The 71966-nt window shown below is 37.9% G+C and overlaps 1 long non-coding RNA gene across 1 annotated transcript; it reads right to left on the bottom strand.

Moving 5' to 3' along the window:
• Positions 1-13983: 13983 nt before the first annotated feature.
• On the bottom strand, positions 13984-46048 carry LOC134484433 (uncharacterized). The gene is made up of 3 exons (XR_010061893.1): positions 45977-46048; positions 22469-22594; positions 13984-14478 (listed from the first exon to the last, which is right to left on the bottom strand). It is a non-coding gene; the product is annotated as an uncharacterized LOC134484433 (long non-coding RNA).
• Between the last annotated feature and the right edge of the window lie 25918 nt (positions 46049-71966).

Genomic DNA, 71966 nt, shown 5'->3' on the forward strand with positions numbered 1-71966 from the left:
TAACTGAAACCAGAAACAGGAGTCCACTCTTGTATGTGTGCTGTAGGCCTTATCTCAGCTGGGAAATCTTGCCTGGTTACTGAGTCAGTGTCTGAGAGATGTGCAGGGTCTAGCTGCTCCTCCTGGAGGGTTGCCATCCTCCTAAGCTTCCTCCATCTTTTCCCAAATTTAACCAGAAGACTCAGCAACTTCTGTTCATTGGTTGGGTACACATAAGTGCATCTGGTTCTTACTGCTGCTTGTTGTATTTTTTGGGGGGGGGCAGTCATGATAGTTCATTTGTGTGAATGCCCAATAGCATCAGTACTGGTGTCTGGTGTTGGTGCTTCCATTTGAGCTGGATCCCATTTTGGCTTTCTGTTCCTCAGGCTCTTCTTCATTTCCATCCCTGCATCTCTTTCAGACATGAATAATCATGAGTCAGAGCTTTGACAGTAGGATAACAACCCCATCCCTCACTTGATGACCTGTCTTTCTGCTGGAGGTAGGTTCAATAAGTTCCCTCTCGCCACTGTAGGGTATTTAATCTATCCACCAATCCTGGAGTCCTGAGGGTATCTCACTTCTCAGTTATCCAGTACACACTATAGAATCCTCCTATGAAGCACCCACCTCGACCAGCAAGAAAGACGCAACACCGTTGGATTCTTCTTAACAGCTTTTATTGCAGGAACATCTCATTCTTGATACGGGGGACCCCGGGAAACAAAGGCACTCGCCTTAGGTACAAGACAGACAGTGGCTGTAAACTTATCCTCTGGGGATTGGTGGAGTATGAGATACCTTATTAGCATGCTTATCACCCTGGCTTTGAAAATGCCAGAGGAATCTCAGGGACAGGGCTATAATGGTTGTATACCACAAACGACCACTAGATGTCAGTGCCATCTTTAGCCGCTCCCAACACTCCAAAGCTCCTTCCTCATCGGGTCGCCTGTTTCCCTTCCTTCTGGTGGCCCTCTGGTTTCAGTACTATTTTACCACCTAATAGAAAACCATGTCCCCTCTCCCCAAACCTTTATCCTTTATCCCTTCTCAGTCTCACCCTCCATCTCCCCTTCTGGTTTCTTCCTTCTCCCTCCAAATTGGACAGAAATGTTTTCACTTGCATCCTATCCCTTGATGAACTTTATGAGTTCTGTGGCCTGCGTCTTGAGTATTCTTTACTATTTTTGTCTAATATCTACACATTATTGAGAATATACATTGGTTGTTATTTTGGGTCTGAATTACCTCACAAAAGTGGTATTTTTTTAACACAAAATGGATAATTCCATCTATTTGCCTACAAAGATAAGGAAGACACTTAAAAAAAAATATTCGGTACTTTTTTTACTTACATTTCAAATTTAATTCCCCTTCCCGGATTCCTGTCCAAAATCCCCCATCCACTCACCTCCCACTCCCCCATATGGTTATAGCCCAAACATTATTCTTTCCACCCCCCATGTTTCCCTGCACTGGGGTCAAACCTTGGCAGGACCAAAGGCTTCCCTTTCCACTGGTTCCCCAACAAGGCTATTCTTTGGGACATATACATTTGGAGTCCAAGGCCAGTCCATGTATATTCTTTCAGTAATCAGTTAGTCCCTGGATTCTGTTTGGTTGTCATTTTTGTTATTCTGGAGGTGCATTCTACTTCAACTCTTTCCATGCTTCCTCTAATTCTCCCATTGTGTCCATTTCTCTGTTCAGTGGTTTGATGCTACCATTGACCTCTTTATTGGACATGGTCTGGATGTGTCTCTCAGGAGAGATCTATATCTGGTCCCTTTCACTATCCGTTTTTAGTTTAATCAATTCTATCTAGTTTTGGTTATATGCATAGATATAGATTAGATATAGATATAGATACTTATAGATATGGAATGGATATACATACATACAAACACACACACATGTATATATATATATATATATATATATATATATATATATATATATATATATATATATATATATATATATATATATATTCCCATGTGTGTCAGGCTCTGAGTGGCCATACCTTGAGTTGCTGCTCTAACATTTGCTTCCATATCCACTCCTATTTATATTTTTTCCCTTTTTAAGAAGGAGTGGGGGCATCTGCAGTTTGGTGATTCTTCTTCTTGAGCTTTCGGAGGTCTGTAGATTTTTTCTTGAGTAATCGAACTGTTTGGCTAATATATATTTATCAATGAGTACATACCAAATGTGTTTTTCTGTGATTGAGTTTCCTCACTCAGGATGATATTTCTAGTTCATTTCATTTGACTGTGAATTTCATGAAGTCGTTGTTTTTGATAGCTGAATAGTATTCCATTGTGTAGTTTTACCACTTTTTTTGAATCCATTCCTCTCTTGAAGGGCATCTTGGTTCTTTCCAGGTTCTAGCTCTTAAAATATGACTGCTATCAACATAGCGGATCATTGTCCTTTTTATATGTTGAACCATCTTTTGGTTATATGCCCAGGAGTGGTATAGCTGGGTCCTTAGGCAGTGTAATTTCCAAATTTCTGAGGAACCTGCAGACCGATTTCCAGAGTGGTTGTACCAAGTTGCAATCCCATCAAAAATGGAGGAGTGTTCCTATTCCTCCACTTTCTCACCAGCATCTGTTGTCACCATAGTTTTTCTTTTTTTTTTTTTAAACTTGGCCATTCTTACTATTGTGAGGTGTAATCTCAGGATAATTTTGATTAGCATTTCTCTGATGACTAAGGGTGTCGAACATTACTTTTGGTTTATTTTGACCATTTGATAATCCTCAGCTGAGAATGTTTAGCTTTGTACCCTATTTTTAATAGGCTTATTTGACATTTTTGTGTCTACCTTCTTGAGTTCTTTGTATATTTTTGATATTAACCATCTCTCAGATGTAGGATTGGTAAAGACCTTTCCCATTCTATTGGTTGCTGTTTGGTTCTAATTACAGTTTCTTTTCCCAGGAAGGCAATTTCTTAAGTAGTGATGGATGTTGGGAGGGATTAGGGGTGGTATCATCCTTGGGGTCATGTTCTCGGGTATATGGGTCAGAAAGCAGGATGAGTAAGCCATGTGACTCACACTAGTAAGCACCATCCCATCTATTCTCCCTGCACCAATTTTTGGACTGTAGGTTCCTGCCCTGCTTAAACTCCAGTCCTGCTTAAACACCTGTCCTGACTTCCTTTGGTGATAAGCAATGATGTGGAAGAATAAATCAGATAAACCCTTTCCTCTACAAAAATGATGTGGAAGAAGAAATCAGATAAACCCTTTCCTCTACAAAAGAGATTTTTTTTTTGTATAGAAATTTTCATGTAGAAATTGTTAAAGTTGCTTTTAGAGTTCAAAGTAGCAAAATTTTGACTATAGAACAAGGAATATTTTTTTGAATTTTCCATTTTTTTACAGTCAAGTGTTTGCCCCCTCCTTGGCAACCATCCCACAGGTCCTCATTTCCCTCCTCTCCATCTCCAGATTTTTCTAAGCTCAGGAAATAAGAACAATGGCAGCTCCATTCTTACCAATAATCATGCCTTTCTTGCAAAAGCTGGCCTGGTAATCAGATGATGATTATTTCCTTGTATACATTTTCCCATCAGTTTAATGATATTATTTGATAAAAAATAATGAATAGATGTCCACTGTGAGAATTCAATGAAGAAATGGCTAATTGTTTTATATAAACTTTCAGTTTCATAATTCTTTTAAGATTTTCATAAGATTGCTTTTTTCAGATAAACAATAGAGTAATTTATCCTTTCTTTGCAACTGCAAATTGCATACTGCCAGTAAGAGAAACTGGCTTACATAATTATCTTGGTTGCTTATACCTTGTTAAGGTATAATACGTTTCTTAGTGAGAAATGTGTGTGGGTTCTTTGCAACAATTCATCATTTTAAATCGAAAATTTATAAATAGTTGATCATGGTGAGATATTGGGGAGATGCTTTTTCTTACATGCACTCATAATTACACTAGAAGAAAATAGAATATAATTACATTTTCATTCTTATAATACTTCCTTTTGTGGGAATATGTGAGAAATGCTTGAAAATAATAAAGTTTAGAATTATTCCATTCAACAAATAATAGCATGTATGCAAAGTGGTTGAAGATTTACTTTATCCTCCAAATGTGTAGATCTGTATGCATTTATTAAAAATTGTTACATCTCTTAATGGTTGCTTCTTCCACCAAGTCTGTAAATGATTCTGTACCTGCTTTACATACTACCAAACCAAAATCTCCTCCTCGAATCACTGAACACATTGTACTAGCTAATCTTAGGCAAACAGGTATACATACAAATGCTTATTGATGTGGATTGAACATGCATGCGATGTCAAACTCCATACCTACTCCAATAAGGCTACACCTCTTTATACTGGCTAAGGTCCTATGGTGACCAATTACATTCAAACCACAAAACATACCTAGCTACATGCATACATATATTCATAGATGACAACTAAAGAAAGAGTGGAATAAACAGAGAGAGTGATATATAGATGATAGGTATTTAGAAACACAACTACATATGTTCATTCATACATATTTACATACATACATACATACATACATATATACATAGATGGTCGATAGACAGACACATAGAAGTGATCATAATCTAAAAATTATTCCCTTTAATGATAATCTAAAAATTATTCCCTTTACTTCACATACACACAGACACAGACACAGACACAGACACAGACACAGACACACACACACACACACACACACACACACACACACACACTGAACATAGTTTATTATCCCCAATTAAACATACAGTTGGGACATTCAAATTTCAAAGTCTTCTACAAACACCTTCACAAAACACAGAATGTTTTTGGATATAGATTTGATTAGTAAACTAGGGTTTCCATTGTTTCTGTCTGTTTCTAGGGATTGTACCCTAAAAACTCTTTCCCATACTTGCTCATTATTTCAGTTATTGGTGTGTACCAAATGATACTTTTAATCCAATGGACAACAATGTTACAGAAGTAGTTTTTGGTTCTGGAGATATTCAATCATATACTCTCAGCTTCAAACCACATTTTTAAAGACATATCAGTAAGAAATAGTCTTCCAGATGACTTCAAATGAATCTGTCACCCAGTGAAAAACAGCACATAACATGAAATAGATTTGTATATAAAATATATACTCATGTGAATATTGGTTAATATGATTACATTTGTAAAAGACATTTACATAGTGCTATGTTTTTGGAACACAAGGGGAAAATATATGTATACATTGTGAATTCCAAATAGAATAGAAAAATGTGAAATATTTCAGCAGGAAATGCCAGTAGATGCCTACCACAACCGTGAAATTACAAGACGTCCTCCTCTAAACTTTCAAGAAAACATCACCAAGAAGACAACAACAATCAAAGTAACCATGTCATCTGTGGAGTCTTCAGGAAGAGGTGCAGCAACCTGAACATGGTTCCAAGATGTGGGTTAGTATGTAGTGTTTTGTCAGCCTGGCAGGTTTGGAATCAACCATTCATGTATGGTCATGATGTTTGGAACCATTCCAATAATGATGGAAATCCTGAAGATGATGAGTGCTATTCAAGCATCTTGTTTCCATTAAGACCTCAAACCTGATAGAAGGAATGTTATATTGATGAACAGGAAAATGGCAAAGCATCTGTGTGCACACTGTATAACTGGGATGCCTATTTCAGCAAAGTGGGAGACCTGTGTGGACAGAAGAGAAAACTAGAGTCTGTTGAATAAAGATGAGGGTATAGAGATCCCACGTAATGAGAAAGTAATGGCTGAAGTGCACTTGTCCAGAGACGGAGTTATAAGATTCCATTAGAGTATGTGGTCACTGTTGAGGTCTTCATATACAGACTGAAAATGTCCCAAACACTTGTCAGAGACTGACTACTTGAGAGAGACGAAAGGGCAAGGAGCATTGGGAAGAAATGAGACCTGAAGAGAGATTAAAATTATACAAGAATCTGAGGGTCAGGGGGCAAATATGCGAGGTTCTCTTGGGTTGATATTGGAAATCTAAAGACCTTTGTAGAGGGAACCAGCATATTAGGTTGGGTAGAGTTTAAATATGCATACACTTTAGTTGACAAGAGATCAAAGACCCAGCCTACCTCATGCAGTGGGGCACAATCCAATGACTGCCTTTTCAGTCACTAGATCATCATCAGAGACTAGAGCATCTTCCCATTCTAGTGAATGTGCTACACAGTCAGGTTGCAGTCTGAGCATTCATAAAAAATCTGGGTGACATTCACAGTTTGGTTCACCTCCTCAACCATATCTTCCCCTGCTAGGTCTAGGTATGAATGGTGGAGAACTTATCATCTTGTATTTCCTTGAGACAGTGAGTTTCTGTTCTGGGCTGTACTTGCGAATCCTGGGTGTTCTAGAGGCTACTTTCGGAGCATCAAAATATTATAGGTCCTAAAATATAGAGGTGTGTGTGTGTGTGTGTGTGTGTGTGTGTGTGTGTGTTTGTGTGTGTGTAAAACTTACTGTATCAGAGGAGGACAATATGACTTCCTCCTTGATCAGAAAGGCATATTTGAATGAAAAATGAAATCTAAGTGACATTGAAAATATTCAGAGGTAAAAATAGAAATTCCTTTGGTCACAACAGAAAGACTGGATGACCAATTAAATTGACTAAGTAAGAGCACTCCCACAAGATAATATGGAGAAGGTCTGAAAGCCTTTGAATTGTGGATATTAGTACAGTTTTATTAGAATAGGCAGGGTTGGGAGTCTTTGATGAGAAGACAAATATTTGGGGTATAATTAGAGATAGGAAACAGTCTAAAAGCCATTTCTGTCAAAAAGGACACTCAGGGTACATAGGAGCAGTCCATAGCAAGAACTGGCTGGTTTCTTCCAGTGCCTAGAACTGAAAAAAAAAAGTACCACAGCTCCCTGCAACCACATCCCATGGAGAAGGGAGCTGGTTCTTCAGAAATGCAGAAACTCCTGACAATCCAGAGCAGACAAATACGTTCTGCCTACCTTCTTGAACAAACAGGAAATAACCTAGTGCTATCTGTGCATCTTGGGTACAGGGACCTGGGAGAAGTCAGTTGAAGGACAATATTGTTGTCTGGCTGTGCGGAGAGCTGAAAAGCAGTTGGTAAGAGTGCGTACACACTTGAAAGCAGAGGTAAGACCAACTTTTCTGCACCAAGTTACCTGACGTTTGGACTCAAAGACACAATGAGAAGATCAAATGTAAGAATATTAGGTATAAAAGAGAGTGAAGACTCCCAACTTAATGGGCCAGTAAATATCTTCAAAAAAATTATTGAAGAAATCTAACCCAACCTAGAGACAGAGATGCCTAAAAGCATGCAAGAAGCCTACCAAGCTCTCTATAGATTTTACCAGGAAAGAAATTCATCACATCACATGATAGTCAAAACACCAAATACACAAAATAAAGAAGTTTAAAGGCAATACGGGAAAAAGATCAAGTAACATATAAAGCCAGAACTATGAGAATTACACAAGGTTTGTCAGCAGATACAATGAAAGTCAGAAGATCCTGGACAGATATTCTCTAGACAATAAAGGAACACAAATCCCACTCCAGTCTACTATAGCCAGGAAAATTTTCAACTAACACATATGGAATAACGAAGATATTCCATGACAGAACCAAATTTATACAGTATCTTTCTACAAATCCAGCCCTACGAAGGATAATAGGTAGAAAACTCTAACACAAGGAGGGAAAAATCAACAAACTAATCTTTCAATGAAACCAAAAGAAAAGAGACACACAATCATGATTCTACCTCTAACAACAAAAATGAGAGAAGAAACAATCACTATTCCTTAATATCTCTTAACAACAATGGAGTCAATTACCCAATAGAAAGACATAGACTAAATGAATGGATACATAAAGAGGACACAGCATTTTGTTGCACGTAAAAAACAAAACTCAGAGACAGAGACAGACACTACCTGAGAGTATTAGGCTAGAAAACAAATTTTGATGAAAATGGTCTGATAGAAGGAAAGTGGAGTTGCCATTCTACTATGGAATAAAATCGAGTATCAACCAAAAGTTTTCCAAACTAGAAAGGAAGGAAATTGCATATTTATCAAAAGAAAAACCCACCAATAGGAACTCTCAATCCTATATATGTATGCTCCAAAAACATGCGCACCTGCATTCATAAAAGATACCTTACTAAAGCTCAAAGCACCCACTGCTCCTCACAAAATAATAGTCAGAGATTTCAAAACCACATCCTCATCAATGGACAGATCATGGAAAAAGAAATTAAAAAGAGACCTAGACAAACTAACAGAAGTTGTGAACAAAATGGACATTACAGATATTTATAGAATATTTCATCCTAAAACAAAAGAATATACCTTCTTCCCAGTACCTCATAGTATTTTCTCCAAAATAGATCATATAACCGGTCACAAAACAGGTCTCAACAGATTGAAAATGACTGAAATAAGTCCATGCATCCTATCAAACCATGACAGACTAAGGCTGTTCTTCAATAACCACAAAAACATGAGAGAGCCCACACATACATGGAAGTTTAACAGTGCTCGACTCAAAGATAACTTGTCAAGCAAGAAATAAAGAAAGATTAAAGACTTTTTAGAATTTTATAAATGTTATGGCACAACATACATATGCTGTACTCAACAATAAAAGAACTTCTGGGGGAATCACCATTCCTTACCTCAAGCAGTATTACAGGGAAATAGTGATTTAAAAAAAGAAACAACAACAACAACAACAACAACAACAACAACAACAACAACAAACCATAGTATTTGTACAGAGCCAGGAATGTTGATAAATGGAATAGAACTGAAGACCCCAAAACAAACACACACATCACTGGTCACTTGATATTTGACAAAGAAGCTAAAACGATCCAATGGGAAAAAAATATAGGATTTTCAACAATTGGAGGGCAGCATGTAGAAGTATGCACATCGAATCATTTTTATTGCCCTGTACAAAGCTTAAGTGCAAGTGGATCAAAGACCTCTACATCAAACCCAATAAACTGAAACTAATAGAAGAAAAAGTAGAGAAGAGTTGATCACATGGGCACTGTGAAAATTTTCCTGAAACAAACACCAGTGGCTGTAAGATCAAGAATCAGAAACGGACTTCATAAAACTGCAAAGCTTCTGTAAGTCAAAGAACACTGTTATTAGGATAAAACAGCAACCAATTGATTGGGAAAAGATCTTTATCAATCCTACACCTCAGACAGAGCTAATATCCAAAATATACAAAGAACACAAGAAGTTAGACACCAGAGAGCCAAGTAATCCTATGAAAAATGGGGTACAGAGCTAAACAGAGAATTCTCACCTAAGGAATATCAAATAGCTGAGAAGTGTGTCAAGAAATGCTCAACATCCTTAGTCATCAAGGAAATAAAAATATAAACAGTCCTGAGGTTCCACCTCACACCAGTCAGAATGGCTAAGATCAAAAACTCAGGTGACAACAGATGGTGATGAGGTTATGGAGATAGAGGAACACTCCTCCATGGTTGGGGGGATTGCAAATATGTATGATCACTCTGGAAATCATTCTGAAGTTTCCTGAGAATATTGGCTAGTGCCCTATCTGAGGACCCAGCTGTACCTGTACTCTGCATACACCCAAAAGTTGGTGTAATATTCAACAAAGACACATGCTCCACTATGCTCATAGAAGCCTTATTTTTAATAGCCAGGAACTGGAAAGAATCCAGATGCTCTTCAACTGAGGAATGGATACATAAATTCCATCTGTACAATGTTCCACTATTCTGCTTTAAAAACAATGAATTCATGAAACTCATAGGCAAATCGATTAACCTAGAAAGTGTCACACTGAATGAGGTAACCCAATCACAGAAAAAGACACATAGTATGCACTCCCTGATAAGTGGATTTTAGCCCAAAAGTTCGAATTCAGCAAGATACGATCCACAGACCACATGAAGTTCAAGAAGAATGATCAAAGTGTGGAAGCTTCACTCCTTCATGAAAGGAGGAACAAAAACATTCACAGGAGGTTATGTGGAAGCAAATGTGGAAGCAGAGACTGATGGAACAGTAATTTATACCCCACCTGTGGCCCATATACAAACATACAGTCATCAAATGTATATAAGATTGATGAAGCTAAGAAGTACATGCTGACTGGAACTGGATATAGATGTCTCCTGAGAGACATAGCCAGAACAGGTCAAATTCATAGTTGAATCCTAGCAGAAAAATACTAATCTTACAATGGAACACCTGTTGGAGGAATTACAGATGTGATTGAAAGACCTGAAGGGGCTTGCAAACTCATAGGGACAACAATGCCCAACAATGAGAGGTCCCAGGGAGTATAAAGTCTCGGCCACCTCGTCCAGCATGGAAGACGCAACACCACACCATCGGATCCTTGTCAACAGCCTTTATTGCAGGACAACTTCATTGCTGATACAGGGACAATGAGCAGCCAAAGTGCTCACCTTACATACCCAGCAGGCTGAGGCTATGATAATTGCCCTTTAGGAATTGTCGGAGCATGAATCACATCATTAGCATGGTACTGCTCCCTCATTAGCATATTACTGGCCATCTGATGCCAGGTGCAAAGCCTGGACATGTGCAGTACCATTGTTTACAACAGGAGGGTGCCCTACATCTCCCCCTTTTTTGTTTAATATAATGACTGGTCTGGGTCTGGGTGTCACGTCAATTTTGTCATTATTTCTTTCTTAGGTCTTTCTCATCTAAACACGGCCATACCCGTCATAGAGCTACCTTATGGCCACTGGGCCCCATGTCATAGGTTCATCCAAGCTCTAGGAAAGTTGCCCATCTCTGGTTACAATGACTCCACATGACAGTGACAAAAATGATCTAGGGCGAACTCTTAATCTATCAAAGAGGACAGCCATATGTTGGGAGAAGCACCTTTTTAATGGCGGTCATAGCCTGTGAAACAACCACTTTGTGACTGGAATGTTCTCTTTTTAAATGGCCAATAAGCCAGAGACCTACTCTGCATCCCAGGAGGACAGTAGCTCCCCAGACAAACATGCCCGCCCATTCCTAAAAAAGGGAGAAATCGTTGGTAATACATGAGGTCAAATCTTCAACTTTGATGGCGTCCAACCTAGTGCTGTTGAGGACAGCAATCTGCATCAGCAATTGTCTTGATAATTGCTCTGTTTTCATGGACCAGTTTCCTTTCAGATAATTCGAGATTTCTTTGCTCAGTTGGGAATTCTGAGAAAAGTTAGCTTGCAAAGGAATAATGCATAAATCTCTAAGGGAGGAAACACAGGACATTTGTGACATATGACACAGTGCTTCAATTTGTTCTTGAAGTAAATCTATCGTTTTATTAGGTAATAGAAAGCCAGATGCTAAATGGGTACATTGCTCACATTAGAGCTTATATTATATTGAATTTTGAAATGTGGCTCAACGCACAAAATGCAGGGCAGGGAAGAGTTCTTAAACAGTAAAACATAAGGTATGTGACACTGGAAAGTTAATGGCGGCATACCGATGGGCATTTCTCCATTTGGCTCTATAAAGGGAACAACACACAAACAGGAGGTAGAGAAAAAGGTTGGCAAAACAGGAGAATAGCTATGAACTGGCATGGGTACTGGCCAGGATTTGGCAATAGCCCACAAGATGAGTGAATCAACCAGGATTACCATTCCCTGTTATAGTAGGGTTCGTAGTTTGCCCTTCAGGAAGAGCAGAAGGCAATTTTCAAGTCAAGTGCTCACGTACCCAAATTGGGTTTTCTTGATTCTGCGGAAAAACACAAACAGCTCCCCTAGATCTCGAAATCACAGGATGTGTGCCACGCCTTTCATCAGTTAAGACATCTTTCCACTTTACTTCTGCATTAGTCATAAGTATAGTAGCAGCATCCGATCAGCGGCAGAGCGACCATGTGCATTCCAAATTAAGAAATTTAGAGTAAAAAGAGCTAAAGAAAGTTGATCTTTTGGAGTTTAGCCACTGTCAATTCCCTTTTTTTGTTTTTGTATAAGCTCTTTTAAGGTACGATGCGCTCTTTCCACAATTCCTTGACCCTTAGGATTGTATGGTAATCCTGAAGTATGACCGACCAGCATTGTCTGGCAAAATGCCAAAAGGACTTTGCAGTGTAGGCAGGTCCGTTGTCTTTTTTGATACTATCAGGCTTTCCCAGGCTGCCCATGCCTCTAAGCAATGACTAGTGGCATTATGAGCCTTTTCACCAGTCATCAGAGTACCTTGTATATTACCCGAACAGGTATCAACAGAAACATGAGCATATTTTAAATTTCCAAATTGAGATATGTGTGTGACATCCATCTGCCAAAGTTTTACGGGAATCAGACCATGAGGGTTAATCCCCACATGAGGAGGGTTGTGAAACTGAATACAATTCTTGCAATGTAATACCACATCATGAGCTGCAGCTCTAGAGATTTCAAATTTTTGTTGAAGAGTGAAAGCAGGAACATGAAACTTTTGATGAAATTCTCTAGCGAGATAAACTGGAGCTGCATGAAAAATAAATACTCTATGAGTACTAGCATTCACCAGGGCATTATTACTGGCCATGGGACCAGGCAAATTAGTATGAGCTCGAATATGTTGTATGAAAAACTTATTTTTTCTGGCCCAAATCAATTTTTGTAATTCTAAAAGAATTTGACATACAGTACTATTCGATTTAATTGGCCCTGCAATTTCAAATGAGCGCAGAGAGTTAACTACATAAGCAGAGTCAGAAATTAAATTAAAAGAATTATGAAATCTTTTAAAAACTTCCAATACAATTTTACATTCTGTAATTTTGGGGGTGCCTGGACTGTATTGAATTAATACTGGTTCTTGAGAATCAACCATATAGGGACGTACACTGTTTTTGAGCAATCTGTATAAATATTTAATGCTCCAGACAAAGACTCTGATGCAGTGACCTTTGGAAAAATCACCGGATGTTCAACGAAAAAATTGTAGCAAAGGATCCTTAGGTTAATGATTGTCATACTCTCCATCAAAACTACAGCGTAATATGGCCCAATCATTTATCAAGGGACACAATTTTTCTATGTGAGCTGTTGTATATGGTATAATAATTCTCTTGGGTAAAATACCAAAATGCTGAATACAAGACTTAAAGCCTAACACAGCAAGCTTTGCAACACCAGAAGGGTAATATTCAACTGTCTTATTAGGAGAAATATGGGGATAAATCCAAAGTTATACTGAAGGTTATGCGGAGGTGCTGTTGGTATAACCACTTTCTTGCCTAATTGTCTGACTCGTTGCAACGTGGCAGTAGTGTGTAGCCAGTCTGGATCATATCTCTCCTTCTTACACTGAGCAGCCTCTTCCTCAAGATCAGTCTCATCATCCCACAATCCAGTCTCCAAAACACCGAGTCTATCATTCATTCTACAAGGATTGACTGCAAATTCCTACATGTGAACACATGATGATGTGGTCTCCAATACCTCAATTAAGAGACATTGCCTTAAAATATTTTAGAAGTCTGGTTTGTAGGATAAGATTTCCATAAAAATACCATCCCAATTTAGACCTGTTTCCTTAGATTGGCTCATGCCACACGTTGTCTACAATGACTCTATCCAAATTTACCAGTTTTATGTCAACTTTCTGTTACATTTTTTAAACCATATCCAATAACTTAAAAGCAAATAGTCCATTACCAAGGCATGTAGAGAATATTTATACATTTAAAACCAATCAGAAACGAAATTGAAGTGGATACACATACCTTTAATATTTAAATAAATCACCATTTTTACTTTTTCTAGCTATCATTTTAAGAGAAACACCTTGTCACCTGTTGAGTCCAATAATCAAAGTCAAAGATTTTTCTAAGAGAAACAGCCATCAGTTCCATTACCTTAGAAGCTGTGAAGCTCCTGGCCACCACTTGTCACGCCCACCTCGTCCAGCAAGGAATATGCAACATGGTTGGATCCTTGTCAACAGCCTTTATTGCAGGACACCTTCATTGCTGATACGGGGACCTCGAGCAGCAAAAGTTCTCGCCTTATATATACAACAGTATGCTAAAAATCCTTCAGGGATTGGTGGGGAATGGGTCACCCCACTATCACCCCACTGTCATCCCACTATCACCCCACTACTTGTCCTACAGGGATTGTTGGAGAACAAATCACCTCACCAGCATGGTACCGCCCCCTCATTAGCATATTACTGGCCAACTGACTCCAGGTGCAAAACCCGTGCATGCACAGTACTATTGTTCACAACAGGAGGGCGCCAGATCATACAGCTGCCGTGATGAGGGGATAAGCCTGCACATGCACTGTAAGTTGTTTACATTCAGACGGGGCTGGCTGTCAGTGCCATCTTTGTTTTGCCGCGCCACTCCTTGCATGATCTTTCCACACATGGGATCAGGAGCTGGGAGCCTCTCAGAAGCATTTGGACTTCCCTGCTTCTAATGGTTCCTGGAAATCAGAGAGTTTATATAATTAATATCTTTATCCCAAAACCCAGGTGTTTGGAAAGACACTGATCTTTTCCTTAGAGTTAATGGTTTTTATTCTTTTTAGCCCAGAAGAAGATGGTCCTAAGGAAGAAGTGAAAAACAAGTATTGTGTCCTCAGCTCAGAGCAAACTCCTAGATTATTTGGATACCTATAGAGCAATATGTGTCTGATAGTGGTATATGGGAGAGAGAGTGCTAGAAATGTGGACTTCATCATCTCTGTCTTTTCACTAGTATTATTCTGACTATAAGTCCCTGAGAGGGACCCTTTGGATTACTGAGTCAATAGGTCTGATTATCTGCTAATTTTCCTTTCTTTTCATTCTTTCCATTTTTATTTTTTAGCAATTTTTATAGCTTTTTTTATTGGATATTTCTATATTTACATTTCAAATGGTATTTCCTTTCCCAGTTTCCTGTCCATAAGATTTCTAGCTTGTCCCCTTACCCTTCTTCTATAACCCCTTAACTGTGCCTTGACATTCCCTTGAACTAGCAGTAAAAACTAGGGAGATCCAAGGGCTTATCCTAACATTGATTCCCAACATCGCATTCCTCTGCCACATATGCAGTTGGAGCCATAGGTCTGTACATAAACAGCCTTTGAATATTGGTTTATTAACAGAAAGCTCTGGTTAGTTGAACATGTTTTTCTTATGGGGTTGAAAGACTATTCAGCTCTTGCAATACTTTCTCAACATCTACAAACAAGGGGTCTGTTTTCAGTTCTCTGGTTTCCCACTAGCAATCACTTCTGTATTTGACATGGTCTAGCTGTGTCTCTAATGAAAGTTCTATAAATATTTATTGGCAAATGCACATCTTAGCTTCATCAATCTTATCTAGTTTTGGTATTTGATATATGCATATATATCATATATATATGTATGTATGTATATAAGTATATATATATATCATATATATGTGTATATATTAATATATACACTTTTGTTGGCTCCTACAACTATGAATTTTGATGGAATATTTACACGGATTCTCCGCAACTAGTTCAAGAATATAGGATCCACAAATGACAATGCCAAAGAGATTCCCTCCTGTTCTTATGAACCTGTTGAAGTTGAGGTTTCACTGGACCTCAAGTCATTCCTCTCGCTGCACATCCCTCTAAAATTGATGTTTGGACTGAAGAAACAATCATGATAAAATATCGAAAACCCTCATGTCTTGCCCTGGAAACACAGTAAGGTAGCTATTAGAGAACTGTTATCTAATAGAACTGCAGAATTGCATTCTATAGTCCGTGTTGTCCTTTCTTTAGCTGATGTCTGGTAATTTTTGTATAAAATGAGGATTTGGGAGTTCATCATTTGAAATATGAACACAATACTTCCACTGTTTATTCACTCTGTAGCTGGGCCAAGTTTGTTGCCGAATTCATTGCAAAAAATTGAATCGGAAAAATGAAATTTTTGAGTACACATGCAGGAATATATATAATATCCCCTATCAATGAATGTACAATCAGAAAATGTAACACTATATTCACTCAATTAAAGTTCTGTAGGGAAAATACTGGTACATGGGAAACTGAGAAAACCTAGGGATTTGATCTTTATTTCATAGGATTGGACCTGGGAACAAAATAAATCGCCAGAAGAATCACCTAAACTCCTTGTTCCTAGGTCTTTTCTACCCATGCCAAGCCCCTAACTACCTTTTTATAATTCAGAGCATGTAACCACTAATGAAGCAGAGACAAGTCCCTAGCTTTAGAGAGATGTAGTATGCAAAGTTTTCCACTGTGTCACAGGAGACACTCCTGGAAAGTGCACCCTCAAATCTGGTCAATGTAAGGATATCTGTTCAGCAGGTAGGCTATGACAGTTCTCAGTGACATCATCATTAGGCCCTGCCTGAACTGTCTCTTGAATTCTGGAGATCCCTCTCTTCTTCTGTGATTCACAAGTGTTGTCATGACAGCAACTGCCACTCAGATATTCCTTCATTAAAACAGGGTTTTCTAATTTGCCTCTAATTCAGAGTAAAGAGCCATTTGGGAGGGAGAACAAAGATATGAAAAGATCAGAGATCGGGAGAAGGAAGCTGCCCTTTTGTCTTGGTATAAAAGAAGAAGAAATATGTGGTCGATTGGAAAGCTCAGTGAGATCTGGGTAGGGGTTAAGTGGATTCGTCAAGGAGAGAGACTTGTTCTGAGCGTTCCACATATGGGAATCAGGAGCTAAGAGCCTCTCAGAAACAGCTGGTCTTCCCTGTTCTCATGGCTCTTGGAAGTCAGAGAGTTTATATCATTAATTTCTTCAATATATTTTGTAAAAGTATGATTTGGATTGGTGTAAAGGAAGGCTAAGGAATTTTGTGTGTTACTATTGTATTCTGCTTTTATGAATGTATTTTGCACTCTTAAGAGACTGATACAATTTTAGAGTTTTTAAAATGGTACCATGATATCAGCATATGAGAAAAATATAACTTCTTCACTTTTGTATTACATGGATCTTCTTCAGTTGTCATAGAGTTTTAGCTAAAATTAAAAATACTGTACTACATAGGTAAGAAACCAGAGTATATTTTTTCTTGTTCCCGATTGCAGTGGAACTGCTTTGACTTTTTCTCTCTTTATCACAACGATAGTGGTGGGCTTGCTCTACCTTGCCTTTATTATGTTGAACTATATCCTTTATAGCTATAGCTTCTCCAGGACTTGTGCCTTGAATGGATATATTATTTTTTACCAGTAATTTTTTGCACATAATAAAATTATGGTGTCTTTGTGCCTTTTATCATTTTATGTAGTACCATACATTTGTTGATATATGATAAATCAAACTTGTATGTCTCAGATTTAAGAAAGCTTACCTGGTTGAATATTAATTTTATTGTCACCTTGAATCTGTTCACATGTATTCTATTGAGAATATGTGAGTATCAGTGGAAATAATCTGTAATACTGACACTTCCTCTCTGTCAGTCGTCTGTAATTCTTTCTTCCTCTCTCTGTACCTTTCTGTTTTCTTCATTGTCCCCCTGTCTCACTCTTTCTCCTTTTTTTCTCTTTGAATTGTTGGACAATACCAGATTCAAAATAGAATTTTATTGTATTCAATACTTTGGCCCACTTTATGGAATAGTCTAAGAAACTGTCAATGCTCTTTAAATGTCTAATTAAATTTTTAAACTGAACACATGTGGTCCTATGATATTTTATGTGGGAGATATTAAATATCTTACGCTGTGTCATTGTTTAGTATATTGCTGTTTAAATTATGCACATTGAGCTGATTTATTATTGGTATATCAAATACATCTCGTAAATCATTAATGTTTTAAAAATATTATAGCTTTGTGACTGTAAATATAAAGTGTTTTCTCCACATCTCCTCTCTTCTCTTTAATTTTGTTAATTCCACTCTTTCTTTATCTAATTTGGCCAGAGGTTGTAACAGTCTTGTTAATATTTTCCAAGAATGGACTCTTCTTTCATTCATTATATTGTTGTCTTCATTTTATTGATTTCAGCCATGCTGAATTGGATATACATGTTATACACCTTCCACAAGGCTCAAAAGCAACCCTGAAAGAAAGGGCAAAGAGACGGTAGGTGCAAAATTGTGGGGTGCATCATAGGAAAATCGTGTCTTCAGGATACGAAGAGTGCTGTCCTCATGACACACAGCAGCTGTGGTTCGCTACACGGATTCAACCCAGTCAACAGTAAAGAATGCAGTGAAAAGTCCTGAAAGCTGTTACTCCTAACGGACATATGATGGACAGTTAGTGTCTTCTGTTGGAGGGTTGAACAATTTTTGTAAGGGTTTATCATGGGGTTATCAAACAGTATTTTAATGTAGAGGTTACAGAAAAGTAGGATTCAAAGAAATAGAGTGATGTGTGTAAAATAAATGGGAAAATTATCGTCAAAATACTTTGGTGGAAATTCTCAAATAAATTAAACAATTAAGGTATATTCCTCAATATTATGTACATAGAGAATGTTTTATTATATACGGATGTTTCATGAAGTGACCTTAATGAATTTTGTTAGCTACAACAGATCTGGCAATTCTGTGAGTTTAATGGGAGCACATTATGTAATTTGACCTAAGTAAATTTAATTTAAAGTGGCTATTTTCAAAAATACTAAGCATTATTTACATGCCACGCTCAGCAATGAGCTTCTATAAATCAAAATAAAAAAACTAAAAAGGTATATATCAAGAGAAAATAATTAAATTGAGCTACATATCTAAACAAAATATTCACAATTGAAGAAACTCAAATCAATAAGAATCTAATGGCAAATATTTGTCATCGTTATACATTATGGAAATGCAAAACTAAATTATTCTGAGATATTTTCATCCCTTTCAGAAAACTTAGTTTAATACCACATGAGCCAACTTATCTTTACTGTCTTATGGAGGGAGGGGAGCATTCCTATTCTCCTGGTGGGAAGGCAAAGTTCTATAACAACCTTTGAAATCAATGTGATGTTTCTTTGGAATATGGAAATGGAAACACCTAATGATATAACTCGAGGGTATATATCCAAATGTTGATTCATCCTAGTATATAGACACCTGATAATTTGGAAATATTCAAGTTATTCCTTAACAAATGAAGGCATAAAGAAAATGTGGTGCTTTTACAGTTTGGAAAACGGAAAGCATGTAATTTTTAATACAAGGAATGGATCTTGTGAAAGTCATCATAGATGAGGTTATCCAGATCAAAACGTAAAAATGGGATCCTAATTCACTTTAATCTGAATTTTAATTATCCAAACTGTGTACCTGTATGATCAGTTTAGTGTAAGTGTCAAGGGACATGGTCCAGACTGTCCTCATTTTGGGAAGTTCAAATGTACTTATGGATTGCTGAGGGACACAGTCAGGAACAGGAGTGTCAAATGTGAAGAAACAGGGAAGAGGGTGACAATGGAGGGAATGTAGAGAAGTACAGAAAAAATTGAGAGACATTTGAGGCATGGAATGGAAACCTAATGGGATAGAATATGAAATATTTTTTTTTAATTTTCATAGAGGTAACTAAATATTTATAGCTACAAGTACCAAAGTTAAAACGTTGATTGGGTTTATCTATGTGAAATTTCAATACTAAGTAATTTATGAAAATTATGCATTTCAACATTCAGTAAACTGAAACCATACAGATAATGAATATATAGTCATTAAGGAGACAGATGTGAACATCTCTAGTGTAAACATAAATATCTTATATTATAAACAGTATATGTGTAAAATAATCTACTCATTTGTTTATATTTTGAATGTCATTGCCCAAACTGGTATTTTTCTTGAATCCTCAAAGCCATTCTGATCCTCTTCGTTTCTAATATGGTGCTCCCCCATCGCCTTGCCCACTTTCACTTTAGCCCTGCAACATCCCCCTTCTCTGGGATATGACGTCTACAAAGGACCAAATGTCTCCCTTCACAGATATGGCAGATGAGGCCGTTATCTTCTCCATACGCTCTACGATCTATGTAGCAGAAGTCATTGACTGACCCAAGTATATTCTGATTGATAGTAAATTTCCTGAGGCTCTGAAGGGTAAACTTAATGATCCTGCTGTTCTTCATATTAGGCTCCAATCCCCTTCAGATCCTTCAGGAATTCCCCTAACTCTTCTTTTCTGGCCGTCAGGTTGTGTCAAATGGTTAGCTGTATCTACATCTGTCACTGTCAGGTGATGGCGGAGCCCCTCAGAGGACAGACATATTAGGGTCTTATCCGCAAGCATATCTTGACATCGGGAATAGTGTGAGGATTTAGAGTCTGTGGATGAAATGGTTCTTATGGTGGGGTGGTCTCTGAAGGGTCTTTCCTTCAGTCTTTGCTCTGTTTTTGTATTTGCATTTTTTAGACCTTGGATATTTATAGGATAAAGATTTTGAACTGGGTGGGCAGCACTATTCCTTCACTGGGGGGCATTTCTAGCTACAGGAAGCAGTCTCTAGTGGTTCTATCACTTTGCTGCTTGGTATTTCAACTACCGTCATTCCAGTAGGTTTATGGTAACCTCTTGCATCCCTGGCACCTGGGACTTTCCTGGTGGTATCCAAGTTCACCACCAACCACTGATGATTATTGTCATCTAATCCTCTTTTCCTCTTTAATACTCTCTTGTCTCTTTTCATTGTTGCAACTCCCCCCCCCTTTGTCCATCATTCTCTACCTCTAAATAAGTCCTTCCATCCCTCTGCCTTCCAGATTATTTTGTTCTCCCTTCTAAGTTGGTTGCATGCATCAGCAATTTGGCCTTCTAATGTGTTACCCTTCATGTGATAAAATGCTCTGTATAGTGGGCATTCTAAGCTTTGGGGCTAACATCCACTTGTCACTAAGTTCATCCCATGTTATGGCCTTTTTGATCTCTGTTACTTCACTAATTTCCCGCTCCATCCCTTTGCCTACAAAGTTTTTGGTGTCCTCATTTTTAATACCTGAGTAGCGTTTCTTTGCTTAAATATAGCACACTTTCTCTATTTATTCCTCAGTGGAGTTGAGGTAAATCATGCTTGTTTCCAGCATTCGACTATTTTAAGTAAGGCTGCTCTGATCCTGTTCAACCATATGTCCTTGTTGTATGTGGATCAAGTTTGGGTATATGTGTTGAAGTGAGTGGTAAAGCTGGGTCTTCAGGTAAAGCTATTTGCAATTTTCTCTGAACCTCCTCATTGATATCCAAAGTGGCTCTACAGGTACTAATACCACAAGCAGTGGAGGAATGTTTCACTTTCTCTATAGTGAAAAATCTACTGAATCAGATTTTTATCTTAGTCATTGAGATTGGTGTAATGTAGTATCTCTGGTTCATTTTGATTTGCCTTTTTCTGATAACTATGGATGTTGAATATTTCTTGATGTATTTTTCAGCTATTGAGATACCTCAGTTGAGAATTCTTGGTTTACCTCTCTAACCAATTTTAAAAGTTTGGATATTGGGTTGTCTGGGGCACTAAGGAAGAAGATATCAATGTGGAGGGGACAACCACTATAAAAGGTGAGGGGAAGAGTTTAAGTGTGATGGACAGGAAAGTAGAGAATATTATCTGTAATCTTTCATCAGTGTAACTATGCATGTATGTATGTATGTATGTTTGTATCTATCTATCTATCTATCTATCTATCTATCTATCTATCTATCTATCTATCTATTACACTGATCTATCATATATTGCAGTACTTTGATATGTTTTCTACCTCAGATAGGTGTGGTAGTAGCCTCTAGTTATGTCACATGCTGGAAAAGCTAATTAGTTATATCTCATGCTAAAACATATACAGTCACATAACTAAAGAAAATATTTGCGTTATTATGAAATAAATGAGAAATTTGATAGTATAAAATTAATAACCTATATTGAATCTCTTTTCTGAACTATAAATTTAAAATGAATCAAAATTTTAAAGCAGCTTTTAAAATTCTGGAGTACTAATATATATATTAGAAACGTTTCAAAAAATTAGAAAAGAGAGTGCATGTGTATGTTACATATATATACACATACTCACATACATATATATGTATATATACACATACAAATATATATATGTATATATACACATACAAATATATATATATTTATATACATGTATATATATTTGGCCACATACACATACACACACACACACACACACACATATATATATATATATATATATATATATATATATATATATATATATATATGTACATGTATATATAAACATTTATACAACATATAAGTATATGTCCTTAGGTACACATACAAATATAGACATATATACACATACATACATACACACATACATACATACATACATTCATACATACATACATACATAAATGCTTTTACAATGCAAAATCCTTGCTATTAAAAGGATTTGCCTAGGCATGATGTATATGGTTTAGCCAAATAAGAGAAAAATGATGTTATTGCTAAATGTCTTTGTCTGAGTACTCACTTCTGCTTGTTTAACATGATGATGGTTCTACCAATCTGACTTCTATGTACTTGGGGATTGAAATGATGTCCTTTGCTTCTTTAATTCACTCATAAACTTTCTCCAAAGATAAGTGATTCCTTATCCCTACAACGAGATGGCATGTGCCTTTAGCCAAACATAATAGCAAAATTAACAAAGGAGCTTCATGTCTTACAAACATTATTTTATAAACTTGCTTGAAATCATAGTTTTGATAATTATCATCTTGACCAAACGCACCATCAGGCTTACATATTCACATTTTTTTTTAACTAAATGTACTTTATTTCATACAAGAGTAAGAACAAGTAACTGCAATTGAGGTGGTTTTAATAGTTTGCAGTACCATTACAGATCATAGGTTGTAAATGTTTTAAACTTTTTATATTGGAAACATGGTCAAGGGATCTACACTGTCTTGATTTTTCTCCTCTGACCACATATTGGATTACCCATTTTAACATTAACAATAGTTGTAAATGATTGGAATAGTCTCTATCCCTCTGAGGAGAAAATGATGTACAGGATTATTCAGCTACAGTAATATATTTGTAACAGCAGAAAACGTTTCAAACATCTTATATTTTTCAAAGGGACATATGGCTATACTGACTATGACAAACAAAAAAGCACCAGCAACAATGTTTGTGCATCATCTGTCTCTGTTGATCTTCAATTCCCTGAGAGAAGCAAACCATAGAGCGTCTCTCTTTCCAGGCTACTGACAGAAGCCTAGCTCTTCTACTAGGTTGTACCACTGCTGCTGTTTCCTGTTTGTTATAACAACTCTACAGATCTCAACTACTAGAGTATTCATGAAATGTTTGCTAATGGACCAAAGTGCCTTTTCCAACTTGAGAACTGAAATTCGGCTTTCCAGACAACACAGATGGGCAACCACCCCCACCCCACAATGGCCCACATCCTTTCTTTTACCTCTGGTGCCTGGAGGGCTACAGGGAGGTTAAAGGTGTTAAGAGTCAGCAGCAAATATCGATATTTGTGAAAAAATAAAGTTTTAATTTGAAGGGTTATAAGCTTTGGGCTATCCTTGGGGTGCAATATCACTCAGGCATTTGGTGTATGCTGAATGGAAGGACACTGAGTTTGCCAAGCTAACAGCAAAATGTCAAGTATTTTCTGGTGCTGCATATATCAGTGTATATAAAGTTTTTATGAACAGTGGTAAAAAGCAGGATGTTTGGGTCTGGGAGGAGAGAGAAGGAAGATGGTTACTATGTGTAAAATGCATGGCATCTAAGCTCCATAAAATCAAAGACATCTGGGTCAGAGAGGGAGTGACAGGCCCACTCCAGAGATGCTGAGCACTATAACAAAAATGGTAAAGTGCTAAGTTTTCTGCTGTATATATTTTGATACCTTAACAAACCAAAGAAAACAAAACAAAACAGAACAAAAAATAATAAAGGACCATGACTGTGTACAAAGATCTGATGGAAGATCTTTGTCTGAGGCTCTCAATATTCAACACTAAATAAATAATGAAAAATAAATGATGACCCACTCAATCATGGAGCTGTCCACCAAGTAATAGTGACAATAGTATTGTGAAACAGTATTGAATCCCATGGAAAGTGTTCATTGCATAATATGTTGTATATATTTGCATGCTTTTTTTTTCAGTGGCAACCAAGCTCTGGTTACATGTGTTCATACATTTGTGTGAATATTCAACTTCCTGCGGTCCAGGCTCACTGACCATTGTTTTCCTGCTGCAAGGACAGCACTGACAACAGTGAATCATAATAACCTGTTGTCCAGTGAATGAAGAAGGATGTGAGGGACTGATTACCAATCAAATGGACACATGGAGGCATCCATGGCTTCAGCCTCATATATAGAAGGGGATGACATTGTCCACCATCAATAGGATGAAAGCCCTTGGTCCTATGAAGTCTGGTTTCCCTATTGTAGGGAATGCCAGAGTGTTGAGGTGTGAGTGGGCAGGCAGGATTGGTAGGAAACTCACAGAAGCATGGGGAGGGAAGATGGGATAGAGGGGAACCAGGAAAGGGTATAACATTTGAAATGTAAATACATAAAATATCCAATTAAAAAAGAAGAAAATGAGTGAGAAAGGAACAGGAGGCTAACCTCAATGAATGAGAGAGCTTCTAAATGCTGGCTTAAGTTAAAAGATTCCAGAATCTTTGTTATGTATGAAAGGCAAGGGTCAGCAGCCTATAGCATTTCATGTTTTTAAAGAAAAGTAATTTGAATAATAGTTCCGTTTTCTTATATGAACACACAGAATCATTGGAAAGAAAAATGGACAGCTGGTTTTATTGGTTTTATTAGTTAAAGAATTATTTATTGGCATATCTTCCAACATAGCTTATACCACCCTTAGAAAGATTTTTATGGGATAAGAAGGCAATAGAGAGTCAGTGTTGTGATACAGGTATCTTCCATGTATTTTCAGTCACATACAGACATCTTTTTAAACTGTGAAAATATAAAATAATTAATTGATTGAATGAAATCATATTATGTTAATTCCTTACATGAAGCAGTACTGTCTGTGTATATGACTTTCACACTTAGATTAATATTAGGAGATGGATTCATTTAAAAAATTGTTAAAAGTGCTGTGGTATAGTGGTGGAATACATTATCTAAAGTCTTACTGTCTGGGATGGAATACTGGCTCTCCATTATCTAATCAGAAAGCAAATAAGAATGTAAAGAGACAAGTGCCTCTAAGAAAACACTCACGATAAATATAATATAAAATACACTTATACATTCAAAAGAATACTATAAATATTTTAGATCTTCTAAAACAACATAAGGATGATCATTTTAGACTGGGTTCATATTGCCATACAATATATTTTATTTAAAATTTCAAGCTCACATGTGTGAAATTTTGTTTGGTCAGAACTGTTTTCCAGCTAGCATGCATTAATCTTCTACCTGACTTACCGCTTTAATTCTAATTGATTGATTTTTATTTCAACCTTCTAAGTTGCCAAATTTTTGTCTGATCTCTGATAACAACCACCATTTGTGTGCGGGTGTATTTTTCAAACATGTAGAGTCAGAATAAATCTGATGTGTCATGGTGCATGGAATTGAAACAATTGCTAAAATTTACAGGATATATTTTGAAATTAAGTACATTCCTAAATGAAACTCTGTAGTACGTATATTTTTTCAAAATTTGTTTGTAGATAATTTGAGATAAAAATATAAAAGCATGTTATTTGAGAAAATGAGAATACCCAATTGCTAAAATGCCAGAAAATATAAGATAATTATTCTGAATTGCAAGGCAATGTAAAATCAAAATTAACAAGAGTAATTTGATGGGATGGCTATTGTGTATGCAATATTTCTATGTCACAGAATTATACCCTTACATTAGTAGTACTTGGTACATTAAAAAGCAAAGAGACCAAACTGCATTTCATTTCTTGTAGAACAGTCAAAAAAGAACCCAAAAGCTTTCCTTTTAAAATCATTTAAAACTTATTTTGCATTAGATAAATATCTCCTTTAATAAGAGTAGAATGACTTTTTCTAAAGTACTTTTGTTAACTTGAGACTTTTAAAAATGAATTTTGCTTTCTTTTTCCAATATCCAAATGTACATGAAGAAAGTCCATTATTAGTGAGAAAGATAATTGCTGCAGTTCTTCAATAATAATTTCCTTTGGTAAGTGGAATTTTATCCAGGTGTTTCAGAATTAATCTAACTATTGTCATTTCCATCAGTAGATGTAGAAGAAACCATGATATAAACAAATGCAATTCACTAATACAGTAAAATCTCATTAAAGTAAAACCATATCTGCAAGCTATAGGAAGTTTTCCAAGCAATTTCAATTGACATTCTTGCACAAATTATTTTTATAATAAATGTAGTAAACAAAATACTCCTATACAAATAATAATATCTTTGGAGTTAAGTTCACATTAAATTCAAACTTTCTCTCTAGACTTTCTTCTCTTATTAATTAATCTATTATTTCTTTGGAAGAATAAAAGAGAAGATGGATTGTGTTGGGTACCAGGCAGCAATCAGAAGCATCAACCTCTTTGTGGTAATCGAATAGGTATGAATTTCATTACTGACATGAATGTTTAACCAAGATTCTTCCCTTTTAATATTCCCAGACTCTTGATTTTTTTCCGGATATCACAGATCCCATATTGGTTGGATAAAAAAGTGTACACTATGTCATGATAATAAAATTATTGTTAGAAAATCCTTGTTTGTTGCTACCTCTGAATAAGGAAGTTTGAATCAGATCATGCAACTTGACTCCACAGAGATGGCATCCTTCTCTAAATAGCATTTGCACACTTTTGTCCATAATACCATGTCTTAGCAAGAGTTTTTATTGCAGTTATGAAAAACCATGACCCAAGGGAAAATAGAAAGTTGGGGAAGAGAGTGTTTATTTTAGTTTACATTTTCTTTTTTTAAATTTTATTTAATGGAATTTTACAATGTAGATTTCATCCCTCCCCCAGCTCATACTCTGACTGTTCTATATCGCATACATACTCGCCTCTTGCCCATCTGAATAAAGCTGTCTCCTACTCCACCCCCAGTCTACCAGACCTCTCCACTCCCTGGGGACCCAAGTCTCTTGAGGGTTAAGTGCAACTTCTCTTGTTGTGTCCAGATTCTGCACTCCAGTCTTAGGGGCTTCATATAAGCTGGTGCATGATGCCGCATTGATGGCTCTGTGTCTGAAAAATCACTGAGGTCCAGGTTAGTTAATACTGTTGGTCCTCCTACAGGGTTGCTCCCCTCCTCAGCTTCCTCCAGCTTTTCCCTAATTCGAACACAGGGCTTAGCAGCTTCTGTTCACTGACTAAGTGTAATTGTCTGCATGTGACATTTTCAGCTGCTTGTTGGGACTTTCAGAAGGCAGTCATGTTAGGTCTGTTTTGTGAAAATAACAAAGCATGAGGAATATTGTCAGGTCTTATGGGCTTCTACTTAATCTAGTTCCCATATGTGTCAGGTCACTGGAATTCCTTTGACTCAGGCTCTTCTCTGGTTTTGTCCCTGAAGTTCTTTCAGACAGAAACAAATATGGTTTAGAGTTTTGATTTGTGGATGGCAACCCTATCCCTCACTTGATGCTCTCTCTTCCTCATGGAGGTAGTCTCTACAAGTTTCTTCTACCCACTCCTGGACATTTCACTGAGTCCTGATTGTATCTTAACTCTCATGTCCTTGGAATATTCTAGAGTCACCCCCCACCTCCAAACTTTTAGCTCCTGAGGTTCCCTGTTTCTATTCATTCTGCTGTCCCTCAGGTCTACAGTCCTACTCCCCACCAAAACCTGACCATGTTCCCCTCTTTCCCTTACTGTCTCCTTTCTCACCCAGGTCCCTCACTCTTCCCTACTGTGGTTCATTTCTTCTCCTTCTCAAGTGGGATTGAGATTCCTCACTTTGGCTCTTCAGATTGTTAAACTTTTACATTTCCTTTTATAAAAATTGGATATTTTTGTTTACATTTCAAATATTAATTATTATCCCAGTTTTCCACTCATAAGACTCCTATCATTTCCCACACCAGTTCTTCTATAAAGGTGTTCCCCGTCACCAAGCTCTCCCTTTCCCAGCACTCCCTGACATTCCCTTGCACTGCAAGTTCCAGCTTTGGTAGGCCTATGAGCTTCTCCTCCCATTGATGTCCAACAAGGCCATTCTCTGCTACATATGCAGTTGGAGTCATAGTTCTGTCCATGTACAGTCTTTGAATATTCGTTTGGTACCAGAAAGGTATGGGTCGTTGGCATTGTTGTTCTTATGAGATTGAAATCCCATTCAGTCCCGGTATTCCTTTCTCCAAATTTACTAACAAGAGGTTCATTTACATTCCACTGGTTTGCCAATAACTTTCACTTCTGTAGTTGGTGAGCTCTACCTGGGTCTCTCAAGAAAGATCTATATCCATTTCCTGGCAGCAAGCACTTCTTAGCGTCATCAATCTTATGTAGTTTTGTGGCAGATCTATCTATCAATCTATCTATCTATCTATCTATCTATCTATCTATCTATCTATCTATCTCTCTATCTATCTCTCTATCTATCTCTCTATCTATATATCTCTATCTATATATCTCTATCTCTATCATATATATATATATATATATATATATATATATATATATATATATATATATATATATATATATATATATTGGCTTCTACCGCCATGTGGTTAGGTGAAATGTTAGGATGGATTCTGTGCAACTAGGTCAAAAATATAGAATCATTAAAGGCCAATGCCAATCAGACTCCCTCCTGTTATCGTGAACCTATTGAATTTGAGGTTTCTCTGGACATCAGGACATTCCTCTTCCTGCACATCCTCCTGAGTCTTGTGTTTTTCCTGAAGAAAGAATCATGATAAAACCTCCAAAATCATTAAGTCTGGCTCTGGGAACACAGGTAGGTAGATATTATAGAACTGATATCTAATGGGACTAGAGATTCACATTCTACAGCCCATGATGTTCTTTGCTTTACTGATGTCTCATAATATTGGCATTAAATAATTATTTGGGACCTTATCCTTTCAAGTAGTTATACAATATTTACACTGTTATATCCACTCTGTATATTGGCATTTTGTTGCTAATTAATTGGAAAAAATGGAATTGCTAAACAGAATTTTGAGTACACTTTCATTCATATATATATATATATATATATATATATATATATATATATATATATAGTCTCCTTTCAAGGAAAGTACAATATGAAAATGAAATACAATGTTCAATCAATTAAAGGTCTGTAGGGAAAATACTGGCCTTTCGAAAACAGAGAAAACCTAGGAAATTGAGGTGTATGTCACAGGAATGCACCTGGGAATAAAATTATTTTCCAGAAGTACCTCCTCTGCTCCATGTTCCTAGATACTTTCTACCCATGCCAATCCCCTGACTAATTTTCTCCATTCAGAGCTACTAACCACTAATGAAGCAAAGAGAAGTCTCTAGCTTTAGAGAGATGTAGCATGTAAAGGTCTCCACTGTGTCACAGGAGACACTCCTGGACAAGGCACTCTCGAATCTGTTCAATGTAAGGAAAGCGGTTAGCAGGTAGGCCATGGCAGCTCTCAGTGACATCATCATTATGCCCTGCCTGATAAATCTCTTGTATCCTGGAGAGCCCTGGCTTCATCTGTGATGTCACAAATGTTGCCCTGACTGCAACTGCCTTTCACATATTCCTGCAGTACCTCTAGGGTTTACTAATTGGCCTCTAATTCATAGTAAAAAGCCATTTGGGAGTGAGAGGAAAGAGGGTAAAGAAAGAGTGATGGGGAGAAAGAAGTTGGACTTCTGGATTTGTATAAAAAAGGAAGAAATACTTGGTCAATTGGAAAGCTCAGTGAGAACTGGTTAGGGGTTGAGTGGGTTTCCTGAAGAGATATCTGAGCCTTCAACCTATGGGAATCAGGAACTGAGAGCCTCCCAAAAGCATCTGGACACAACTGCTTGTTATGGTTCCTGGAAGTCGGAGAGGTTATATCACTAATTTCTTTATTCCAAAAGCCAGGTGTTGGAAAGGGCCCAGTTTTTTCCTGAGAGCTCATGGCTTTTATAATTTTTTCCGAGAAGAGAAAGGTCCTAAGGAAGAAGGGAAAGACAAGTATTGTGTACTCAGCTCAAAGTAAACTCCTCCTTGCTTTGGATTCCTATAGTGCTGTTTGGGTCTGACAATGATAATTGGGAGAGAGAAGTGCTTCTATTTGAGACTTCATCATCTCAGTCTTTCCACTGGTATTACTCCAACTACCATTCACTGACAGTTACCCTTTAGATATCTGAGTCAATAGGTGTGATTAGATGGCTGTTAACTTTTTTTTCTCTAATTTTTTTATTTTTTAGCAATTTTTATTGCTTTCTCTAATAGGATATTTTTATATTTACATTTCAAATATTATTTCCCTGGATCCTGTGCATGAGATCCCTAAACAGTCCCACTAACCTTCTTCCATAACCCCTCGTACTGCCCCTTGACATTCCCTTGAACTGGGAGGCAAACCTAGGGAGGAGGAAGGGCTTCTCCTTCCATGGGGGCCCAACAAGGCCATTCACTGCTCCCTATGCAGTTGAAGCCATAGGTCTGTCCATACACAGTCTTTGAATATAGGTTTAGTACCAGAAAGTTCTGCTTAGTTGAATTGTTGTTCTTATGGGGTTGAAAGTCCATTCAGCTCTTGTAATCTTTTCTAAACATCTACAAACATGAGGTCCATTTTCAGTTCTCTGGTTTGCCACTAGCATTCACTTTTTATTTTACATGCTCTAGCTGTGTCTCTCAGAAATGATCTATGTCCAGTTCCTGGCAGCATGCATTTCTTAGCTTCAACAATCCTATCTAGTTTTGGTGCCTGGTTCATATATATATATATATATATATATATATATATATATATATATATATATATATATATACTTTTGGTGGCTCCAACAACTAAGAATTTTGAAGGAATATTTACTTGGATTCTGTGTAACTAGGTCAAGAATATAGGATCCACAACTGACAATGTGAAATAGACTCGCTCCTGTTCTAATAACCTATGGAAATTGATGTTTCACTGGACCTCAAGCCATTCTTCTAGCTTACCATCACCCAGATACTGTGGTTGGACTGAAGAAAGAATCATGATAAAACATTCAAAACCCTCAAGTCTTGCCCTGGGACCACAGGAAGGTCGATATTAGAGAACTGTTATCTAATAGAACTACAAAACAGCATTCAATACACCATTTTGTCCTTTGCTTAACTGATGTCTGGTAATTTATGGGTCAAATAAGGATTTGGGAGTTCATCATCTGGAGGAGGTACACAATATCTACACTGTTATATTCACTCTATAGCTGGGCCCTGTTTGTAGCCAAATTCATTGCAAAAAATGGTATTGGAAAATTGAAAATTTTGAGTACACATGCAGGAACATACATAATGTCCCCTATCAATGAATGTACAATCAAAAATGTAGCACAATATTCACTCAATTAAAGGTCTGTAGGGAAAATACTGGCACCTGGGAAACAGAGAACACCTAGGGAATTGAAATTTATGTCATGGGATTGGACCTGGGAATAAAATTAATCTCCAGAACAATCTCCTTCCCCAAGTTCCTAGATCTTTTCTACCCGTTTCAAGCCCCTGAGTAACTTTCTTCATTCAGAGCATGTAACCAGTCATGAAGCAGAGAGAAGTCTCTAGCTTTAGAGAGATTGAGTATGTAATGGTTTCTACTGTGTCACAGGAGACACTCCTGGAAAGGGCACTGTTGAATCTGGTCAATGTAAGGAAAGCTGTTCAGCAGGTAGGCCATGGCAGTTCTCAGTGACATCATCATTAGGCCCTGCCTGAAAAATTTCTTGTAACCTGGGGAGCCCTAGCTTCTTCTCTGACGTCACAAGTGTCCTCTTGAGGTCAACTGCCTCTCACATATTCCTTCCTTATTTCCATGGTTTACTAACTGGCCTCTAATTCAGAGTAAAGAGCCATTTTGGAGGGAGAACAAATGGGATGAACACATCAGCGATATGGAGGAAGCTGACCCTCTTTCTTGGTATAACATAAAAGAAGAAATATGTGGTTCTTAGGAAAGTACCTTGGGAAGATGACTTTAGTTCTTTTGTTCTCTAGGTGCACCGAGATTTTGGAGAAGTTGCCGAACATCCTAAAGACTTTTGGGCAGATGGTAAAGTTTCTAGATACCCCTTTTTAGATTTCAATTATCTGGGATTGTATGGCTGATGGTACATATTTACCAGGAAGAGTGCTAGAGCCAGATTGATTTTTAGAACTTTTAGAAGACATGGGATTTTTCTGATATACTTGGGCTAAAGGCAAAAGGTCCAAATGAATTTTTTTTATAAAGTGGACATTCCTTCAGACCTTTGTAAATATAAAAAAGGTTTTGAATTTTTGAAGTCTAATTTACAAAATGACAAATCACTTTGAGCATTTTTGGATGATATGGGATGTCCAGCATCCCTTGAATGGATTGGTAACTATCCATATTTCCTTCCTCATATTTTGAAAATTCCAAGGCCCTTTGGACAGATAGAGAAGGTGTGGGACTCACCTGAGGAGTAGTTGTAGCTTTTGCTGTCTCTTTTGCAGAAGAAGATGGCAAGATCCCTTTTGGCAGATGTGGGAAGGATGAAACTGTCTTCCTTAGAAGAGAAATTTCTCAAGACTCCGTCAGAAGGAACAAACTTTAACGTTTTGTTTCTGGAAACTGGATGCCTGTGGTCCATTTTGGAAGAGGGATAATATCGACTATTTCTCCCCAGAGTGGACATGTGAAATAAATCTACTTGTGTAGATGGGGATAGTTGTGAAGCATGCTCTTAAGATGTAGTAGAACCTAAGACATCCTTCTCAGGTTAGAAAGGTCTTAATATACCCTTATATGTTTAGAAATCCTGACTGACATCAGAATGGGGGTTAGTTATTAGAGCTACCTCTGAAGATGTGAACTCTCCTAAAGCATCAAGATCATATGTGAGAGTTCTGAGAGCCTCATAAGAAGATATGGATGTATCTAGATATTGTTGTGTAACTGAGGAAGTTCCAAGAAAAATTTCTTATGCTGGAGAAGAGGAAACAGATTTTCATATAGAAGTGTCAGGTTTCCTAGCCTGCTTGATAGGTAAAACAAGTTCAAAGGCCCCTTCAGAAGGTAAGGTAAAATCCAGAGCCTTTGAGGTATTTGGCAGATGTTCTGGGTCTGGTTGTGGGTATAAAGAAGGACTGGAAACCCTTTGTGCACATTTGGAAGAGTGTGTAGCATCTTCTGTAGTTGAGGAAAAGTCTGATCTTGAGGAGAAAACAATGTTCCCATAGCGGAGATCGTATGCATTGGTTTGCACAAATGGAAGCCAAGGAATCTGTTTCCTCAGATGTCGAGGATGCTACAGACACCGGTGTTTGTATAGCATATTCCACCATTCCTCTTTCACATATGGTTGGATCCATAATGTTCTCTACAGATGGAATATGTCCAAGAAAATCTTTTGTATATGTGTCACATCCACAAGCCGTTTCTAAAGATGTGACTGTAGGAAGAACGGCTTCAGTAGATGTTTCTTGTCCCACAGTCTCTTTAGGAGATATAGTACTGCTCAGAGAATTCTGCTTAGTTTTGGGAATCCTAGAATCTCTGATGTGTATGAGGAAAATTTTGGAGCCTCTTCTTTCGGACAGAATGACCTAGAGTCCCCTGAGGAGGTATGGGATGTTTTATCTTCTCTGCACATTGTATAAATATGGAGTCTGCATTGCTCATTGACTGTGTGTTCTGATAAACTTGTCTCTTTTCGGCCTGATGACATGTCAGGAGGGTCCTTTTGGGTGGTAGAGGATATTTGAATAATTCTCTGTTGCATAGGGACATTGGAAGTACTGGTGGAGATGGTGAGGGTGGTAGATCACATTTTTTATGTGCAGAAGGCACAAGAGTTCCTTGGGTGGACTCAGAATTTTCTACCAAATCTTGCAGGGGTATGGAACACTCAAGAGCCCCTTCTGAAACTGGCAATGGTCCTTGATCTAATGGTGTACATGCAGAAAGTTTTGTCTCTGCCTTGGCTGTTATGTGTGTTATGAGGTTGACTTGGGGATTTGTGACTGTATTTTGTCCCCCTTGGATCATAAGTGATTACTTAAGCCCATTTTTATAGTGGAGTACTTTGAAGTTCCTCTTGGTTTAATAGAGAATTTCTGAAATCCCCTTTGTCAGAAGAATCAGTTTTCAACTCATTTTACCTGATGCAGATTGAATAAGGCACTTTGGTGTAGATGGGGGACATCTTTGAGTGTCTTTGTGAGTGGACATAGCTCTCTCCCACACTTTGGCAGTTGGCCAAGGTGTTAAAGTCTCCTGTTGAGAGGGGGCAGGACTTAATCCATGTGTGGAATATAAGAAATCACTGAGATTACTTTTAACAGAAGAAGTTTTGGAGCCCTATTTTTCTGATGGGGCCTGTTGTACCTCCCCTTGACCAGAGGGGTCTAGTCCAACACACTTTGGAGGAGAATTGGAAATACTGGAGATCTGTAGGATAGGGAATGAACATTTGAAACTCCTTTGGAAACTCTGAGGGACAGAGAGCTGATCACCCAGAAGAGTGGGCAATACTGAGACTTCAGGGTAGGAGAAACTGCCACTTCTGCCCACCTGTGCCCACACCCCTAGCCCAAGAGGAAACTGCATAGTGCCTCTGGACACATGAATATAGGAGCAGTAATGCTCCAGGATTCCTGCAGTCCAAACTGCACCTGGATCTGAACTGGCCCAAACAGTATTCTACACCCAAATCTCATGTGGGGTGGGGAAATCTTAGACGTCAGAGGGGCATGAACCCCTGAAAACTCTCCTCACATTTCTGACTCAAGAAAAACACCTATCTCCATCTGGGCCTCCTGTGCATAGGAACATAGGAGCACTATGGGCAGGACATTTCTGGTTGCAGCTCTCATGGAAAGGGGAAAATCACCCCAACCAATGATTTCAGGCCTGAGACAAGAGGTGAATCAAACTTTTCTGCTGCATGTGACCTGACTGAAGGACTCAGGACATGCAAAGTCAGACTGCCTCTGGGACCAGGCACTATCAGTTTCTAGCTGGCTCCTGAACCTCTCTATTCCTGACCTAGAGCTCCCTGCTCCTAGATGCTCTTGGACAGAGAGATGATCACCCAGGAGTGTGGAGAATACCAAGTGTACAAGGCACAGAGACTGGCACTTCTGCCCACCATTGCCACATCTCTGGTCCAAGACAAAAATGCATAGTGCGTGTGGACACAGGAATATAGAAGGGGTCAAAGTGCAGGAGCACCATGTTCTAGACTGTGCCTTGATCTGAAAAGAACTGGTCAAACAGCTCCCTGCACAAAAATCCCGAGGGTAGGGAAACTAGACCTTCAGAAAAGCAGACACTCCTGGGAAACCAGAGGAGACTATTCTCTGCCCAGATTCATGACTCATCAGGAAAACACCTTGTGCCTTCCTAGCCACCTCCCCCCACAGTGGGACCTAGGAGAAGTATGGGAAGTTCCTTCTGGTTCCCGCCCACAGGGACAGTGGAACTCAGTGGACAGGAGCAACTACATGCCTGAGAGCAGAATACTCTGTTCCCTTAACTGGGTAAAAGAAAACAGGAAAATAGCTCTACAGCAGTCCTGACACAGGAGCCTACAGGACGTTCAAGCCACTTTCAAAAAGAGCAAGACAAGCTAACTCCAGAGACCACCTGATGGCTAGTCAGGGCCACAAGCAACAGAAATTAAGACTACTTGGGCTCAACAGAACCTAATTCTCCCATCAAAACAAACACTGTATATCTAAACACCCCAGAAAAAGAAGCTCAAGATTTAAGTTTAAATTTTATCATGATGAAGGAGTATGTTAAGAAGGTCAAAAATAACTCCCTTAAGAAAATACAGGACAACAGAAAATACAGAATAAAACAAGTAGAATCCCTGAAAGAGGGAACTCAAAACTACCTTAAAGAACTACTGGAAAAACAGCAAAACAGGAGACGGAAATAAACAAAACCATCCAGGTGTTAAAAATGAAAATAGAAACAATAAAGAAAGCACAAGGAAGACAAACCTGAAAATGGAAAACCTAGGAAAGAGACCAGGAGCCACAGATGTGAGAATCACCAACAGGATAAAAGAGATAGAAGACATAATCTAAGGAGCAGAAGATTCCATAGGTAACATTTACACAACTGTCAAAGATAATGTAAAACGGAAAAGCAGCTAGCACAAAACATACAGGATATCCAGGACACTATGAGAAGATAAAAACTAAGCTTAACAGGTAAGGAAGAGAGTGAAGACTGCCAATATCAAGGGACAGTAATATCTTCATAAAATTTTAGATTAAACTTCCCTAATCTAAAGAAAGAGATGCACATAAACATACACAGAGCCTACAGAACTCCAAATAGAGTGGATCAGAAAAGGATATCCACCCATCACATAATAGTCAAAACACCAAATGCAAAAAAACAAATAAAAATATTAAAAACAGTAAGGGAAAAGGTCAAGTAACATATAAAGACAAACCTATCAGAAATATACCAGAATTATCACAAGAGACTATGAAAGCCAGAAGATCATGGACAGATGTCATGTAGACAGTAAAAGAATAAAAACGCCAGCCCAGGCTACTGTATAAAGTAAAACACTCAATTAACATAGAAACCAAGATATTCCATGACAAAACCAATACACAATATCTTTCTACATATCTAGTCCTACAAAGGACACCTACGGGGAAACCAAAAAACAAGGAGGCAAGTAAAATTATAGATTAAAGCAAGAAATTAATCTTTTCACAACAAAACAAAGAGAAGAGAAGCACACAAAAACTAACCTCCAATTATGAAAATAACAGAAAGTGACCATTACTATTTCTTAATATCTCTCAACATCAATGGACTCAATTCCCTATTAAAAGGACACAGTTTGACACACAGGATATGTAATGAGGACCCAGCGTTTTGCACTACAGGAAACAAACTTCAGAGACAAAGGCAGACACTACCTCAGAGTAAAAGGCTGGAAAACAACTTTCCAAGCAAATGGTCAGAAGAAGCAAGCTGGAGTAGCCATTCTAATATCATATAAAATTGATTTTCAACTAAGAGTCATCTAAAAAGATAAGGAAGGACACTTCATATTCATCAAAGGAAAAATCCACAAAGATGAACTCGAAATCATAAATATCTATGCTCCAAATACAAGGGCACCTACATACATAAAAGAAACCTTACTAAAGCTCAAAGAACACATGGCACCGCAAACAATAAGAGTATGAGATTTCAGCACACCATTCTCACCACTGGACTGATCACGAAAAGAGAAATTAAACAGAGACATAGACAGAATAACAGAAGGTATAAACCAACGGACTTAACAGATAGAGAACATTCTATCCAAAACAAAAGGATATACCTTCTTCTCACACCACCTCATGGCAATTTCTCCAACACTGATCATAAAATCAGTCAAAAAGCAGGCCTCAAAGGATACAGAAAGATAGAAATAATTCCATGCACTCTACCAGACTACCATGGGCTAAGGCTGTTCTTCAATAAAAATTAGGAAAGAGCACCCACATATACATGGAAGTTGAACAATTCTCTACTCAATGATAACTTGGTCAAGAAAGAAATGAAGAAAGAAATTAAAGACTTCTTAGAATTTAATGAAAATGAAGGTAAAATATACCCAAACTTTTGGGACACAATGAAAGCTGTGCTAAAAGGAAAAGTCATAGCTCTGAGTGCCTGCATAAAGAAACAGGAGAGATCATACATCTGCAACTTGACAGCACACCTAAAAGCTCTAGATCAAAAAGAAGCAAATATGTGCAGGCTTAAAAGGAGGGAGGAAATAATCAAACTCAGTTCTGAAATCAACCAAAAAGAGAAAAGGGGACTACACAAAGAATGAACAGAACCAAAAGCTGGTTCTTCGATAAAATCAACAGGATACATTAACCCATAGCCAGACTAACGAGAAGGCACACAGAGTGTGTCCAAATTAACAAAATCAGAAATGGAAAGGGAGAAATAACAGCAAAATAAGAGAAACCTAAAAATGTCATCAGATCGTCCTAAAAAAGCCTATATTTAACAAAACTTGAAAATCTGGAGATAAAGGACAATTTTCTAGATGAATGCCAGGTACCAAAGCTAAATACAAGCCATCATTAAAAGCTTCCCAAACAAAAAGAGTTCAGGATCAGATGGATTTAGTGCAGAAATCTATCCAAAATTCATAGAAAATTTCATAGCAATACTCTCCAAACTGTTCCACAAAATTGAAACAAGTGGAGCACTTCCAATTTCCTTTTATGAAGCCACAATTACTCTTATACCTAGACCACACAAAGACCCAACAAAAAAAGAGAACTTCAGATCAATTTCACTTATGAGTATCGATGCAAAAATACTAGATAAAAGTCTTGCAAAACGAGTCAAAGAACACATCAAAACAATAATCCATCATGATCAAGGAGGTTTTATCCCAGGCATGCAGGGATGGTTTTGTATATGGAAACCATCATTGTAATCCATTATATAATCACACTCAAAGATAAAAATCCAATGATCCTTTCATGAGATGTTGAGAAAGCATTTGACAAAATTCAGCACCCCTTCATGATAAACGTCCTGGAAAGTATAGGAACTTAAGTACCATTCCTAAACATATACAGCAAAACCAGTAGCTAACATTAAGGTAAATGGAGAGAAACGTGAAGCAATCCCACTAAAATCAGGAATATGACAAGGCTGCCCACTCTCTCACAATTTATTCAATATAGTTCTAGATGTCTTAGCCAGAGGAAGCAGACAACAAAAGAAAGTCAGAGGGATATAGATTGGAAAGGAAGAAGTCCAAATAGCACTGTTTGTAGTTGATATGATAGTATACATAGTGATCTCAAAAGTACCAAAGAGAATTACTAAGCCTGATAAACAATTTCAGCAAAGTGGATGGGTATAAAAATAACTCTGCATGAAAGCTAAACAAGCAGAGAAGGAAACTTGGGATATGACAAATTTCACAATATAAAATATCTTGGTGTGACTTTATCCAATCAAGTAAACGATGGGTATGAGCAGAACCTCAAGTCTCTGAAGAAACTGGAGGAGATTTCAGAAGATGGAAAGATCCCCCATGCTCATGCACTGGCAGGATTAATACAGTAAAATTGGGCAATGAACCAAAAGCTATCTTCAGATTCTTTCCAATCCGCATCAAAATTCCAATCCAATTCTTCATAGAGTTAGACAGAACAATTCATAAATTCATCGGGAATAACAAAAAACACAGTATAGCTAAAACTGTCTTCAACAATAAAAGTACTTCCTTGGGAATCAATATCCCTGAACTCAAGCAGTATTATAGAGAAACAGTGATAAAAACTGAATGGCATTGAGACAGAGGCAGGCATATAAACCAGTGGAATAGAACTGAAGGTCCAGAAATGAACCCATACACCCCTGGTCACTTAATTTTTGAGAAAGGAGCCAAAAGCATCCAATGGAAAAAATATAGCATTTTCAGCAGGTGGTGCTGGTTCAACTGGTAGTCAATATGTAGAAGAACGCAGATTGATCCATTCTTACTGCCCTGTAGAAAGCTTAAGACCAACTGGATCAAGAACCTCCAGTTCAAACCATATACACTCAAACTGATAGAAGAAAAAGTGGGGAAACATCACGAACACATAGGCACTGGGGAAAATTTCCTGAACAAAACACCAAATGCTCATGTTCTAAGACCGTTTATCGACAAATGGGATCTTATAAAACTGCAAAGGTTCTGTAAGGGAGAGGACACTGTTGTTAGGACAAAATTGCAACCAACAGATTGGAAAAAAAAACTTTACCAATCCTACAACTGATAGAGAGTTTTTATCCACTATATACAAAGAGCAAAGGAAGTTATACTGCAGGAAATAAATAACCCTATTGACAAATGGGGATCAGAGCAAAACAGAGAATTCTGAGCTGAAGAATATTGAATGGCAGAGAAATGCCTAAAGAAATATTGAACATCTACAGTCATAAGGGAAACCCAAATCAAAACAACCCTGAGATTTCACTTCACACTACTCAGATTGGCTAGGATCAAAATGCAGGTGACAAAAAATGCAGGTGAGGATGCGGAGAAAGAGGAACAATCCTCCATTGTTGGTGCGATTGCAGACTGGTTCAACCAATCTGGAAACCAGTCTGGTGGTTCCCCAGAAAATTGGACAATGAGTTATCTGAGGAACGAGCTATACCTCTCTTCGGCATATACCCAAAAGATGCCCCTACATATAACAAAGACACGTGCTCCACTATGTTCATAGCAGCCTTATTTATAATAGCCAGAAGCTGGAAAGAACCCAGATGCCCTTCAACAGAGGAATGGATACAGAAAATGTGGTACATCTACACAATGGAATATTACTCAGCTATCAAAATCATGACCTTATGAAATTCGTAGGCAAATGGTCAGAACTGGAAAATATCATCCTGAGTGAGGTAACCCAATCACAGAAAAACATACATGGTATGCACTCATTGATAAGTGGCTCTTAGCCCAAATGCTTGAATTACCCTAGATGCCTAGAACAAATGAAACTCGAGACGGATGATCAAAATGTGAATGTTTCACTCCTTCTTTAAAAGGGGAACAAGAATACCCTTGGCAGGGAATAGAGAGGCAAAGATTAAAACAGACACAGAAGGAACAAACATTCAGAGCCTGCCCCACATGTGGCCCATACATATACAGCCATCCAATTAGACAAGATGGATGAAGCAAAGAAGTTCAGACCGACAGGAGACGGATGTAGATCTCGGCTGAGAGACACAGCCAGAATACAGCAAACACAGAGGAGTATGCCAGCAGGAAACCACTGAATTGAGAACAGGAACCCCGTTGAAGGAATCAGAGAAAGAACTGGAAGAGCTTAAAGGGGCTTGAGACCCCATATGTACAACAATGTCAAGCAACCAGAGCTTCCAGGGACTAAGCCACTAACTAAAGACTATACATGGACTGACCCTGGACTCTGACCCCATAGGTAGCAATGAATATCCTAGTAAGAGCACCAGTGGAAGGGGAAGCCCTGGGTACTGCTAAGACTGAACCCCCAGTGAACCAGATTGTTGGGGGGAGGGCGACAATATTGGAGGATGGGAAGGGGGAACACCCATAAAGAAGGGGAGGGGGAGGGATTAGGGGGAAAACCAGGAAAGGGAATAACACTCGAAATGTATATAAGAAATACTCAAGTTAATAAAAAAAATGATGCATTGGCATATCTTCCAACATAGCTTAAACCACTCTCAGAAAGATTTTTATGGGATAAGACAGCAATAAAGAATATTGGGACAGTTTTGGTACACAGGTATCTTCCATGTATTTTCGGTCACAAACAACATCCTTTTAAACTGTGAAAATATAAAATTATTAATTGAATGAATGATATCCTAAGAATATAATTCCTTACATGAAGCAGTACTCTCTGGGTATGTGACTTTCACACTTAGAATAATATTAGGAGATGAATTCATTTAAAAAAATTTTTTAAAATGCTATAGTATAGTGGGGGAATACAGCATCTAAAATCTTACTGTCTGGGATGGAAACATGGCCTCCATTATCTAATTGTAAAGCAAATAAGAATGTAAAGAGACAAGTTCCACTGAGAAAACACTTAGTATAAAATATAAAATGCCCTTATGCATTCAAAAGAATACTATAAATATTTTAGATCTTCTAAAAGGATATAAGGATGATCATTTTAGAGTGGGTTCATATTGCCATACAATATATTTTATTTATAATTTAAGTCTCACACGTGTGAAGTTTTTTTTTGGTCAAAACTGTTTTCCAGCTAGCATGCATTAATCTTCCACCAGATTTACTGCATTAATTCTAATTTACTGATTTTTATTGCAACCTTCTAAGTTGCCAAATTTTTGTATGATCTGTTATAGCAACCACCATTTGTGTGAGGGTGTATTTGTCAACCGTGTAGAGCCAAAATAAATCTGATGTGTCATGGTGAATGGGATTGCAACAATAGCTAAAGATTACAGGATATATTTTGATATTAAGTACAGGCATAAAGGAAACTCTGTAGTACATATATTTTTGCAAAATTTATTTGTAAATATTTTGAGATAAAAATGTAATACTATGTTATTTGAGAAAATGAGAATTCGCAATTGCTAAAATGCCAGAAATTATAAGATAATTATTCTGAACTGCAAGTGAATGCAAAATCAAAATTAACAAGAGTAATTTGATGGGATGGCTATTGTGTATGCAATATTTCTATGTCACAGAATTATACCCTTACATTAGTACATTAAAAATTAAAATGATCAAACTGCATTTTATTTCTTATAGGACAGTTAAAAAAGAACCGAAAATCTATCCTTTTAAATTCTTTTAAAATTTATTTAAAATTAGATAAATATCTCCTTTAATAAGAGAAGATTGGCTTTTTTCTAAAGTACTTTGGTAACTTGAGACATTCAAAAATGAATTTTACTTTCTTTTTCCAAAAGCTAATACCAATATACATGAAGAAAATCCATCAGCTTTGAGAAAGATAATTTCTGCAGTTCTTCAATAAACATTTCCTTTGGTAAGTGGAAATTTATCCAGGTGTTTCAGAATTAATCTAACTATTGTCATTTCCATCATTAGATATAGAAGAAACGATGATATAAACAAATGGAAATACTGCTACTATAAAAACTCATTAAAGTAATATCATATCTGCAAGCTATAGGAAATTTTCCAAGCAATTCCAATTGACATTCTTACACAAATTATTTTTTATAATAAATGTAGTAAACAAAATACTCCAATACAAACAGTAATCTTTGGAGTTAATTTCACATTAAATTTAAACAATATCTGTAGATATACAGTCTTATTAATTAATCTATTATTACTTTGGAAGGAATAAAAGTGAATAGTGATTGTGTTGGGTAGCAGACAGCAATCAGAAGCATCATCCTCTTTGTGGTAATCTAATAGATATTAATTTCATTTCTTCCATGAATGTTTAAACAAGATTCTTCCCTTTTAATATTCCCAGTCTCTTGTTTTGTTTCTGGATACCACAGATCCCATAATGGTTGGAAGAAAAAGTGTTCTCTATGTCATGATAATAAACTTAGTCTTAGAAATTCGCTGTTTATTGCTACCTCTGAATAAGGAAGTTTGAATCAGTTCATGGAACTTGACTACACAGAGATGTCATTCTTCTCTAATTAGCATTTGCACACTTTTGTCCATAATACCATGTCTTAGCCAGAGTTTCTATTGCTGTTATGAAATACCATGAGCAAAAGGGAAAAATGAAAGTTGGGAAAAGAAGAGTTTATTTTAGTTTACATTTTCTTTTTTTAAATATTATTTAATAGAATTTTACAATCCAGATTTCATCCCTCTCCCAGCCCATACTCTGACTGTTCTACATCCCATAACTACTCTCCTCATGCCAATCTGAATGAAGCTGTCTCCCACTCCACCCACAGTCTACCAGACCTCTCCACTCCCTGGGGACTCAAGTCTCTTGATGGTTAAGTGCATCTTCTCTTGCTGTGTCCAGAATCAGCACTCCAGTTTTAGAGGCCTCATATTAGCTGGTGCATGATGCCGCATTGATGACGCAGTGTCTGAAAAAGTCACTGGCGTCCAGGTTAGTTAACACTCCTGGTCCTCCTACAAGGTTGCTCCCCTCCTCAGCTTCCTCCAGCTTATCCCTAGTTCTACCACAGGCCTTAGCAGCTTCTGTTCATTGGCTGAGTGTAATTGTCTGCATGTAACATTTTTAGCTGCTTGTTGGGTCTTTCAGAAGGCAGTCATGGCAGGTCCGTTTTGTGACCATGACAAAGCATGAGTAATATTGTCAGGCCTTGGGGCCTTCTATTTAATCTGGTTCCCCGATATGGTGGGTCACTGGAATTCCTTTTACTAAGGATCTTCTCTGGTTTTATCCCTGAAGTTCTTTCAGAGAGGAACAAATATGGGTCAGAGTTTTGATTTGTGGATGGCAAACTTATCCCTCACTTGATGCTCTCTCTTCCTCATGTAGGTAGCCTCTACAAGTTCCCTCTACCCACACCTGGACATTTCACTGAGTCCTGATAGTCTCTTACCTCTCAGGTCTCTGGAATATTCTAGAGCTACCCCCCACCTCCAACCTTTTAGCTCCTGCGGTTGCCTGTTTCCAATTATTCTGCTGGCACACAGGGCTTCACTCCTACTCCCCACCAATAAAAGACCATGTTCCCCTCTTTCCCTTACTGTCTCCTTTCTCACCCAGGTCCATCTCTCTTCCCTCCTGTGGTTCATTTTTTCACCCTCTCAAGTGGGATTGAGATTCCTCACTTTGGCTGTTCAGCTTATTATATTTTCATTTTCCTTTTATAAAAATTGGATTTTTTGTTTACATTCCAAATATTCACTTTCCCAGTTTTCCAGTCATAAGGGTCCTATCCCTTCCCCCACCAGTTCTTCTATAAAGCTGTTCACCCTCACCAAACACTCCCTTTTGCAGCACCCCCTGACATTCCCCTATACTGGGGGTTCCAGCTTTGTTAGGCCTAAGAGCTTCTCCTCCCATTGATGTCCAACAAGTCCATACTCTTCTACATATGCAGTTGGAGCCATAGTTCTGTCCATGTGCAGTTTTTGAATATTAGTTTTCTACCAGAAGGCTATGGATATTTGTCATTGTTGTTCTTAAGGTATGGAAAGCCCATTCAGTCCTGGTAATCTTTTCTTCAAATTTACTAACAAGAGGTTCGTTTGCATTCAACTGGTTTGCCAATAACCTTCACTTTTGTAATTGGCATACTCTACCTGGGTCTCTCAGGAAAGATCTATATCAGTTTCCTGGCAGCATGCACTTCTTAGCGTCATCAATCTTTTGTAGTTTTGTGGCAGATATATCTATCTATCTATCTATCTATCTATCTATCTATCTATCTATCTATCTATCTATCCATCTATCTATCTATATCTATCTTCCTATATATCATCTATCTATCTATCTATCTATCTATCTATCTAGGTATCTGGTGGTTCCTATAGCTATGTGGTTGGGGGAACTTTAGGATGGATTCTGTGCAACTAGATCAAAAATGTGGAATCAACAAATGGCAATGCTAGTCAGACTTCCTTTGGTTTTTATGAACGTATTGAAGTTGCGGTTTCTCTGGATATCAAGCCATTCCTCTTCCTGCCCATCCCCAGATTCTTGTGTTTGGCTTGAAGAAAGAATCATGGTAAAACTTGCAAAACCCTTAAGTCTGGCCCTGGGAACACAGGAAGGTAGATATTATAGAACTGGCATCTAATGTGACTAGAGATCCGAATTCTATAGTCCTTGATGTCCTTTGTTTACTGATGTCTCATAATTTTTGGATAAAATAAGGATTTGGGAGATTATCATTTGAATTAGGTACACAATATTTACAGTTATATTCACTCTATACCTGCTCAGGCTTTGTTGCTAATTCATTGCAAAAAAACAATGGAATTGCATAACAGAATATTTGAGTACACATTCAGGAAAACATATATATATAAAATCTCCTATAAAAGAAAGTACAATACAAAAATGAAATTCAATATTCAATCAATTAAAGGTCTGTAGGGAAAATACTGGCCTTTGTTAAACAGAGAAAACCTCGGAAATTTATGTGTATGTCAACGTAAAGGACCTGGGAATAGAATTATTATCCAGAATAAACTCTTCCACCACACGTTCCTAGATCTTTTCTACCCATGCCACATGCCTGACTAACTTTCTCCATTCAGAGCATGAAAACACTAAAGAAAGAAAAAGAAATCACTAGCTTTAGAGAGACAGAGTACATAAATGTTTCCCCTGTGTCACAGGAGACATACCTGGAAAACGCACTCTCAAAACTGGTAACTGTAAGGAAAGATGTTTAGAGGGAGGCCAAGGCAGTTGTCAGAGACATCATAATTAGGCCCTCCCTGAAAAATCTCTAGTAACCTGGAGATCCCTATCTTCTTCTGTGATGTCACAAGTGTTGTTGTTACAGCAACTGCCTCTCACATATTCCTTCAGTACCTCTAGGGTTTACTAATTGGCCTCTATTCAAAGTAAACAGCCATTTAGGAAGAACTAAGAGAATGAAAAGATAAGATATGGGGAGAACGAAGGAAGATGGCCCCTTGTCTTGATATAAAGAAAGGAAGAAATACGTGGTCCTTGGTAGAGCTCAGTGAATACTTGGTAGGGATTTAGTGGGATTGCTAAAGAGATAGCCTTGATCTGAGTCTCCCACCTTTGGAATCAGTAGCTGGGAGCCTCTCAGAAGCATCTGGAATTCCCTGTTCTATGGTTCCTGGAAATCAGAGAGTTTATATAATTAATTTCTTTATTCCAAAAGACAAGTGTTGGTAAGGGCAGAGTTGTTTTCCAGAGAGCTAATGGCCTTTACTCTTTTTGTCAAGAAGAAAAAGTCCTAAGGAAAATGGAGAGACAGGTATTGTGTCTCTAGCTCAGAGTAAAGTCCTCCATGTTTTGGATATCTATAGTGCAGTCTGGGAAGCAGCATTGCTATTAGTTGAGACTTCATCATCTCAGTCTTTCCACTAATATATACACTGACTACCACATTTCTTCTCTGAGTAAATAGGTATGATTAGCTCTCAGTTTTCTCTTCTTTTATTCCTTTCACTTTTTGTTTTAGCAATTTTTATTGCTTTTTTTAACTTGATGTTTCTATATTTACATTCAATGTTATTTCAAGTTTACTGGTTTTCCACTAGCATTCACATTTGTATTTGACATGCTCTAGCTGTGTCTCTCAGGAAATATTTATATCCTTTGGTGGTTGAATATATATTTATATACATTTGGTGCTTCCTAGACCTATTTGGTTAAGTGGAATGTTTACATGGATTCTGTGCAACTAGGTCAAGAATATAGAGTTTACAAATGACAATGTCAAATAGAATCCCTCCTGTCCTTATGAAGGTATTGAAGTTGAGGTTTCACTGTTCCTCAGGCCTTTCATCGCCCTCCCCATCCTCCCGTTTCTTATACTTGGCCTTAAGGAAGAATCCTGGTAAAACATCTAAAACCTTCAATTCTGCCCATGGTAACACAGGAAGGTAGATAGTGTAGTAGAGATATCAAATGTGACTAGAGAAATGAATTGTATACTCCATGTTGTCCTTTGTTTTACTGATGTCTGGTAATCTTTGGAAAACATAAGGATTTGGGAGTTTATATTTGAAGTAGGTAGACAATATTTATACTGTTATACTGAGTCTATAGATGGGACTACTTTTTTGCCAAAATCATTGCAGAAAATGGAATTGGAAAACAGAATTTTTGCGTACACATTCAGGAATATTTATAAAGTCCCCTATCAAGGAATGTACAATAGGAAAGTAAAATACAAGATTCATTCAACTAAAGGTCTGTAGGGAAAATACTAGCCTTTATAAAATTAATAAAACCTAGATAATCAAACTGTAAGTCACAGGAATGGACCTGGGAATAAAAATATTATCCAAAGGAATCTTCACTACAAGTTCCTAGATAATTGATACCCATGCCAGGTTCCTGATTTTCTCCATTCAGAAGTCTCTAGCTTTAGAGAGATGTAGTACGGAAAGGTCTCCACTGTGTCACAGGAGACATTCCTGGAAATGACAACCTCAAAACTGGTTAATGTAAGGAAATCTGTTTAGATGTACGTCATGGCACTTCTCAGTGACATCGTCATTAGGCCCTCCCTGAAAAATCTCTTGTATACTGAAGAGCCCTAGCTTCTTCTGTGATGTCACAAGTGTTGTCGTGTCTGCAAATGCCTCTCAAATATTACTTCAGTATCTCTAGAGTTTACTAATTGACCTTAAATTCAGAGTAAACAGGCATTTGGGAGGGAGAACAAAGAGGATGAAGAGATCAGAGATGGGGAGAACAAAGCTGACCTTCTGTCTTGGTATAAAAAAATGAAGAAATACGTCATCCAGGGGAAATCTCACTGAGCCCTTTTTAGGAGTGGAGTAGGTATGTTGAAGAGATAGAATTGATCTGAACATTCCACATATGGGATCAGGAGATGGGAGCCTCTGAGAAGCATCTGGACTTCCCTGCTCCTAGTGGTTCCTGGAAGTCAGAGAGTTTATATCATTAATGTCTTTATCCCAAAGGCCAGGTGTTGGGAAGAATTCTGTTCTTTTCCTTAGAACTCATGTTTTTTTTTTTCTTTTTGCCCAGAAGAAAATAGTAATAAGGAAGAAGTGAAAGACAAGTATTGTGTCCTCAGCTCAGTGTAACCTCCTCAATTATTTGGATACCTATATTGCAGTAGGAGTCTGATACTGATATTTGGGAGAGAGAAGTGCTCCTAATTTGGACTTCATTATCTCAATCTATCCACCAGTATTATTCTGACTATAATTCCCTGACAGGTACCCTTTGGATTACTGAGTTAATAAGTCTGATTTGCGGCTAATTTTCTTTTGTTCTGTTTCGTTCCTTTTTTTAGCAAATTTTATAGCTTTTTTATTGGATATTTCTATATTTACATTTCAAATATTATTTCCTTTCCCATTTTCCTGTCCATAAGATTCCTAAGTGGTCTGCTTAGCCTTCTTCTATAACTGCTTTACTCTGCCTTGAAATTCCCTTGAACTAGCAGTAAAAACTAGGGAGAACCAAGGTCTTATCCTAGCATCGATGCCCAATATCGCCCTACTCTTCCATATATGCAGTTGGAGCCATAGGTCTGTCCATGAACCGTCTTTGAATATTGGTTCATTACCAGAAAGCTCTGGTTAGTTTAACTTATTCTTATGGGTTTGAAAGCCCATTCAGCTCTTGTAATGCTTTCTCAACATCTAAAAGTAGAGGTCTGTTTTCAGTTCTCTGGATTGCCACTAGCAATCACTTCTGCATTTGATATGCTTTAGCTCTGTCTCTAATGAAAGGTCTTTAACCGTTTATTGGCAGAATGCACATCTTAACTTCATCATATATATATATATATATATATATATATATATATATATATATATATATATACAAACACACACACACACACACACACACACACACACACACTTTTGGTGGATCCTACAACTATGAAATATGGTGGAATATTTACATGGATTCTGCGCATTTAGGTCAAGAATATAGGATCCACAAATGACAATGCCAAAGAGATTCCCTCCTGTTCTTATGAACCTGTGGAAGTTGAGGTTTCACTGCTACTCAATCCATAACTCTCACTGCACATCCCCCTGAAACTGATGTTTGGACTGAGAAAGAATCTTTGTAAAATACCCAAAACCCTAATGTCTTACGCTGAGAAAACAGGAAGGTAGATATTAGAAACTGTTGTCTAATAGAACTACAGAACTGCATTCTATAGTCCATGTTGTCCTTTGCTTAACTGATGTCTGGTAATTTTTGGATAAAGTAAGGATTTGGGAGTTGATCATTTGATATATGTACACAATATTTCCACTGTTATATTCACTCTATAGCTGAGCAATGTTTGTTGTCTAATTAATTGCAAAAAAGTGGAATAGGAAAAATGAAATTTTTGAGTACACATGCAGAAATATATATATATATATATATATATATATATATATATATATATATAATGTCCCCTCTCAATGAATGTACAATCAGAAAATATAACACAATATACACTCAATTAAAGGTCGGTAGGGAAAATACTGGCACATGGGAAACATAGAAAACCTAGAAAATTGAACTGTATATCAAAGTAATGAAGCTGGGAATAAAAATATTATCAAGAAGAACTTCCTACCCTCCATGCTCATAAATATTTTCTACCCTTGCCAAACCCTGACTAACTTTCTCCATTCAGAGCATGTAACCACTAATGAAGCAAAGAAAAGTCACTAGCTTTAGAGAGATGGAATACGTAAAGGTTTCCACTGTGTCACAGGAGACTGACCTGGAATGGGCACACTCGAATCTGGTCAGTTTAAGGAAAACTTTCAGTAGGTTGGCCATGGCATTTCTCACTGACATCAACATTAGGCCCTCCCTGAAAACTCTCTTGTAACCTGGAGAGCCCTAGCTTCTTCTGTGATGTCAAAACTGTTGTAATGACTGCAACTGGCTCTCAGAAATCCTTCAGTACTTCTAGGGTTTACTAATTGGCCTCTAATTCAGAGCAAATTGGGGAGTGAAAACAAAGAGGATGAAGAGATTGGAAATGGGGAGAAGGATGCTGGCCTTCTGTCTTTGTATAAAAAACAAGGAAGAAATATGTGGTTTTTGGGAAATCTCAGTGAGTCCTTGGTAGGTGTTGAGTGGTATCCCTGAAGAGATAGCCTTGATCTGAGCCTTTCACATATGGGAATCACATGCTGGGAGCGTATCCGAAATATCTGGACTTTACTGTTCTTATGGTTTCTGGAAGTCATTGGGATTATATCATTCATTTCTTTATTCCAAAAGCCAAGTGTTGTGAAGGGCATATTTGTTTTCCTGAGAGGTCATGACTGTGGAAAGCCGCAATAACATTCACATTACAAGATGGCACTGGCTTCCGCTGTGCCAGCCCGACTTCCTTTCAGGAAACTAGCTGTGTGCGCATGTGAAAGAGTGTGTTTGTGCCAAGTCTTTGCCCACCCTATGGGGTGCCAGTGAGATTATGGGTAAGCGACCAATAAGGCGTGGACGCGCCGCGCTAGGGTGTATATAAGCAGTGCCATTCTGGAGCTCCGGGTCCCTCCTCTTCAAGATGCAAGAAACGCTTTGTTGCAGAAGGATCCTGGTGTCCGCGCGTGTTCTTGCTGGCGGGACGATAGCGTGGGATATGTGGTGTCGAAACCTAGCAAAAATGCCTCACAATCTCCGGTGCTGAGGAGAGCCTCCATTCACGGAGAGGTTCCAGAACTACAGGTAAGCTCTGAGAGGCAAATTTGGTCTTGATAGAACATGTCAGAAACAGAGTGGAATGAAAGATTAAAGAGCTCAAAGAGAAAAGGTGCACATAAGAAAAAAGGCCCTTCCAAGGACTTCAGATCCGAGGAAGCAAGAGATAAGGGAAAGGACTCCCTGGGAGAGAAACAGAGGAAGGAGAAAAAAACCCGAATAAAAACCTTTATCCAGTAGAGAAGTTAGAGGCTTTGGGGCTTGATAGTTCAGAAACAGACGAGCTTAGCCCCTCTGAGGAAGAGGATTTATAAGATGAGGCAGCTCACTATGAAGAAGAAAGTTACGGGCCTAGGTGGAGAGCCACTGTGAAGAAACCGAAAGTTATGGATCCTTTGTGGGCAAGGCTGGTAATTTTGTTTATTTTTTTTTCTTTTTGTGGGAAGCCGTTACAGCCATTAGGACAGGTCAGAGGGTCCCTACAGAGTAACAAGAAAGTATGTCAGAGGGAGAAAAGGTCTTGAAAGAAAAAAAGAAAAGAAAAGGAGATAACAGGAACACAGTATTTTGGGAGAAAATTTTTGTCTTTCTGCTTGTAAAAGGTGTGATTAGGCTCTGGAAAATTCACAGAGTCATACTGATCAGATTTGATAGAACTAGACCACCTGAAATATTATTCAGGAGAATCAAACAAAAGGATATCTCAATTCTAAACTTTTGTTTTCAGAGTTGTATTTTACAGAGTGTGCCTACTTGGATATTCAGGACTGTGTTTCACTTCCATACCATTTGAGAATGTCAGTCGAGCTGATCAGATATCCCGTAATATATCTCAGTATCTTACAGGAATTTGGTTTCAACACGTTGATAGACTAGTCCAGGAATTGAGACAATCCACCGTCAAGATCTACTCCAATTGAGTGGATGGTCATTGTGGAAGTGGTGGGAAAGGGGAAATCCTACCTCTCTGCTGACTCCTATTGGAATCTGGGTCCCTTTGGTGGGACACCATCTAGTTTTTCCCCTTTGTCTATTGTCTGTCCTTGGTGCACCAAGCTGTCCATGTATGTCTGTTTATGTCTGTGGTTTTTGTTTCTCGTTGTTTAAATGTTTTATGTTTCATGTTCAAAAGAAAAAATGGTAAAAACATTATCTGCCAGTTGTTCACACCTTGATTTGATTTTAACTCGTTTCTAAAAAGGAACAAATGAATTAAAAGCAGTTTCAATCAGCCTTTAGAGTCCTGCACCTGTAGATAGGGGCATAGGTCAGCTGGAGAAGCTGCCTAGGGTTGATCGTCTACATCAGCTGATCTTAAAGTCTCCAACAACTCCTAAGCTACTATGTTACTTAGCAGGTGACAAGGTGCTTCTCTTAATATTACAGCTAGAAAAAGTAAAAATGGTGGTTGGTCTAAATATTAAAGATATGTGCAGCCAATTCAATTTTGTTTCTGATTGGTTTTAAATGTATAAATATGCTCTACATGCCTTGGTTATGGACTATTGGCTTTTAAGTTATTGGATATGGTTAAAAGGGTATAATATTGGTAACAGAAAGTTAACATAAAGCTGGTAATTTGTATGCAGTCATTCTAGACAACATGTGGCATGAGCCAACTTAGGGAAACAGGTCTAAATTGAGATAATGTTTTTATGAAATTCTTACTCTAGAAACCAGGCTTCAAAAAGAATTTAGGGGTTGGAGATTTAGCTCCGTGGTAGAGTGCTTGCCTAGCAAGCGCAAGGCCCTGGGTTCGATCCCCAGCTCTGAAAAAGAAAACAAAACAAAAAAAACCCAAAAAACAGAAAACAAAACACAAAAAGAATTTAGGGCAATGTCTCTTTGAGGTATCGGAGATCGCACCATCGTGCGTTCATATGTAGGAATTGACAGTCAAACTTTATAGCATGAAGGGCAGACTAGATTTTAGAGACTAGGTGGTTTGAGGTTGAGTTTTGCTTTCCAAAGTTGTGGTTTTCCCTGAATTTATCTGTATTTTAATGCTAATTCCACTGCTCCAAGTACAGCTGCCTAGTCAGTACTCAGAACTCAGGTGACTTTCCAAGGTTGTGGCTGTGCTCTGGAGTTACAAGGAGAACTTAAAGATTATGATTAAAGATTGGCAATGTTACATTGACTAACTCAAACTAATTTGTCATTGAGAAAAAATCAAACAGGTAGAGATTGTTACAGGATTTATGAAGGATTGATGAGGTTTTAGAACTTGTGAGAACGTTACAGCCTGTTTGCGTACTCTAACTGCCATTTCAAGATAGATTTAGAGGATGTCCTGGCGATGGTGTTTTTTCATTTCATGAGGTTCCTTATAATTTTAGAGAGCCTATAATGTTATATCATTAGGAATGGCTAACAGCCTTGTATTGTGTAATTTTGTTGCTTCTTCAAAGTAAGAAGTTAGAACTTAAATCTTTCAGTGTATATGGAAATTTTTACTACAAAATTTTGCTCTCAAAATGAGCTTTAATATTTGGGGAGTAGCTGTTGCACTACTACAGAAAAGAATATTTGAAACTAATTTTAAGATACTAAGGATATGTTAATTGGCTAAGTACCTCACCTTACCAGAGGACTTAGGTCCTTGTGTGTTATCCACATTGGAGAAAAGTCTTCAGTTGTGTTAATACAGAATTGTAGGCTGGAGTGATGGAAGTATTTTAAAAAGAACCCTGGTGTAACATACCTTATTCCAAACATCAATCAAATTAGTTATTACAAAATACTGATATTTGGCCTATCACTTATACAAAATTTTCAAGCAAATTTGATAATTTTACTCTTTGCATGCTTTTGAATTTGCTGTAAATTTGTGCATTCACCCCATAGAAAATGTGCTTACTGTATTTATAGGTGGTTCATCTAATGAAAAGGCTTCATGTATGATTGGATCACTTGTTTATTCTCTTGAGTTTCTGCTGCTTCAGCACAGATTATTAAAATCCGTGAATTAGTCACTGTTTTTAAAATGTTTAAAAAAATCAAGCTTTCAATTCATATACTGATAGCCAATGTGTGGCTTGCGGTTTACAATTGATTTCAATTACTTAATGCTTTACTAAAGACAAGTTTTCTACATGAAATCAGTGATTGATGATTTCAGTGTAAATTGTCTGACAACTCACTGTCCTTTCAGTGCTCTTGCTCAGACAACTAAACAAAACCAGAGACCCAACTTTTTGAAAATGGTAATGGAGTTTATATGAAAAGAGGAAGACTCCATTTGCTTACTTTCAATTCCCAGCCTCACCCTGCTAGCTCAGGAATTTGTAGTGAGAGTGAAATTCGACAATATTTACAGGATTTGGCATTTCTAATTAATGCTTATGTTTAGGTAAATAAAGTTTGTGAGGACTGGAGAGATGACTTATTGATTAAGAACACTTATTACTGTCCCTTTGTAGGACATTTAAGAACTCCAACTAGATTGTCTGGACCGCTTAACGAGGGAGGACAATGATACTAGACAGTTTATATCTTAATAAATAAAAAGAGGGAGTTATCCCCGTATGCTAAATAACACTCCTTTTATTTCCAATTTTAAAATGTGGACGCCAAAGGACACTCTGAGTGTTTATGGCACTGTACAACTAGACATACTTCTGACTAGGTGAAATAGAAAGATCCACGTATTGGCATGATCCTGTTAAGATATTTTATATGGGGAAGAGCGAATATTTGTGTTTTCTCTACTGGATGCTACAAGAGTGTGCCAGCTGCCTGAGTGGCTGGTGAGACTTGCTGATCCTGGGAGCAAGAAGATTCAGTTCTTCTGGTTCGGGTCCCTGAAGTCATTCCTCTGCCCTGAGAGTAAGATGGAAGATTCCCCCTCACCTTTTGTCCTCACAGAGATTTTAGCATTGCTGCAGTCAGCGTTACTACTGCGTGTTCCCGTCCCACTGTGGCCTACGCTCAGACCCTCTGTTCACTGCTGCTTGCTGGGGAAGACTGGACTCCAGCTGTTAACCCTGCCCTCATCATTCCCCTGGCGACTCTTGCTGCCTTCACTGGCATTGACAGTTTTTAGTCTGTAGATTCACAGCAATTCCATCTGTGTGAAGCTGCTGTGGACTGGGGAACTCTGCCCTGGTTATGCAGATCTCACACCTGGTTCCTTTGCCTGCTGGTTGTTCCAGAGAAGAATGACCCTCCTAAACTGTCCTGGGAAAGACCTTGTTACTTTCGCTGCTATTGTGGCAGCCATTATTGCTGCAGCCATTGTGTCTGCAGTGTCTAGAGTTACCCCCCTCCCCACAATATATTGTTAGGCAAGCACAGTGGCTGAACTTTCTGGAGTAGTTGTTAACAATTGGGAATTCTAAATTTTATTTTAGGTGCGGTTTGACTACGGCCCTTGGTGGTAGCAGCTGAGGAGAACCAGATGAGGTGCCCATTACTTATTGGGGGTGGCTATTTTTGGTGCAGCCCTACTCTGTGGATTAGTGTTCATGTTATGGTTGTTTGCAAACTCAGATCTCAACAGAAATGTGACAAGGTCATTGTCACTCAAGCACTTGTGGACATTGAACAAGGGGGCCTCCCCTGGAATTTGGATATCTATGCTCAAAAATTAGTAGGCATCTGAATTCTCTGCTCTTGCACCCCATGGATTTGTGGATCCATTGCACTGGGATGAGAGAGACTCAATGATCAGCCCCTCTCATTTCTGAGGTTTCCTCATTGCACGCGATAGGGTGATCATGATTTCCCCACTAACTCATTTTCTGGCTGGCGTCTCTTGTAGAGTTCGCCCTAGGTCGTTTAGCAGTTACTGTCACACAGCACTGTGGTATCCAGAGACGGGCAAATTTCCTCATGCACAGACCAATCTAAGACACGGGACCCGGTGGTTATAGGGTTACCCTACGACAGATAAGGCTGTGACATTAGAGGAACGACCTAAAACAGGAGCCACAGCAGATGGACATAACTGCAGAGGCCTAGACCACCCTCATTCTAGTAAAACAAAGAGGGGGAGATGTGGAAAGCCGCAATAACATTCGCCACCACAAGATGGTGCTGGCTTCCGCTGTGCCCCACGTGGAAAGCTGGGATATCATTCGCCATTACAAGATGGCGCTGGCTTCCGCTGTGCCAGCCCGACTTCCTTTCAGGAAACTAGCTTTGTGCGCATGTGCAAGAGTGTGTTCGTGCCAAGTCTTTGACCACCCCGGGGCGTGCCAGAGAGATCATGGGTAAGAGACCAATCAGGCGTGGACTCGCCACGCTAGGGTGTATATAAGAAGCGCCATTCTGGGGCTCATGGTCTCTCCTCTTCAAGATGCAATAAACGCTTTGCTGCAGAAGGATCCTGGTGTCCTCTCGTGTTCTTGGTGGCGGGACGTTAGCACGGGACACATGACCTTTACTCTTTTTGTCAAGAAGAAATGGTTCTAAGGAAGAAGTGAAAACAAGTATTGAGTCCCTAGCTCTGAGTAAACTCCTCCATGCTTTGGATGTCTATAGTGCAGTTTGTGTCTTACAGTGATATCTCAGACAGAGAAGTACTTGTAGTTGAGAGTTCATCATCTCAGTCTCTCTTCTAATATTACTCTGAATACCACTTCAGAATCAATGTGCGATTACTTGGCAGCTTTCTTTTATATGTTTCTTTTTTTAGCAAATTTTATTGCTTTTTTTAATTGGATGTTTCTCTATTTACATTTAAAATATTATTTTCTTTCCAAGGTTCTTGCCCTTCAGATCCCTACTTGTTCCATTTCCTACTTCTCTAACCAGTCTTTCTGTCTGTTAACATTCCCTTGAACTGGGAGAAAAACTAGGGAGGACCATGTGTATCATTTCCATTTTTACCCAAAAAGGCTATCCTCAGCAACATATACATTTGGGGCTATAGGTCAGTCCATGTACTTTCCTTGTATATTGGTCTAGTAATAAAAAGCTCTGGTTCATTGGTAGTGTTGTTCTTATGGTGCTGAAAGCACCCCCAGGTCTTCTAATCCTTTATCAAAATTTAACAACAGCAGGTAAACTTTCAGTTCACTGGTTTGCTACGAGCATTCACTTCTGTATTTGACATGCTGTATCTGTGTCTCTCACTAAATATCTATACCCAGTTCCTGGCAAAATGCACTTGTTACTTTCATCAATTTTATCTAGCTTTGTTGGCTGATGTATACCTATATACATATGGTGGCACCTACTCCTAAGTGGTTAAGTGGAAAGTTAACATGGATTCTGCCCAACTGTGTCAAGAATGTAGAATTCACAAAAGACAATTTTAAGTAGACTCTCTCATGTTTTTATGAACCTATTGAAGTAGATGTTTAACTGATCCTCAAGACATTTTTCTCCCTGGCCCTCATCCAGTTTCTTACATTTGGGCTTAAGAAAGAATCATAGTAAATCATCCTACCATCATGTCAAACGGGACTAGAGAACTGAATTCATTAATCCTGTTGTCTTTTGCTTTCCTGATGTCTTGTAATTTTTCGATAAAATAAGGATTTGGGAGTTTCTCATTTGAAGTAGGTACATAGCATTTACAGTGTTATACTCACACTATATCTGGGCCCCCTTTGTGACCAAAATCTTTGGAGAAAATGGAATTGGAAAACAGAATATTTGAGTACACATTGAGGAATATTTACACACCCCCTTAACAAGCAAGTTAGAATAAGCAATTGAAATACAATATTCATTCAATTAAAGGACAGTAGGGAAGATACTTGTCTTTGAGAAACATAGAAAACCTAGAAAATTGAACTGTGTATCAAAGCAATGAGGCTGGGAATAAAAATATTATCTTGAAGAACTGCCTACACTCCATGCTCATAAATATTTTCTACCCATGCCAAACCCTGACTTTCTCCATTCAGAGCATGTTACCACTAATGAACCAAAGAGAAGTCTCTAGCTTTAGAGAGATGGAGTATGTAACGGTTTCCACTGTGTCACAGGAGACAAACCTGGAATGGAAACCGTCGAATCTTGGTCAGTGTAAGGAAACTGTTCAGCAGGTAGGTCATCGCATTTCTTACTGACATCACCATTAGGCTCTTCCTGAAAACTCTCTTGTAACCTGGATAGCCCTAGCTTTTGTGATGTTACAGCAGTTCTCATGACTGCAACTGTCTCTCAGAAATCCTTCAGTACCTCTAGGGTTTACTAATTGGCCTCTAATTCAGAGCAAATTGGTGAGTGATAACAAAGAGGATGAAGACATTGGAAATGGAGAGAAGGAAGCTGGCCTTCTGTCTTGGTATATAAAACAAGGAAGAAATATATATTTTTTGGGAAAGCTTAGTGAGTCTTTGGTAGGTGTTGAGTGGTATCCCTGAAGAGATTGCCTTTATCTGAGCCTTCCCTATATGGGATCCCAAGTTGGGAGCCTCTCAAAAGCGTCTGGACTTTCCTGTTCTAATGGTTCCCGGAAGACAGTGGTTTTATATCATTCATTTCTTTATTCCAAAAGCCAAGTGTTGTGAAGGGCTTATTTGTTTTCCTGAAAAGTCATGACCTTTACACTTTTTGTCAGGAAGAAAAGGTCCTAAGGAAGAAGGGAAAAACAACTATTTTGTGGTTAGCTCCAAGTAAACTCATCCATGCTTTGGATTCCTATAGTGCAGTAGTGTCTGACACTGATATATGGGAATGAGCAGTGCTTCTGGTTGAGACTTCATCATCTCAGTCTTTCCACTAGTATTACTCAGACTACCAGTTCAGATATCTGAGTCAATATGTGTGATTACTTGGCATCTTTCTTTTCTTCTATGTCATTCATATTTTTTAGCAAATTTTATTGCTATTTTTAACTTGATGTCTCTATATATACATTTAAAATAATATTTCCTTTCCCAGTTTCTTCCCTTAAGATCACTACCTTTTCCCTATTCTTACTTCTCTCACCAGTCTTTCTGTCCATTGACATTCCATTGAACTGGGAGAAAAACTGCAGAGGACCAACGGCATCATTTCCATTTTTGACCAAAAATCTCATCCTCTGCCACATATGCATTTGGAGCTATAGGTCAGTCCATGTACGTTCCTTGTATTTGGTCTGGTATGCGAAGGCTCTGGTTCATTGGCATTGTTGTTCTTATGGGGTTGAAAGCACCTTCAGCTCTTCTAATCCTTTTTCAATATTTACCTACAAGAAATCCGTTTTCAGTTCACTGGTTTGCTACTAGCATTCACTTCTGTATTTGACATTCTGTATCTGTGTCTCTCACTAAATATCTATATCCGGTTACTGGAAGAATGATCTTCTTAGCTTTATCAATCTTATCTAGTTTTGGTGGCTGATGTATATATATAATATATAATTTTGGTGGCTTCTACACTTTTGTTGTAAAGTGGAATGTTAACATGGATTCTCCCCAACTATGTCAAGAATGTAGAATTCACAAATGACAATGCAAATAGACTCCCTCCTGTTTTTATGAACCTACTGAAGTAGACAATTAACTGGTCCTCAAGTCATTCTTCTCCCCGCCCATCATCCTGCTGATTACATTTGGCCTTAAGAAAGAATCATTGTAAAACATCCTAAACACTCAAGTCTGGCCATGGGAACACTGGAAGCTAGATAGGGTAGTACAGATATCAAATGGGACTAGAGAACCGAATTCAATAGTCCATGTTGTCCTTTGCTTTCCTGATGTCTGGCTATTTTTCGATAAAATAAGGATTTGGGAATTCATCATTTGAAGTAGGTACACAATATTTAAACTGTTATACTCACTCTATAGCTGTGCCCAGTGGAAGGGGAAGCCCTGGGTCCTACTAAGACTGAACCCCCAGTGAACTAGATTGTTGGGGGAAGGGCGACAATAGTGGAGGATGGGAAGGGGGAACACCCATAAAGAAGGGGAGGGAGAGGGATTAGGGAAATGTTTGCTCAGAAACCGGGAAAGGGAATAACACTCGAAATGTATATAAGAAATACTCAAGTTAATTAAAAAAAAAAAAGGGAGGAATACATGGTCCTTGGGAAATCTCAGTATGTCCTTGGTAGGGGTTGACTGTGATCTCTGAAGAGATAGCCTTGACTTGAGCCTTCCACATATGGTAATCAGGAGCTTGGAGCCTCTTAGAAGCATCTGGTTCCCTGTTCTTATGGTTCCTGGAAGTCAGAGAGTTTATATCATACATTTATTTATTCAAAAGCCAAGTGTTGGGAAGCGCACAGTTGTCTTCCTGAGAGCTCATAGCCTTTATTGTTTTTGTCCAAAAGAAAAAGGTCCTAAGGAAAATAGGATGGACATTATTGTGTCCTCAGCTCAGAGTAAACTCGTCCATGATTTGAATTCCTATAATGCAGTTTGTGTTTGACTCTGATATCTGGGAGAGAGAAGTGCTTCTAGTTGAGACTTCATCATCTCTGTCTTTCCACTTGTATTACTCTGAATTCCACTTTAGATTTCCAAGTCAATAGGTGTGATTAGTTTGCAGTTATCTTTTCTTTCATATCTTTCTCTTTTTTTTAGTTTTAGCAAATTTTAGTGCTTTTTTGAACTGGATGTTTCAATATTTACATTTAAAATATTATTTCCTTTCTCATTTTCCTGCACATAAGATCCCTACCTATATACTATCCCTTCTCCTCTAACCACACTATCTGCCCTTTGACATTCCCATGAAAAAGGAGACAAACCTAGGTGCGACCAAGGGATTCTCCTTCCTTTGGTGCCCAACAAGGCCATCCTCTGCCACATATGCAGTTGGAGCCATAGGTCTGTCCATGTACAGTCTTTGAATATTGGTTTAGGACCAAAGAGTTCTGTTTGTTTGGCATTGTTGTTTTTATGGGGTTGAAAGCCCCTTCAGCTCCTGTAACCTTTCTCAAAATCTACCAAGGAGAGGTCCATTTTCAGTTCACTGGTTTGCTGTTAGCATTCACCTCTGTATTTGACATGGTCTAGCTGTGTCTCTCAGGATAGATCCATATCTGGTTCCTGTAAAGATACTCTTCTTAGTTTCTTCAATCTTATATAGATTTGGTGGCTCATATACATATAGACATATATGCATTGTGGGTAATTTGTGCTTTTGGGCCAATATCCACTTTTGGTGATTGCATACTATGTGTGTTTTTCTGTAATGATTGCCTCACTCAGGATGACATTTTTAGTTCATTCCATTTGTCTATGAATTACTTGAAATAATTGTTTTTGATAGCTTGTGTAGTAAACAATTCATTAGATGAATTTTAAGAATCCTTTCCCCAGAAATGTCATCTGGGTTCTTTGCAGCTTATGGGTATTATATATAAGGCTGATATGAACATAGTTGAGCATGTGTCTTTGTTGTATGTTGGAACATCTTTTCCGTATATGATCAGGAGAGGTATGGCTGAGTCCTTAGTTAGTGCAATATTCAATTTTCTGAGGAACCTGCAGATTGATTTCCAGGGTGATTGTAGCATTTTGTAACCCCTCCAAAAAAGAAGGACTGTTCCTCTTTCTCCACATCCTGATCATCATCTGCTGTCCCCTCAGTTTTATTTTTAATTTTATTTCAGCCATTCTGACTTGTGTGAGGTGGAATCTCAGGGTTGTTTTCATTTACATTTCCTTGATGACTAAGCATGTTGAACATTTTGTTAGGTGCTTCTCAGATACTTGATTTTCCTCTGTTGAGAAATGTTTTTTTAGTTCTGGAACACAATTTTAATAGGGTTATATGTGTCTCTAACTCTAACTTCTTGAGTTGTTTGTATGTATTGGATTTTAGCACTCTATCAGGTGTAGGATTGGTATAGACCTTTTCCCAACCTGTTGATTGCTGTTTTGTCCTAATGACAGGGTTCTTTGGCAGGCAGTTTTCTGCTACATTGGATAACTCACAGTTAGTGAACTAGAATGGAGATTGGCTCTTCCTGACTTCTCTACGTGTCCTGAACAGTAATTGGGAAACCTAAACAACCATGTTCTACACCTGCAAGTCATGTCTACTTACAGTCATGGATCTAGAGAGATCTATCACTGATTCTGGGCATCAGGCCAGTAAATGTATGCTGATCGAATTTGAATTTTTCTTCCTTGCTTCTGTTACTACAGGCTGTGGTGTTCTGAAGCCAAGATACACACTGTGCAGCTGTGAATATGCCTGAGGAGGCTGTCTCCTTGGATTTCTGAAGCATTGATAAGGGATCTAGAGGAAATCACACCCCTGGATCAACAGAGCTCTGGAAATGCTGACACTCTTGCTTCATCTCTATAGGAAGCTAGGTCAAAAAATAACCTGTCAGGTATGTTCTTGAATATCCTTCAGTGTGCTAGCATTGGAGTGCAATGAAATATTATGCAGGAGAGGTGTGGGAAACACCTGAACTCTTCCATTAGAGATCAGAGAGATGAACTATTTGCATTCAATTGACTGTGTATGTTCCTTGTCTTTGGCTTTGATCATGTAGACCTTTTGTGTCATACTTCATTATTCATGTGGCCAAGTTGGGTGGAAAAGCACTACTCACAATTGTTTCCCATCCTCCTCCATAGAGTAATAGATTTTAGTACAACACTTTGTTCTAGATTAACTGACCTAACTTCTCTTCAATTAGGACATCTCGATTATACCAAAACGTGTGTGTGTTTGTGTGTGTGTGTGTGTGTGTATTTCTGTTTGTGTGTTTAAATGGTTAGTTTGCATGAAAGTTTACATAAACATTGTCACAAAAAGAGTCTTTGTAAGAAATCTGCAAACTGTGGATGGGGCAGAATCCAAATGTTCTACCATAACATGGCCTTCTGGGAAGAGTAGCATAATCTACTCTAAGAGAATACACTTGACAGTAAAACTTGGAGGAAATGCCCTGGCATGTCTACATTATCACTGTGAACTGTGACATTGTTCTCTTGGCTTCTGTGGCCAGAAATGGGGGCACTGAAGCCAAGTTGCATCCTGTGGAGCTGTGTATAAGCTTGCAGAGCCTGGCAACTCAGTCACATGACACATGTGAAAGGAATGAGAAGGCAGTAGATGGACATTGTGACACTGCCCTCCCAGTGGAATTATGGAAGTGTTGACAATCACAGAGTGGGATTCTCATATCTGAACTTTGACACCCAGCTAAGCAAAGTCTAATCTGTCTGTTCACTTCCTGAGTACCATCCACAAGGAAGGGTAGGCTCAGATGAAGCTCTTTTGAAGATACGTCTGTCCCTTGTGTGCTGGACCTTGTGTCCAGGATATGTGGAAGACCATTCAGCCTCTTGAGACATGGGAGATCAGAGTAATGAGAGGCAGACAGAGGGGACCATTCTGTGTTTGATTTACTTGGCCACTATAACTACATTTTTTATATAAGGATTTGCTCATAGAAATCTAATGTCTCATAGAGGTAAAGACCAAGCTGTATGAAGCCTCAATAACACAACTGGCTCCAGGATTCTTTCTTAGTTACTAGTATTTACAGGCAGTCCTTCATACCTGGCTTCTAGATTCAAAAATTATTATTTAGCTTCATATACAAAGGCATATTCTTTCATGCTCTCTCTGGGTATGTGTCTTTCTCTACCAATAATAGCCACAGGGATAAAAGCTTTGACACTCAGGGTAGAGTATTGAATTTTATATACAGAGGATTCCTGGACATGGCATTATAATTTTATTACAAGGGCTACTCCTTGGACATGCATCAAGGTCTGTGACTCTTTGTCTTTAACATACATGATTAAGGCTTGGTCGTCCTAAACACTATGGACTCCAGGACTTACCTGCATCCCATCAGATATGAACTAAAAATGTCATCCATTTCTTCATGTCTTGGCCAGATTTTGTTGTTAAGGGCCAGGGGGACTGCAGAAGGGATTGAGCCATATGTCTAGCAATCATGGTTGGGAGAAAGAAAATAGCAAACAGGTCCAGCTTGAATAGAGTTTTCCTCCTCTTTCAGTGCTTCCAAGTGTCTGTAAATATCCACTTTCATCATGCTTCATTGAAGACTAGCATTTTCTCTCCTCTGTCTGGGCCATTACTATGCATGTTCCCTTTTGTTTATCTACAGGGTCTGTTGGGAAAGCATCATCCTAACCTTCCATCATCAGTGAGCTAGAACAGCGATTTAGAAGTTGTAGAAACTGACTATTGAGCTCCAGAAGATGATCTTTGAGTTGAGTAAACTCTAAGGAATACTGACCCCTTGTACCAACAGGATTTGAACAAAAATTAGCCATTATGCCCAGTTCTTTGTTGACTGTCGTGACCCCGCTCTGTTAACCCTAGTTTTTCACATCACAAAACAGCATCTCCAATGTCCCCATGCAAAATTGAATTTTATCATGTGCCTCTCAGTGGTAGAACATGAAGACAGGATAGTAGGGTGATGGGAAGCTATTTCATTTCTCAGAATAGCAGAAGCTGGGATTTGAGTAGCAATCTTAAGATAATGGCAAGTAGTTTGTGAGCTCTCATCATGGATTTAAATAGACATAGAATGCTTTGCCTGTCCTCCGAGAAACAAAGAATGCTGAGAAGCAAAAGTAGTACAGTAACTTAGACTTATATAGGTAAAGTTTTATTTATTCATTTGTTATATATTTATTTATTTTAAAGATTTATTTTATTTGCTTAATATGAGAATATTGTAGCTGTCAAACACACCAGAACAGGGCATTAGATGTCATTATAGATGGATGTATGTCACAATATCTTTACTGAGAATTGCACTCCAGACCTCTGCAAAAGCTGTCAGTGCTCTTAAATGCTGAATCACCTTACCAGCCTAAAGTAAATTTGATTATAACAATAATAATAATAATAATAATAATAATAATAATAATAATAATAACTCTAAATAGATCAAGACTTATCCTCCTCCAATGCTCTTCCCCCTCCCCTGTCTCAAGAAGTACTTACAATAAAGAAGTTACCATCACAGCTGCCCTTCCCTCAGCACTAAAAGAGAGAAAAGTTTTACTTTGTCTTGGTTATGAAGATTTTTCTTGTTGACTGGCCTCATAGCTTCAGACCTGAAGACAGATAGACTATGGAAATGGGAACTCCTTTTTGAGGAATCTGCTTACGTTGGAGGAGCTGGGAAACAGTGAGCAATGGTAAGATGTGGGTCCATCACTAACCCTTGTTGAGAACAAATTCTCCACTTCACAGCCTGGGAACAAGGTAAAAGGGGTAAATAGGCATGGCTAACAAGTTAATCCAGGTGGGTAAACGTTTGTCCATTAGTATACATGGGGAGCATTTCATTGACTAAGCTGAATCTATCTCCTGTCCACTATGTTCTAAATCCATGCAAGGAAAATTTTGTGGATTTTGTCTATCCTGTGGCCAAACAAGTGTGTTTCACATTCTGTGTGCAGTTTCTTCACTGATATGAACATTCAGAGAATGGAGGAAGCTAAGGAAAGCCACAGACAACATCATTCTACATTCTAGAAGATCAAGGCCTTCTGAAAAAAAAATCCTTGTAGCTGTGAATTCAGCAGTGAGGTAAATTGCAACGAACCTCTTGTCATGCAGCTGATATCTGGTACACAGACCTGTTGACTAACTATTCCGCTGGGGAAAATAACCATCAAAAATTAGCATGAGATTTAAAAAAAAAACTTAAAAATGAGTCAGAACTCTGTCACCTAGCAGTAAGTGGTATCAGTGAGGTGACAAATAACTTAAAGGGTATTTTGTTGAGCAAGAGTTACTCTGCTGGAGTACTCAGATGTTCATATGTACTTCAAAATCTGTCTTGTGAGACTGTATTTATATCATACTCTAGTCCAGAAAGACTATACCCAAAAGTATGTTATTCCTTCTGCACTACATTGTTGAAACTACTTCACATCACACATTTTCATGTGAGGCTGAAATTAATGTTCTACATAGATGAAAGCATTGCCTCAATTCTTGTCTTAGTATTTTTTTATTTTGAAAATGGTTGTGTATTCTTCAGTTCCACACCTGAACTGAAATATCTGTTCCTCAGAATCTATACATAGAGGAAATCGGAGTAGTAGTTGATATTTGTAGCCACGGTGGTTTCCCCATGGATCTGCTTGGGCCTGAATAAGCATGCATAGACATATTTTAGTAAAGAGAATCAGGTAATAGCCAAAGCATTACAGAATCAATCTGCTGTAAATATTTTTCTTTTACCACAGTTCAAGGGCTGTCTATCAAAGTCTGTGTATTAAAGGTTGTAGATATTACACCATCCATAGATGATAATATATAAAGAAGATTCCCTTAGGATTATACAGATTGATCAAGGAACTCCTACACAATTCTAAGCCAGGAGGGACAAGAAATCGTTTTGCTTGGAAACTTGCAATAATATGATGCTGTGGAGCTATGTGGAGTGTTAATAGATAATGGGAAACCACCTAAAAAGCAGATCCATTTATACAAGATACTATTCAAAATTTATCCAGTGGCAGTTTGGCAACCTACATTAAGCACAAAGAGATTTATTCCCCTCTTCACAGATTCTGATCAGAACCATTGAGTATTAAGAAAACTACATGATTAATCACGTGTGTATCACATGTCTGTATAACTAGGGAGTCACAGCATACATGATATTCAGGAAGCATAGCCAGAACTTGTCAACAGTGGAGGGAGTGCATATAGTTAATGAAGTTTAGGCATGAAACTCAAAAGTCCAACATATCAGTTAGATCTGAGATTATAGGACAATAAATACTTAATTGAGATTTGGTAAATATATGAATCTAAAGACGCCAAAAATTATGTATCATTCAGCTCTGAATACCTATGGAGAAATTAATGGTTCATAGTATGAGTTTATTCTGTGACCCAGAGGTATAAGTAAATGGTGCAATTTGAAGTGATTTGACATGTTAAAGAGGCATGCAAAACAAACGAGGCCATGATATCTTTGAACAAGTGTGCTTCTCCGACACATAGCATGAGTTACTGTGGAGTGACCTAGAAACACACACACACACACACACACACACACACACACACATCCTACAAACAATTGACTTGCTCTGTGCTGTGTGTGGCATTCGTGGATTTATCCAAAATATGGAGTGTATACTCCACAAGTAAGTTAAACCAAATGTCAATGAAATAATTCAGAATTCCTCTTCTTTCTTGAGAAAGCATTCTGTGCATGAGCAATGCTTACATTTTAAATATGAGGGTTGACATAAAAACAGCAACAACTGAATCCCACTTTTAAAACAGCCTTTGCAAGATGTGTAGTGACTCAATTTTGATTTTATGGACCTGTAGTTGCTCAGTTCTCATGATTGTAGGATTGAACCATGTCATTACTAGACATAACTCTGTAGAGACAGTAAGAGCTTTGACAATTCTTCAAGTTGAAAAACATAAGTAACCATACTGGCAACAGCTTAATGCAAAATGCAGAAACTTGTGCTTGGGTAAAGTCCAGTACCTAAGACTGAGCAGCTGGTTCAAAGCCAAGGGCAAACATTGTATGTAAAGAAACACTACTTGGTGGAGAACATGTTACTAAGATGAAGAAAGCTAACGGCTTCAGGAAATATGCACGAGGAAGACATTGAATAGCCAAAATCATATGCTATAAATATAGTGGCACATATGAGAGTATGCATTTCCAAAATGATTATCTCCTTAGGAGTGTGAATATTCAAGCCGAATAAATGCTGCAGCCCAGGTAGAAAAGGGAAGTGAATTTCCATTAAGACATTGGAATTCCCTTCATGCTGAGCATGAACATGGGAGGGATTAAAAGAAGTGTTGAAGCACACCAAGACCTTCTGTCTATCTAGGAGGAGTCTAAGAGGATTAATTTGTTCTTGTTATGAGGGATTCCCAACTTTCTTATTGGAAATAACTCAAGAGAAATTCAAAGCCTTGAAACCAAATTTTGCACATGTCTCATCTTAGCTTTGGAAGACCTTGACCTATAAAGGCCCCAAAGAGGCATAGCTAGATTCATTTTAAATCTGTATTACACTTGGTGACTGACTTCCTTCCTGCTATGTTGCCAAGTCCAGCCACAAGGTAAGACTGTGGTGCTAAACTTTGAATAAGAGAATGCTGAGTACCTTCATTACTATGTTTTGTTCTAGTTTGAGTTTTGTTTTCTTCAGATTTGGTTTGGTTGCAACTTTTCTTATTCATTCTTTATTAATTTTTATTCTTGTGGTGGATTTGCAGTACGGTAAAGGTCATGCACTTTATATTATGATTGTATCATTTAAGCACTTTTTCAAACAAGTTAATATATATGTTTAAGAATAAATTGTGTTTTTCTACTCTTAAGATACTTTTTTTTTCTTTCTTTATGTGTGCTGTACCCATCCTGTCATCCCAGAAACCATACACAGAGATAGATCAGTGAAACTTGCAGGGGCCTTGGTATTGATAATTTTTTCACCGCAAGCCAGATGTAAATATGTGGATTCGACTTTCAATGTGCCTAATATGGCCTTATGTGGATACCAAGTTCATGATTGGAAATGTATTCATAATGCATCCTTGTGGTCATATATTTAGGTACTCCTAAAATGTAGTACTCAAGGGATGCACATATAGAACAAACTAGTGAGAAATTCAATAGTTTTGCTCTAATGATTCTCAGAAGATGAAAACCTTCACCAATGGAGTAAAAATAAAAATCAGGAAAATCAGACCTAATCTGTCTCTGGTTTGAAATATAGTCTCAGTGGGAACCACACAGAAGAGATAATGTATGCCACATTTTTAAAAACCTTTTTTTAAAACTCAGTTTTTATGTTGTTGGCCTTGAATATGTGTTTGGTGCCTATTTTGAATAGTCTAGATATCTCGTCTGGTCATTATTATATGGTTAAATCGTCAGTAAAGAGGTTCTATTGTCTGTGAGGGTTTGGTAGCAATGTGAGTGCAACCTTGAAAAAGTAAAAGCTTCTTTCTTCCATGCTTTCTATGGGCTTCAAGTAGAATGCATTGTTAAAAATTCATCGAGATTGCCATTTTTCAATAGACCACTAATATCAACTGAACGTTCAATTCAGGGAAGTTGCAGCCTCACAGCACGGCTCAGTAGTATGGCAACTAAAAGAACCAGTCTGGGAAGATGTTCCTGTTAATTGAGCCCACCTTCCAGTATTGCAGAAATACCAAAGAAATCCTCAATTAACTCCCTTTCAAAAATGGTCTTCTGGGATTTGGAGACATCACAACCACTAACAACAGCAATTCAATTCAGGATCAAGTATAACAGCTCGCTGGAGTGAGAATAGTTCCTTGGGTCTTTATAGGTAATCAAAGAATTCATAGGCAGACACAGTGATCTAATCTCCCTAAAACAGAATGGGGAGCTGATGATGTGGTTGAAGCAGATTGGAGCTCTGCTGTTATGAAAAAGGTGGTAGTAAATCCCATGCTGACAGTTGTCATCCAGGCATGCTGAAGGCCAGTGCACCTGAGAGTTGATGTGCATCATGGAGGAGGACAGTATTTTCTTGTGACTTGGATTTTCCAAAAATTGGCTTTTATTCTATTCATCAGTGCTTAAATATGGTGCTGTTTTCATGAAACCATGGGGGAGGGAATCTTAACAGTTCACACAGGATTGATTATCCATACTTCATGTGCTGAGTTGTCTCTACCTCTAAGCCCATGTCTAACAATCCACTGCATCTAAATCTCCAGTTATTGTTTTTCTACCATGCTGTTCTGCTGATGTCATTTTGTAGAAGTCCACTTCCTAATGATTATTAAAACAATGAATATTGTGAAGTTATGTATGATCTATGCACAGGCCTTTCCCACTTCTCCATTTACAGTTCTCAAATGGTGTTCTCAAACTTTCCTTCCCACAAGCACAGAAGTCCAAAATGGTATGAGATGCTGTTTGAAAAATCAGATGAATAGTTTTAGCATAGTTGTTCCTCACTGTAGCAATATTAACATAGATGGCAGAGCATATGATGATTTCAGCTCTGATAACAAACTGGTTAATTGCCAAGAAAATCCCAAAGAGTTGTGAGTTGATTCTGGTCAGAGTTCCGGAAAGGTAAAATATGAAATGCAAAATTTCAGAGCTCTCCTTCAAAGACTGTCTATAAAAGAAAATGCTTCAAAACACTGTCCTAAAATATTTATTCCATTCACAATTTTACGTTTTGCTTTGATGTCTTGCAATGACGTTTATTAATCATGGAACTCCAGGTCTCTTCTCTGGTCTCCAGTGAGAAGGATTCATTCCTAAAAAAGATGTATCTGCAGATGATTAAAAAATAAAAATAAAGAATAGATCTTGATTAAAGCTCTGGGTTAAGATGTAACATCCTACCACAAAGATCACATTAGAAGTAGATTTGACATATACATATATATATATATGACATATATGACATATATGTCATATATATATATGTATATATATATATATATATATATATATATATATATATATATATATATGACAAAGTTGTTCTGAATCTTGACACCCACTAGCACATTGCCCTATAAGGGGTACAACTACAAGGAGTTGATGAGCAAAGTTCCTCTATTAGGGGCTTTAGCAAGCTGAATGAATCATCTGTCCTCCGTATGTGCTGGGACAGGAATCTCTATGGATATCACACTGTCACTTAGACAGACTATACCAAAAGTTTCATATTATTTCCACAGTACAGTATTGAAGCTACTCCATATCACACACATGGGATGCTGATTTTAATGCTCCACAGAGATGACAGCAATCTCTCCCTCCTCTTGTCAGGAATTTATTCTTCCATAAGGAAAATCAGTGTGCATTGTTATGTTTCAAAGCCTGAACTAAAGGTCTGATCCTGAAAAAGGGTTTATAAAGTTCATTCTGGTTTTATTTGAGACTTTTGGATAGGCAGATGTTTCCCAATAGTGTTTGTGATATCTAATAAGGACACAATGGCATGTGATGGCTGAAAGAATAACATAGTGGACAACAGAGTACACGATCAGCCTGCTGTAAAGGGTATTCTTTTTCACAGGTGAAAGTCTATGTTTCAAAGGATGTGTGTATTACAACAGCAGCTGATGACAAGTTTTGATGAAGCATTGCTGAGGGCTACAATGGATTTTCAACACAGTGATATGCCATGGCCAGTAGGGCCTAGCAATCACTTGGCTTGGAAACATCAGATAATGTGATGCTTGACAGATAGGATGGATGATTCTGGATTATTGTTAAATTAGCACAAAATAATGTAAATACAAGATGCCATTCCAGAGCAATACAGAGTCATTGTGGGGATCTTCACCCAGAACAAAGAAGGTGATTCCCAGATCCACAGATTGTGATCAGATCGAAATGACTATAAATAAAGAAATATGGGAATCACTCGTTCATCAACCTGACTCTTTATTAACTATTTCTGTTTTGACCTACTGTTCTGTGCTAAACATTAGCTCTTTATTACTTGTGCTTCAACAAGTGTTAATATGTGTTGATTACCACATGCTATTTAGCAGCAGGAATTCAGGAAAAATATTTATTCCTGCTTTCTCTGGCATGTCAACCAGAAGCCTCTTCCTGATTGGGGAGCTCCTTAACTGTTATTGAACCTCATATAAAAGGGAAAGGAAAGACATCACTCCCAACGATGTTTTTATATATCAGATGAAGCAAAAAAAAAAAGCTGCATAACCGTTTGTTTAGTAATTTTAGCTTTTCATAGCTTTTAGACAATATCTTCTCTATGAAAAAAGAATTTCATCCACGTAAAATGTTCCAAAGGATATTGTTAAATACTATTCATAGGATAATGTGCTTAGACTGGCATATATTATATACATAGTCATTCAGTCCAACAGCTGATTCATCCATAGGTGTTCAAGCATACTTAAATTCATACAAATATACCCACATGTATGTGGATGATAATTGTAGAGGACAAACCTATACATTTGTGTGGATCAATGGGTGGATGCATGGTTTGATAGGGTAGAGAAAGTCCACCAAAACACCAAACGTATTTCCTTTCAATGGCATTTTTATGTCTCCTTAAACAAATGATCTTAAAAATTACCTCAGAGATAAAATATTACAAAACATGGGAGTTATAGAAG

Source organism: Rattus norvegicus, chromosome Y (assembly GCF_036323735.1).
Source record: "Rattus norvegicus strain BN/NHsdMcwi chromosome Y, GRCr8, whole genome shotgun sequence".
In the NCBI taxonomy this organism is placed as follows: Eukaryota; Metazoa; Chordata; class Mammalia; order Rodentia; family Muridae; genus Rattus; species Rattus norvegicus.